This window comes from Sparus aurata, chromosome 17 (genome assembly GCF_900880675.1).
Source record: "Sparus aurata chromosome 17, fSpaAur1.1, whole genome shotgun sequence".
Lineage (NCBI taxonomy): Eukaryota > Metazoa > Chordata > Actinopteri > Spariformes > Sparidae > Sparus > Sparus aurata.
The window spans coordinates 2,851,346-2,923,434 of record NC_044203.1 but is presented as its reverse complement, the minus strand read 5'-3'; the positions used below and the strand labels follow the sequence as shown (position 1 = coordinate 2,923,434).

The following is a 72,089-nucleotide window of genomic DNA, read 5'->3' as shown; positions in this document are numbered from 1 at the left end:
TATTTCTGTGTCCATATGTAAATGAGGAGGTAGGAGGTCCTAACCTCAGTCAAGAGCATGATTGGTTACAGGAGTGTGCTCGATGAGGGTCTACTACTTCTGCCTTACTAGCAGCGCTGATTCCTGTACACTGTACAGGAATGTTGCTGGCTACCAGCAAGCCCGCTCAGCTAACTGTTAGCTACAGTTGTTGACATTTGTTCATGTAGCTCTGGTTTAGTTATGAATTTGACTGGCGTTCATTTTAACTTGCGAGGGTCCCAGGTGTGCTGGTGGTGTGGTTTGAGAATCCCGTCTGGAGAGAGAGGGGTCCTCAGCCATGTCCGCTAACCAGGAAAAACATTCTGCTCATCGCTCTAAGTCATGTATATGTGTATTCTAGACGAGCGCTACAGAGCACAAATCGTCCAAAAGTGCATGTTGTCGGTCTCATATCTTTGTCGTGAATGTCTGTACTCTCAAATAACTCATGGGTGGAACAGGCTGAGGCATTTGTTCACGCCGAGCGGCTCGAGAGCGGAGTGGAGACCCCTTTTAGCTCTTATGTTAGCTGTTAGCTGCTCGCTGTAGCGCAGCGTCCAGGCTACCTTGTGACACCGGTTACCATCGGGTATTTTTCATTCCGCACTGTTCAAATGGTCGCTTAAAGCCATCGTTCCGAGCCGCATACATCGTTATTAAGCTGAAGCTAAGTCAGTGTGAAAACTGTACACTGTCATACAGCCTGCTGGTCAAACAGTCTGCAGAGTACGTTGACATCCAGCCCGAGCTCAGCGTGAGGTCAATCAGCTGTGGCAAATCGTGAGACGTCCAGATCAACCTGTGATACAAACACCAGTAGCGACAATGGTTCATAGGAAAGCCCAGACATGTATCTCACTCTCGGTGGTAACATGTGTCAACAGTTAACCTGGACGCTACGCTCTTAGCGCTACAGCGAGCAGCTAAAAGCTAACTAGCAGCTAACTGCTAACAGCGGTGTCCACGCCACTCTCGAGCCGCTCGGCGTGAACAAATGCTTAATACTGTTCCACACATGAGTTGTTTAAGAGTACAGAGATTCACGACAAAGATATGAGACCGACAACATGCACTTTTGGACGATTTGTGCTCTGTAGCGCTCGTCTAGCAGTGGTTTGCAAGTCGCAGCCCCGGCTTCTCCATGTGGATAGAAGTGTTCAAGCCACGTCAAAACGAATACACATATACATGACTTGGAGCGATGAGCAGAATGTTTTTCCTGGTTAGCGGACATGGCTCTCCAGACAGGATTCTCAAACCACACCACCAGCACATCTGGGACCCTCGCAAGTTAAAATGAACGCCAGTTAACCTGTCACACTGGTCGAGGCCATTAAGCTAACTGGAGCTGTTTACAACGTTACAGAGAGCGAGGCTTGAGATCAGGAATCGTTTGCTTTTGTCTGGCTCTCCGATTTGACCAATCATGCTCTTGACTGAGGTTAGGACCTCCTGACTCCTCATTTACATATGGACACAGAAATACAGAAATAATTATATGTAGGTGAACAGAAATACAGAAATACAGAAATAAATAAATGTAGGTGAACAGAAATACAGAAATAAATAAATGTAGGTAAACAGAAATGTAGAAATACATAAAAAGCATTTATTCTTTTATTTATACTTTTATTTATTTATTTATACATTTATTTCAGCATTTATTTATTTATTCATTTATTTATGCATTTATTTATTTATTTATGCATTTATTTATTTATTTATTTATGCATTTATTTATTTATTTATTTATTTATACTTATGTCAGGTTTGGTCCTCCATAATATCGTGCAGCCCCAGTTGGCAGAAGTCTTTTTAGTTTGCACGTTCTATGGGCCACACAACACGGAAGGTCTGGGTAATTTTACAGGCCAGGAATGGAGCAATTTTGTCTTCAAAACACCTCTGAACATAGGGATGAATTGGGCTCCATCTCCAACACTGTATCCAGATTTGAATGTCTCATCCCTGGTTAGCTCAGTTAGCAGCCATTTCTTAACTGCATGGAAAATAACAGAATGTTATTATCACAATTAGTGTTGTCACGATACCAAAATTATGACTTCGGTACGATTCCTGCCTAAAGTATCTCGATACCGATACTGAAACGATACCATGGCAGAAAACTAAATATCATCAAAAGTAATATCATAAATTTTAGATGACAGAATGTGGAACTTAAAATGATTTATTTCTTTTTATTATATATATATTTTTGTAAAAGCTTCTGAGCTTTATAGCTTCTGTATCTGTATCCAAGAACTCAAGTGTCTTCTTGTTTTGTTCATTTGTCTTGTTTGCTCTCAGAGATTATCAAATAAATTGATTTTCCATTAAAAGCTCAGTGCTTGTAGTAGAAAAAAATTAACAGCACATTAACTACAATTTTATTCAGCATAAAAAAAAATGAACATAAATGATATTAACTGTAAGTCTGGCAATTCATATAATAAGATAATACTTTATTCGTTCCACGAAGGGGAAATTTGCAGTTTGCATTTCATGTTGATAAAGTTCAAACCCTGGATTATTAGCCTGTAAACTACATTAGTGCACTAAAGTACAACACAAATGACCCAGACCTGGTGGAGGTCTGTGCTCTAATCACACCATTTTCTAGTAATATAAATTACAATATATATTATAGATTATTGACAAAAATGTACATGCTATGATTATATTACGAGTACTGATTGACTTAAAATAGATCATTTATAAGTGGTGTTGTTGATCAGCATACTTGTGAACTCCAGCACATGTTATGGTAAAGTTCATGTTACCAGTGTGAACGTTGTTTTTTTCATACAGAGATGTGGAACCATATCGGACTGTTAAACAGTTAGCTTTACCCCTGACTGCCTCCTGCAACTCTTATGGTGGAAATAGTTCGCTTGTCAGAACAAAAACCTCGCCTGACTTCCATCCGGGGGATATTTATGTTATCTATCGCTAACCTGCAGCTCTTTGAACTCTTTGAACAAGTCCGCATGTCTGTCAGCTGAAAGTGGCATGAGTGCTCCTGCTGACCGTCCTAGGCCTGTTGAAAAAGCAGACGCACGGAGCGAACTATGTAAATATTTCGCTAACGTTGCCGACAGTAAGGGCAAGCCCACGGACACCACAAAGCCTGTCTGTAAACGATGCTTTAAATCTGTAATGACCAAGAGAGCCAACACGTCTGTCTGGCTCTGCTCTGTGACTGTCTGTCACTGTGAAACCACGCCCACTCTGTCTGCAGGCAGTGAGGAAGCAGAGAGAAGCTGCGCACAGACAAAGTACCGATACTAATAAAACGTGAAAAAGTATTGTTGTTAACGGCTGGGTACTGCGGTACTTTTCTAGTATCGGTTTACGTGCAACACTAGTCACAATATAATATTTATTCTGATTTCAAATAAGAAACCTACTTGATGTTTGCAGACCTGTAAAGTGAAATGTTACCTGCTTCCTCCTCATGATGACTGTGTTTAGGTCGTGTTTGGAGTGTGTTCCTGAGCTTCAGCCAGGATGTCCTATATGAGAGGAGACAGCAGCTGGTCCCAGCCGGCGGACTTCGGCAGCCTTATCCAGACATGCAGCTCCAACATCCAGAAGATCAGCCAGAACTGTGAGTGCTTACTGTACCCAACTCACACACTCACGCACACACACACACACACACATTCTGAGAGCTACATGTTTACTGAAGTGGTTCCTTTTCTCTGTAGCTGGTCAGATCAAAAATCTCCTGTACCAGCTGGAGATGAGACAAGACACCTCGGACCTCCAGGAGAAGCTGTAAGTACTGGTGTGGGACTATCTGTATCTCACATATGATCATTATTTAAGTGTGTAACCCATAAAACATTTTGTGAGGTCTTAGTAGTGTTTGTGTTCCCCTGCAGCCAACAGCTCCAACACTACACCAATCAGCTGGCTAAAGAAACCAATACACACCTGAAGGAGCTGGGCTCACTTCCTCCATCCCTGTCCCCATCAGAACAGGTCGGTCTATAGACACTAGATACAGTCAGTGAGAATCCCACACACAATAATCACTCAAAGGGACACAAAGCAGAATTGCAGATTGAGATATGCCAGAGGTTATTCAAGTTTTTCAAGAAATGTTGCCGCCTCAAAGGGAGCTCAAAGATTTAGAGCTCAAGGGGAGTTAGATGATGAAAATGATAACATGTGTGTAGCCATAACCTTGTGGTAGCAAACTCTAGATATACAGTACCAGATGCAGCAGACTTCCAGCTGACTTTGGGCACTGTCCTCAAGTCCACAGGCGCCCCAGCAGAGGGTGCTCATGTTATACATATCAGCAGCTCAGACCTAATGTGATGAAGTTAAAAAAAGACGAATCAAGGCAGTCTTCTGGCAAAATGTCAAAAGGTCATTATTCACATGGCTAATGGTCATTCTTAAAAACAAAGATAGTTCTTGTTCGAACAAGATGAGTAAGTATCGACACAAACAGCATTGTCAGGGTGCAACTCCCAGCACACAGCTTCCCCTTTTGTCAGTACAAACACTGCACGATGTCATATTGTAAACATTGTATCATATTACATTTGTCTGTATCTTTCTTAATATACCTTTAACCAAGGTTAAAGGTCCATTCCATTACTGTACCAACTCCAATACTCCATTTGCCAATGATGCTACAAATATTGATTAATGTGTGTCCGCGGCATCAATTCCCAAATTATTTTGTTTCTGCACGTCCATACGCAAACACTGACAACAGAGTTTCTGAATATCTTCACCTTGGAGGAGTTTTCTTAGAGCTCCATTTTCACTGACCCAGGATGACTTCACCTTTCAGTGGATTTAATGTTGTGGCTGATCGGTTTATGTCCCAGCACAAGATCATGAAGGGAGGGATGTGAAGTATCACATCTGAAGTATAAATGCCCTTCGGGTATTCAGTCATATTATGTGGGAGTGGGCCAGACTGTCTCCATGCCTAGACATCATTCTATGCCTTTAAAGTTCCTCACTACAGTGTCATTCATGTTACAAAGTCAGTCACAAAGTGATGTATTTAAAGGGATATTCTGGTGTAAGTTTAATCCATCCTAGTTTTAGCATCCTCAGAAACGGCCGCACGACAACAATATATTGCAGTAAATGGGTCCAAGTATAAACCGCCATCAAAAAGCCGATTACCGAGTGCAGTAGAGTCCCGCAGTAATGATCATCACTGAGCTGCGGGACTCTACTGCACTCGGTAATGGACTCACAGGGCTTCCCCACAACAAGGAAGGCTTCTCGGGTGGTGAGTTTTGTTTATCTTTTCCGACAAATACGGCAACGATATCATGTTTGATGCCTCGAAATATGTGCTGGGACCTTGTTACTAATGTTGCTGAAGTTTGGTGCTGTTCTGAGCATTATTTGTGGCTTTTTGATGGTGGTTTTATACTTGGATCCATTTACTGCAATGTATTGTTGTCGTGCGGTCGTTTCTGAGGATGCTAAAACTACGTTAGCTAGCGGTCTGCAAACTTTATCTCTCGAGAGGGAGTCTAACACAGTTTCACAGTGTGTTAGAACATGGATTAAACTTACACCGGAATATCCCTTTAAGTTCCAAACCTTAGCTCTAAAATTTACGTTAAATCAATTAGTTCTTGGAATGGGTGGAAACAGTGAAAATGCCTGTCACAAGGTAATGTCTTCACTTTACTTCTTTTGTCTAACCAACAGATAATCAGTTTACAGTCATATAGAACAGAGGAAAGCAGCAAGTAATTACACTGAAGAAGCTGAGACAACAGAATGAATAATTTTTGCTTGATGATGGACTTAACAGTCCTTCCAGAAAAACGCTTTTTTTGGTCATTGTTGAGGGCAAAAATCCTTGATTATGCAGCACGTTTTCTTAAAAAATGCGATGGAATATGCAGGATATTTATGCAATTTTATGCAATGAAATTGCGGGAACTTGCAAAAACTGCGGTTTGATGAAAAAGAGAAAAAAAAGTGATTCCCCCAACACCCTGTTCTCACTAGGCTACTACCTTAATGTAAAAAGTCATTTCTTATTACTTCCTATGATAAGCAGCATACTACATCACAGAAAGTGCTGGGAATATTTAAGTTCTCATCTTGTTTTATATCAGACCTTAATAAACACATGGCTCAAACTTACAAAACATTGATGAGTCAAACAAGTTCTGTAGCTTTACAAAAAGAATATGCTACAACTTCTGTAAATATGGATAAATAAAATATAAAATGTGTGCTTCCTGTTTTACAGAGGTAGCTGTACAAAACAGACATCTTCTGTTGAAATAAGTGCTTCCAGTGCACAAAGTGCAATCTCTTACTGTAACGTAAATTTACATATTACTAATTTACTTACAACTGTAAGGTTTTTGAAACTAGTATGATTTTTTTGTTGGCAAATGAGACTGATTTGCGGGCTTCATCATGGCTTCATCGCGGGGTTTGCAGCTTTTTGACGATGTTCAGGTCTTGTAATTACGTCACTTCATAACGTTCCCATGGCAACAGGGGAAAATGGCTGCTCTTGTGTGAAGTAAACGCAACATTTTTCAACTTTCTGCTAAGATATATGTGACTTTTTTGCAATGAAAATGCGGGGATTATGAAATCATGCAAGCCACGCATATTTTGCGCGGAAATCGGCAATTTATGCAGTGAAAGTGCGGCGTATTTGAAAAAATGCGGCCCCCGCATAAATATGCGGACTTTGCCTGATTATGCATTGAATTATGCGATCACATAATCGCGTTTTTCTGGAGGGACTGACTTAAATTATTAAAATGATCAGAACTGTTGATTTATTTCCAGTTGATCAATCAATTAAATGGCTTCAGCACTACATGTGAAATGACATTAAAGAAGATAAAAGACATTTATAGTGAAGTAAGCGGATAGAGAGAGGGCAACAAAACTAAAGTAATGTACATATTGCTGCTTCTGAACCATCTGCAGTCGAGGTACAGCTCCTTGGCTGAGGCAGGGGCCCCTTTAAAATTATACAAAATGTCTGCTATAAAGGTTAAACATCCCAGAGACTGCTGCAGGGTCTTGTGTGCAGTCTCAGGTCTGATAGGACCTGACCTCGTTTTTGCTGTTTTTCTTTTGTTTTACCATCCCTTAATATGAACATCCATGTTGTCTGCAGTGGAAAGTTGTATTAATAAGGCCCCGCAAATAACATCAGTGTTAAGAAAGTTACTTCCTAAACATAATGCGTTACTTATTACTATTTACTTTCTTTTGAAAGTAATATGTTACTTTACAATATAACTGTCAGTGTAGTCATGTGTTATTGAGTACTTTTGTGTTACTTTCTCCCAAATAGCCACAAAGTATGACAAGGCATTAAGAAATGAAAAGAGTAATGTTGTTTCATAATCAGAGCTCAGAGACTTGAGTTTTTTGCATGTCATTTACTTCATTTCTAGTTAGGGGTGATATCTGATGAAGGCTCTCCTCTGGAGTGCAGATCTAGCTCATTAATGCATTTACATGCAGTGGTTACCACTATGCATTAAACTTGCTTATATTACAGTAATTATCCAAGACCTTTTTGATTAGATCAATAGCTCTGGACACAGGGATGGGCTTGCAGACAGAGAATTAAAGTCAAATAAATTATGAATACTTGAAAACTCGTGCCGTCTCTCGCTGTAGAGGGTTCCCTCGGCTTCGTTCCTAAACTCAAAATAACAGCAGCATACCTATACCCAAAAAGTACAGTCCTCTCTACAGCCATTTCATTAATATGATTCTTTTTTGGAGGATATTTTTCTGATGACAAATGTAGTTGATACAGAAATAGGAAAGCATTTTATTACTGCTCATAGTAATTTATTACTGTTACGTGGAGTAGTCTTAACCCCCAACACTGTGTAGCATTCAGTGTTCATTTTGGCAGCTATTTTAGATGAAGTATTGGTCCTTAGATGATTAAATACCAGCCAACACACAGTAGCAGCACTGATGAGCATGATTCAAAATGTGAACGTATGAATTGCTGTGCATTAGTGCCTTGTGAATCTGCTCTGTCCATAGAAGACCAGGGGCCAGAGGTCATCTTCACATGCAGATATTCCTGCTATTGATATTGTATTCCCCCTGCATCAGCCTTTTACCTACCATCGTCAGCACCTTGCCTGAATTCAGGAAATTGAAGTGTAATGTTAATGTTTGTTTGCTTTTTGTTTTCCTCCAGCGGCAGCAGAAGCTGCGTAAGGAGCGCCTGATGAACGACTTCTCTGCAGCTCTCAACAACTTTCAGGTGGTGCAGCGCAGGGCGGCAGAAAAAGAGAAAGAGTTAGTGGTCAGAGCTAGAGCTGGATCCAGAGGCATGGTAAATATCAGTCTTTCATTAAACAAAAGCGTTTCACCTTCATAACCAATAAACATATAGTGCTTGATATCACGCCCGCCGATAGGGGGGGACAAACGGGTCTGCTGTCCCGGGCCCAGGGTATGGGGGGGTCCAGAACTGGGCCCTCAATAAATTATGGAATAATTAAAAAAATAAATAAATAAATGATAATAATAATAATTAAATAGGCCTATTTGTGGAAAAAATATGTAATATTTGAGTTACATAAAAGCTTCTTATTTGTTTTCTTCCTAATTGTCCTTGAAATAGTGGTCAAGAACCCCCCCCCAACACAAAAATAGTTTGGCCACTGTGGTGCAACAGGCCAGCTCTAATGTTAACGTCCAATAGCTTGTATAAAAGCCCGACACAACACGTTATCTTTGACAGAAACAGTTGAGTTTGGTAGCTCCGTCAGAGAGGATGAGACAGAGAGGAGAGAGCTCCAGCTGCAGTCAGGTGACAGAGAGAGTGATGCGGGAGGGAAGGAGTCAGGTTGCCGGTGAGAGAGACAGAGTTTCCACGGAGTCTTAAAAAGTCTTACATTTGACAATCTCAATTTTAGGCCTTAAAAAGTCTTAAATACGTCCATATTTTGCATATAGGTCTTAAATTACATTTAATTTGGTCTTAAATATGTACGTCCATTTGCCGCTTCCGTCATCGTCTTTTTATGTTTGGAGGAAACCGAGATTCACAGTCAGCTCCGTGTGTTCTTCTATCTTAAGTATCAGGAACCTAAGTGGCATTTTGCCAACAGCGCGGTCGGAATTTATCGGCGTACACTTCGCCATTTCTGGAAAGATTTAGACAGCATAATCTGCCAGACGACCCTCAGATTGGGCACACTCGGTGTGAAAGCGCAGGTGTCACACAAAATCAGAAAAACACCAGTTAGCTTCTAAAAGTCTCCAGTGAAGTCACGTAATCACACACGTCTGTACGCCTTTGTCACCAGTTCCCGGTCCAAGTTCATCCAGTTCTGCTCGACCTGATTTTGAACACTGTGTGTGTGTGTGTGTGCGCGCGTGGAGGGTTATTATAGTTAACTAAAATTAAATTCCTAGATAAAAACTAAACTAAAACTACTTAAATCACTTGTAAACTAATTAAAACTAAACTGAAAAACTAAATTAAAATAAAAACAAATAAAAATGTTCAAACTATAATAACCCTGACACACACACACACACACACACACACACACACACAAACACTCAGCTGCTCTGTGAATGGCAATAAATGTAGTTATTTTTTAAAGTAATTCTGGGACCGCATTTTTCTGTACTTTTTCATACTTCGTGTAGGTTTTAGATTTAGATCAGAATGGATCAGAGACTGATCACACATTTAATTTCAGCCAGAGCAGAGGATAGGAAGAGCAGAGGATAGGAAGAGCAAGGGAAAAGGAGAGATTTTGGCGCGGGGGCCCACCTAATATTATCTTGTCCTGGGCCCAGGCAAGACTGTCAGCTGGCCTGCTTGATATAATAACTACCAATACATTTGCATACATGATGAAAAAGTGATGTGAGCTGATATTTACTCTACAGGGAGACAGAGGCAACATGAATGAACAGCTGGTTGCATTTGAAAAGTAAGTCTCTCCACTGCGTTTTTAACTATTGTTGCTTCAGTCAATTCCACGCTTAGTTCTTTATGCATTCTGTTTAAAAAGCCACAACATAGCCAAAATATGCTCCTCTTTTGTTCTTCGGGTGGATGCTTTTTAGTACAGAGCTATTTTGAATAAACTATCTACAGTGAGACATCTACGATGGTGTATTTTCTATATATCCAAATAAAAGTGATGTCACATCCTCCCTAAGAATTCAACCAATTCATTGGCACTGCAGGTATTATCAGCTTTTAGCCTTGTGCACAAATTAAGTGCCCGTGTCCACATGGCATTTTTTTAATGGTTCCCAATGAGGCGTGAGCATCTGCAGCAGCAGTCGGCTGCCCAGAGAAAAGCTGCTGCATCCAGCGTCTATTTTCTGAGCGCTCTGCCTTTTTTGTGCGGCTGCTCGGAGTGCGTCAGGTTTTCTTTCACTCCCAGTAGCGTAAAATAATACCAGAATGAAATGCTGCCACAAGTCATGCTCTATATCTGTTATTAGACATCAATATTTTCCCTTCCCATTTTTGTTGTGGTTGTTCTAAGGCCTTCTGGGAGATAAAAACATGTTTAACTTTAGGTGTAGGAGACCGTATAGTTATACACTTCTTAGCATTAAATAACTAATCATTTCTAGAACATATTTAATATCACAAATTGACATCTATCAGTCAGAGGGTATATCACTACTAATAAAGTGTTATCTCTCTGATTGTGCAGGGAAGATGATTGGGGTCAGAGCCAGACTCAGACTGAGGAGCCAGCCATCACAGAAGAGGACCTGGAAATCATCAAGGAGAGAGAGACTAACATCAGACAGCTGGAGGTATCACCCTGAATGAGAGGAAACACTGCAGCTGTCACACATACTTCTTTTCAGCAATTAACCCTCTCCTGTCCTCTCCAGGCCGACATTATGGATGTGAACCAGATCTTCAAGGACCTTGCTGTGATGATCCACGACCAGGGAGAGATGATTGGTTAGTGAGAAGAAACTTAGATCAGCATTGAGTTGTACACATTTAGATAACGAAATGTGTGTGTGTGTGTGTGCGTGCGTGTGTGTGTGTGCGTACGTGTGTGTGTGCACGTGTGCGTGCATGCACGCCTCAAACCTCCTCATGTGTTCTCATTCCAGACAGCATTGAGGCTAATGTGGAGAGTGCAGAGGTCCATGTAGACAGAGGGGCCGTCCAGCTACAGAAAGCAGCCTATTACCAGGTAGGATAGACATAAAATATAACACAACATGAAAAAAACAGTCATAATATAATATACATATAATGCATATTAAAGGATATGTCTGGTGTTACTGTGTACATACAACATAGCAAACATTGAAGGAGAAGCAAGTATTACATTGGCAATTACAAACAATTATATAAAGCTAACAGAATGAATTAAAGAAGGAGACAAAAATAAAGAAAACCTGAATAAAACAGAAAATAAAAACATAAAAATCAGAAGTTAAAAGCAGCTTCATACAAGTGTGTTTTGTGTCTGATTTAAAGTGGGGCACTGATTTAGCACCTGATCTCTTCTGGCAGGGCCCCTGTCTGAGGACAGTCTGGGGGCTGTAAAAGCAAAAGCACAGTGACATTTAGTTTTTAGCTGCAACTTTGGAGAAGCTAACAGAGTTTTGTCTGACGACCTCAGGCAGCATGTTTGGCAGCAAAAGGAGAACAGCTTGGAAATATAAGGAAAGGCAAAGTGTTTTAAAAGTGATTCTAAAGGACACGAGTAGCCAATGTCAGGAAGCTAAAACAGGGGCAATATGGTAATATGTGCATTCCAGACAACCTGAACTTGTAACCTCACTTGTAAAGTAAGAAACATCTACCCCAACTTCATGAAGAAGCAGTTGTCTGATGTCACACAATGATGGCAGCACCCACAGGGTGGTGTATTTGTAGACTACAATGTTTGTACTAGCCGAGTGAATGGAATATTTAGATACGTTTCCAAGTATAGAAGTGCTGTAAAATAAAATGCATAATGGCGTCTGTTGCATTATGTGTCATTTATCTCCTCTATTTAATTTATATATGCGTGGAGGCTTCACTGCTGAGCAAATTTGTTATGGTCAGCCAAATTTTGAGTTCACTTTTGGCATCACCTGGAAACTCAGGTCAGGTCAGAAGTCATTAATTTCAACTGAAAACAATTTCAGGTAACACGTATTATTCAGTGGTATAAACAGTGGGATGCCAGCCAAAGCCAAACATGCAGCTTTGAAGTTTGTCATTGCTCATATAGCTCATGCAAAGTTCACCACAGGCTTGGACTCATATTTAGCCCAAACATTCACACTGAGGTATATGATCTGCTGCCTTTTCTTAGAGGGTTAGGGTTAGGTTTAAAAAACCTGCATATACACTCATTTTTGTGTGACGATGGAATTAGTCTAGTCTAGATTTTTATGGAGCCAGAACGGGGACTTTAAAATTTGGCATCCCCGGCTCGGCACAACAGGCTGTTTTACTGTTGTGCTAACTGGGGCTATTGCTCCGTGCTCGGCGCCCCGGTACTACTACCACACTCCATACGCATAGAGAGACCGGAGCTCAGGAGCTCCGGGACAGAACCAGCTACACAGAGACTTGGACGTATCAGGAGCTTGAAGAAAAGTCCGCGAGGTAGTTGGACTCTGTGTTGCCCAGAGACGGCCGGCACACGGGCCCTAACATGGTGTATTGTGGCTGGACCGTCCAGCCCCGCCTTCCCGCAGGCTGCTGCCATTACCTTCTCAAATGATACGCAAACCACGCTCTACTTGCCCCTCCCCTCAGGCCCCTCCCTCTCGACGCCAAAACAGTGACAGAAAGTTGAAACTGAAAATCAGTGACACTGAAAAAAAACTGACATTGTAAAAAAATCTGTCACTGAAAAAAAAGTGACATGAAGAAGAATCTGAAGATTGTCATTGAAAAATACAAAAAAATCCCAATAAAATAAAATGAAAAGATTTTCGGATTTGAATTATTTGAATTAGTTTCTTTTTTCAGTGCCAATACTGTTTTCAATACAAATGTCCATCCATCCATTCCATCCATCCATTGTCAACTGCTTATCCAAAGTCGGGTCGCGGGGGCAGCAGCTTCAGTAGCGAGCCCCATACATCCCTTTCCCCGGCCACATCGGCTAACTCTGACTGGGGAATCCCCAGGCGCTCCCAGGCCAGAGAAGAGATATAATCCCTCCACCTGGTCCTGGGTCTACCCCTAGGTCTCCTCCCAGTTGGACGTGCCAGGAACACCTCCCTAGGAAGGCGCCCTGGTGGCATCCTCATCAGATGCCCAAACCACCTCAACTGGCTCCTTTCCACGCAGAGGAGCAGCGGCTCTACTCCGAGTCCCTCCCGGATGGCTGAGCTTCTTACCCTATCTCTAAGGGAGACCCCAGCCACCCTGCGAAGAAAACCCATTTCGGCCGCTTGTACCCGCGATCTCATTCTTTCGGTCGTGACCCATCGCTCATGACCATAGGTGAGGGTAGGGACGAAGATTGACCGGTAGATCGAGAGCTTTGCCTTTCGACTCAGCTCCCTTTTCGTCACAACCGTGCGGTGAAGCGCATGCAACACCGCACCCGCTGCTCCGACTCTCCTGTCAATCTCACGCCCCATCATCCCCTCACTCGTGAACAAAACCCCGAGGTACTTGAACTCCTTCGCTTGGGGCAAGGACACATTCCCCACCTGGAGTAGGCAATCCACCGGTGTCCTACTGAGAACCATGGCCTCAGATTTAGAGGTGCTGATCCTCATCCCTGCCGCTTCACACTCAGCTGCGAACTGATCCAGTGAGCGTTGTAGATCTACAGCCGATGATGCCATCAAGACCACATCATCTGCAAAAAGCAGTGATGCGCTCTTAAGGTCATCGACCTGTAACCCCTCCATACCACGACTGCGCCTCGAAATCCTGTCCATGTATATCACAAACAGGATTGGGGACAAGGCACAGCCCTGGCGGAGGCCAACACCCACTTGGAACAAGTCCGACTTACTTCCGAGTATACGCACGCAGCTCTCGCTTTGAGAATATAGGGATTGGATGGCCCTGAGAAGGGACCCCCTCACCCCATACTCCCGCAGCACCTCCCACAGAACATCCCGGGGGACCCGGTCATACGCCTTCTCCAGATCCACAAAACACATGTGGACTGGGAGATTGTACTCCCAGGCCCCCTCCAAGACCCCTGCCAGAGTAAAGAGCTGGTCCGTTGTTCCACGACCAGGACGGAATCCGCATTGTTCCTCTTCAATCTGAGGTTCGACAATCGGCCGGACCCTCCTTTCCAGCACCTTGGAGTAGACTTTCCCAGGCAGGCTGAGTAGTGTGATACCTCTGTAATTGGCACACACCCTCTGGTCCCCTTTCTTAAAGAGAGGGACCACCACACCTGTTTGCCACTCCTTCGGCACCGACCCCGACCCCCACGCAATGTTGAAGAGGCGTGTCAACAAAGACAGCCCCTCAACACCCAGAGCCTTCAGCATTTCTGGTGGTATCTCATCGATCCCTGGGGCTTTGCCACTGTGGAGTTGTTTGACTACCACAGTGACTTCACCTAGGGAAATCGGCGATGATACCCCATCATCCTCCAGCTCTGTCTCCATTACAGGCCATTCCATGGCCTCGCCGAACTCCTCCCACACCCGCTGCTTTGCCTCTGGAACAGCTGCGGCTGCTGCCCTTCGGGCCCGTCGGTACCCCAAATTTGCCTCAGGAGTCCCCCGGGACAACATGTCCCTGAAGGACTCCTTCTTCAGTCGGACGGCTTCCCTGACCACCGGTGTCCACCACGGTGTCCGAGGGTTGCCACCCCTTGAGGCACCTAAGACCCTATGGCCACAGGACACAGCTGCAGCTTCAACAATGGAAGCGTTGAACATCGTCCATTCAGGTTCGATATCCCCAGCCTCCACAGGGATGCTAGAGAAGCTCCTTCGGAGGTGGGAGTTGAAGGCTTCTCGGACAGGGGCCTCCCCCAGACGTTCCCAGCTTACCCGCACTACTCGTTTGGGCTTACCAGGTCTGTCCAGGGATTTCCCCTGCCACCGAAACCAACTCACCACCAGGTGGTGATCAGTTGACAGCTCTGCCCCTCTCTTCACCCGAGTGTCCAAAACACACGGTCGAAGATCAGATGATACGATCACAAAATCAATCATTGACCTTCGACCTAGGGTGCTCTGGTACCACGTACACTTATGAGCATCCTTGTGTTCGAACATGGTGTTCATTATAGACAGACTGTGAGTAGCACAGAAGTCTAATAATAGAACACCACTCGGGTTCAGATCGGGGAGGCCGTTCCTCTCAATCACGCCCCTCCAAGTATCTCTGTCATTGCCGACGTGCGCGTTGAAGTCCCCCAGTAAGACTACGGAGTCCCCCACTGGGGCCCCTTGCAGGGCCCCAGCCAGGACCTCCAAGAAGGCTGCATACTCCGAACTGCTGTTCGGTGCATACGCACAGACAACAGTCAGAGTTTTCCCCCCAACCCTTAGGCGAAGGGAGGCGACCCTCTCGTCCACCGGGGTAAACTCCAACACGGCAGCGCTCAGCCGGGGACTTGTATCCCCACAAGGCGCCTCACACCTTTGGCAACTCCGGAGAAGAATAGTGTCCAGCCCCTTTCCAGGAGTTTGGATCCAGAGCTGATGCTGTGCGTGGAGGCAAGCCCCACCAGATCCAACCGGTAACGCTCAACCTCCCACACCAGCTCCGGCTCCTTCCCCCCAAGAGAGGTGACATTCCACGTCCCCAGAGTCAGCGTCTGCCGCCCAGGTCTGGGCTGCCGAGGCCCGTCACCACCACCGCCACCCATGTGGCAACGCACCCGACCCCAGCGGTTTCTCCTGCTGATGGTGGGTCCACAGGATGGGGGAGGGAGAAGTGCCACGTTGCTCTTTCGGGCTGTGCCCGGCCGGGCCCCGTGGCAGACCCGGCCACCAGGCGCTCGCTCACGGGCCCTCCGTCCGGGCCTGGCTCCGGACGTGGGCCCCGGGCTTCCTCCGGGCAGGGTCTCTCGCCTCACACCTCTATTTCTCATGGGGTATTTTGAACCATACTTAGTCTGGCCCCTCGCCTGAGACCAATTTGCCTTGGGAGACCCTACCGGGAGCACATGGCTCCTGACAACCTAGCTCCCAGGTTCATTGGGACACTCAAACCTCTCCATCGCGATAAGGTGATGGTTCCCGAAACAATTGAACAAATGTTTCAATGACAATGTTTCCTTTTTCAGTACTGGTTTTGTTTTCAATGCCAATTTTTTTTTGGGATGCCAAATTTTAAAGTCACTGTTCTGGCTCCATAGATTTTCCTCAGAGAAACAATCTTTTCCATACCAATGTAAAGATTTATACATTGTTTTCTGCTCAAGTCATACTTAAGATCATAATTGCTCATTAGTCCATTTTTTAAAAACGCTGTCCTTTTAAAGCTGGGTTGTGTTCTGTAAAAACCAATGCACTTGAAAGCTGAGTGCCTGGGCAAGGAATCAGAAAGTATTGAGAAATTGACTGAAACACTGTTTGAGGGTTTAGGTCTTTTCTCAGAATTTACCGACAGTAACAAAAATATAGAACAGCAGCAAGCTTATTGTTTTGTGCAGTATCCTATCATAAATACAATGTAATATGATATCCTGTTTATAACCAGTGTGAAGCTGCTGTCACTGTCATGCAAAACACTGACACAGTGTGATCTGCTCCTTTGTTGTGTGCAGAGGAAGTCCCGTAAGAGGATGTGCATGCTGGCCATGGTGCTGTCGCTGGTGCTCATCATCCTGATCATCATCATCTGGCAGGCCATCAAATGAGAGAAGCACAGGCCACTGATACCTTCAAATGACTTCCAATGTGTGTTTGTGTGTGTGCGTCAGAGAGCTGTATGTGTGTCTGTATAGACTTGACATTCCAATACAAAAAAGTAAAATCATCCTCAGTGTAACATTCTCCACCTGTATTCAGTCACTGTGTTTGACTGAATGTGGATGTAAATGTGTGGGGTAAATGAATGGGAACAACAGTGGGTTAATACATTATTTTATTACATTGTTTATATTCTAAGCGCTGCATTGTAGGCATCTGGACTTGTTGCAGTCTCTTGAAGATGTTTCAGCTCTCATCAAAGAGGCTTCTTCAGTTCTATCTAACTGGAGGGGAGGTGCAGACTTCTGTGTGGGAGTGTCCTTATAGAGTCTTTAAGGCCACTTATTTGTCGTTGACTCAACCGGCTTTCATGTGGGTTGCTAAGGCTAGCTGAGCCTAGGTGTGAAGGGTTGTTAAACTGTCTTTGGAGAGAACTCAGTACAGCATTGTAGGTGGGTGATAAGTAACGTCGTAGTCCACCTCCTCTGTTCAAAAAAGACAGTTTGACAGAGATGGATTCCTTTACTCCTAGAGGGTTAAAGGAATCCATCTGTGTCAAACTGGATTGATTGTTTAACAGCCTGCGACTCCCCTCAGCTTTTTTAGAACTGGATGAGAGCTGAAACATCTTCAAGAAATTGAAACAAGTTCAGTCGACTACAATACAGCACTTAGAATAACCATGACCAGGATGACTGAGAACCTTCATCAGCATTGTTTATATTATTGCTTTTTTTAAAGACTAACAGCAACAAGTCCAAGACTGATATGTGTTGTGATATGTGTATGATTACTGCTACTTACAACACTCGTGGCACACTGTCAGACTGGAAATGTAAAGGAAGAATGTCTGGATTGGCCAACAATTTAGCTGTAGCCTCCACAATTGTGATGGGGACGACAGTTCTTTTAACTGTACCAAATCAGAAGAATCAGTTCAGTGAAAAGTTAAGCACAGAGTGTTCAAGTAATCCTTCAGACTGTAGTCCCACTTACTGAACTGAGACACAACTGAGAACACCAAGAACAAGCTACTTAGCTGGATAAAGATGTCAGTTGCAAACTAAATCTGAAGTCCAAACTAGTATGTAGGGCACATATATTTTCACTACACCTAATTATTAAACAAAATATCGAGGAGAGGAAGACTGGAGGGCTGGAGCTCACATTCACTCTGTAGTACTATTAAGATGCTCTGTTCAGTTTAAACTTCCCCATAGTTGTCCTCTTTTCCACACAGTGAAGTTGTGTGTGTGTGTGGCTGACTGACTGGGAGCTCAGCTTAACTGATTAATGAACAGAGAGTTCAGGAAGTGATACAGTTCTGTTGGATCACCCAAATAATTTATTCTTTTGAAGGAAACATTTGCGAACAACATAACACTGCTCCCCAGTGCAGACAGGATCTATTAGGTACTTACTCATGAATGTTGGATGATGAATATGCATGGCAAAATAGTCATCTCAAGGGGGGCAATGCTTCAGTATTCTGTGTGTGTGTGTGCACGCGCGTGTGTGCGTATGCGTGTGTGTTATTAAACGCAATATTGCACAATTTTGTATGAATACTGTAAACCCTGTCTTATTTGAAGTGTACCCTGATATAAGGAGTATCTTACCCATGAAAGTGTTGAAGGACATATAGACTGTTAGCAGCTGGTAGAATGTCTGTCTTTAGTAAAATGTGTCACTGGATCTGTCCACCCTCAATTTAATACAGTACCACCTAATGAAGTACTGCTGGTGTCTTGTCTCATTTTGTTCACCAGAGGGTGAGCTAAGCATGACAGTCAGCTGGGTCTGTTTAACATAGACACCTGCTGTTATTCAAGATTCAAGAAAAATGTGTGCTACAATACAAGATTGTATGATGAAATCACTGTTAAGCCACATATTTTAAAAATAGACTAATTAATGATGAATATTCAAGTCAGAAAAATAAACTGTTTATAGTGGAGTGTTGAAGACGAGCAGCAGGTAGCTGACACAGTGAACAGACTGTGGCTGGATGGGTTGTTGTGTTTTAGTATCGTTGGGCCCTGTGCAGATATCTCACCTCACTGATGTCACTAGCCCCTTTTAGATAGAAAAGGTGGCACATTTGCAACAAGGTAAAGGCTGCAATCTGAAGAAAATATCTTACCAGGGCAGGAACAGTCATGTAGAAAAGTGTTTCATAATTGACGGTGCAAAATTTCCTCTCCACCTTTAATAAGTTGGATGGTTGTGATTGGCTGATCTCTTCAGAATCATGGTGAGTCATGGCAGCGGGGGTGCCACAAAGCTGCTGGGACCTGATGACCTTCCAGTGATGTTGAGGACCATTCAGTGTTCCTCCACAGCCACAAGAAGGCATGTAACCAAGACAACCCCAATGTTTGCCTCATTAAATCCCACCAGACTCTCGTTATTCACTGATCAGCTGTTCTGTCCACACTCATCATGCCAATTGTCTCATTCAACCATTTCAGTATCATCTGCAGTTTGAGCATCGCTTTAACTCTGAGGGCACCAGCACCGATGTAAAATATTGACCGTACAAAAACAAGACAGCCACTCAGGAAACACTGCAGAGCACTTTACAGCTAGTTACTGTTGGACCCCAATCAGCAGAGCACATCCAGATGACAATTACTGTACAAGTCTTTTATGTCATCAATTTGAAGTTCCCTTCAGTGGCTACAAGTTCAATACAGGCTTGATTTTATTAGCAAGCTAGTCATGCAAGTGATTAGCTGACATAACACCGCTACAAGAGGTGCTGTAAGGAATATGTACTGCACTCGCTACTGACTGTAGGGTAATTTCATGCTAATTCACCCAAGATCCAGAACTTTACCCAGGTTATGTCATGGATTTCCTTTAAAAAAGAATCACGTTGATACTTCTGTTTAATTCATGGAGCTTGCAAAGTCTTATAGCTGTTCTCCAAATACTTTTTAAGTTTAAGTATTGCCCTCTGAGCAAAATTTTGGTTCTTCTGAGTATGTTTATATTCTCAGCCTCACAAATCGCTTATTGTTCACTGAAATGTCTTTGAAACATCTAAGAGACCCTGAAGAAACTTTACAAGATGTATTCATTTACACTATATATATATATATATATATATATATATATATATATATATATATATATATATATATATTATCATTATTATTATTTCATACGATATTATCATTCATTTGATGACTGTAACCATTCAGCAACAATAGTGTAATAGTGTAGCTATTGACTCTGCAGAAAGTAGTAGTATATATATGAAAAAAAGGGGTGGCAATAGATCAGTCTGTAGGGACTTGGCTTGGGGACATGAAGGTCGCTGGTTCAAGTCCAAAAAAAGTATGATGTGGACTGTCACATAGTTCACATCCTGGGCATTGCCGAGGTTCCCTTGAGCAAGGCACAGTCCCCTAACACTGCTTGTTGGGCACTGTAGCATGTCTGGCAGCCCCTTCACTCCTCTCCTCTACACTGCATATGTGTTTGTGTGTGTGCACGCCTGTGTGTAGTGTGAGTGGAAAAAATAATTTCCATATATTACCATAGTATATATAAAAGAAAATACATAAAAAGTTGGCCTACCACTTCATGGCTGAGTTGCTGTTGTTCCCAATCGCTTCCACTTTGTTATAATACCACTGACAGTTGACTATGTAGGAGCAAGGAAATTTCACGACTGGACTTGTTGCACAGGTAGCATCCTATCACAGTACCACGCTGGAATTCACTGAGCTCCTGAGAGCAACCCATTCTTTCACAAATGTTTGTAGAAACAGTCTGCATGCCTCGGTGCTTGCTTTTATAAACCTGAAGTGATTGGAACACCTGATTACAATTATTCGGATGGGTGAGTAAATACTTTTGGCAATATAGTGTAGTAAGACGGATTAATCACATAACACAGAGGACAAGTAACATAATGAAAATAATTTTTTCTTAAATTTACCTTACTTATAAAACAGTGAAGCACATCTAAAATAATAAATGATAATAGAAGTCAAATCATAAGTAAATCATACTGGTTAACATAAAAAACACTCATGAGGTATTGGCCTTTACTTATATCACTGTGTTAAAAGTTATTACTAAAACTCTTCAGATAACAGAGTGGTATCCTATAAAGTAGTAGATTTTGAAGATTTTCATAATATTAAAATAATTACATGTTCTGAAACACAACATAGTCATATTTATATATTCATGTCGACAGTACTGACCATTTCTGTCCCTTAGGGTGAATAGAAGGAGAAGAAAGAGAGAGGAACCGGCTTAGTGAGGAATGTGGTATATTTATGACTTTTGATTTAGGTCATAACAATGAGGATGCACAGTCTCTGGTGGTTGGAGAAGACATGTCTTATCAGTTGTGTTCCTTGTCTTTCTTAACATCCTTCCTCCTTTTGTCAGAAGTAAGAAGGTTTGTGTGTGTCTGTGTTTGATTTAACCATCAAAATGTTTATGAAAAAATGTTGTTTCTTCATATATTCAATCAATCAATCAATCAATCTTTATTTGTATATTGCCAATTCATAACATAACACTTTCCAAAACTGAGCAGGTCTAAACCATACTCCTTGATTAATGTATTTAAAGAGACCCAACAAATAAATTATGTGGGAAGTACTGTATTAGGTCTTTAAGATATGCTGTTGCATGTGAGGAAGAGGATTTTAATTTCAATTCCAGATTTTACAGGAAGCCAGTGCAGAGAAGCTAATATGGGATAAATATGTTCTCTGATGTGAGTTATTGTCAGAACACACACAGCAGAATTCTGGATCACTTGGATAAGTCTTAAGAGACTTATTATGACAGCCTGATAAAATGGAATTACAATAATCCAGCTTTGGGGTAACACAAGCGTGGACTAAGGCCCTCTGCATCTTTTGCAGACAGGATGTTCCTGATTTTTGCATGTTCTGAAGGTGAAAGAAGGCAGTTCATGAAATTTATGTGGGAGTTAAAGGACAAATCAAAAAGATAACACACAGATTTCTTTACTCCTGTTCCTGATCGGTCCGCTACATACTTGACTGAATCCTTCCCAGGATAGAAAGCTGGGTCTGCCTATTCTGCATAATCACATTTGTTAAAGCATATTGCAGTTTTCAGCAGATGGAAGCAAGCGATCTACAAACATCATGTAAATTAAAGAGCCTTTAAAGCAACAGATGATGCACATTCCTAAAAATGTTTAACCCTAACTAATCTCAAGCCACCAAACTAACAAGTATAAGTATCAAGTATTGCACAAGCATTAATTGAGCTTACAGGGTACATACATTGCACACATACACTGGGGGTAAATAGGGGCCAAACAAGCAAATATTTGCCCTGCGACCCCCATCAGGTTTATGTGGCTGTGATGAAATTCATATTATATTGATAACAGATATTAAACATTTTCAAACTATACCAGCCAATGTCTCCTCACTAGTGGTCCTTTTTATTTCTCAGTTTCTCTATTAAAATGATGATTTTAATGCCTGTTGGTTTCATGCTGTATGTGTGAATATATTACAGCTCTTCATGAAGCATCTGTCATCTTTGTGGTTTGAAGACCACCTAAATGAAGAGGTACAATGTTAACCTTTTCTTCCTCTTATCCCCCGGCCTTTACAGTAGAGAAAGTCTGTGTTCCCTCAAAGAATACACGTCTCTAGGGTAACCTAGAAAAAAAGGTCAGATAGAAATGGCTTGTCTGCCGCTCTCTCATTATTCCGGGAGGATAAAAGGAGGGTGAATCTGTTTTCCATATTTTCTTTTGTTGGGGTTGAACCCATCTTCTGTGCTCTTCTTTCATTTCCTCTGTTATAAAGACTTGAACACACATCATCAGCACTGATCTGCCCCAATGATGGAAAGTGCGAAAATCATTTCCCCTATATGCAAGATGTCGTGGAAAATCTCCTTTGAGTAGAGAGTGCTAAATCTCCGAAGAATTTCAGATCTCAGCGTATGAATCAGATGTCATTTAATACACGCAGCGTGGAGAGAAGGCAAAAGCATTCTCTCACAAACTCTAAATTGTTACCCCTTAAGTACAGAACAGAGAGGAGGTTACCTTCATTTACAAACAGTCATAAAACATCTTCTTTACAGATAAAGGACTCTTTGATATTTTGATGTGTCCTGTCTTCCCAGGACAGTGACCCTTTGATCTAACAGAGGGGACAGTAAATGTCATCTTATCTAATAAATGCATACATTCCAATGTGGGGATGTGCCCCCTCCTGTGGCTCATGTGACACCTCAGGCAGTGTGACAATCTCTCTTCCCCCTATTGTCCTTACAGTACATTGATAACAAAAGGAAGCCTATGTAATTTTCTCACATTCCTCCCTTTTGACACAAAAGTGTCAACACAACATTTGAGAAATTACATTGAAAGTTTCAAAAATAGGAAAATAAATTTTTAACAGCTTCAAAATGTTTACAGCTATCAGTTTCTACTGTGAATAACAAAAACAAAAACAAAATACAAACACACAAACAAATTCATTCAAACCATTAGTATTAAAGAACAGAATTATATCAACTCATCATTTGAATCATATGGGTTTCCTGGAGCCCATTCCATCCAAGAGTTCATCAGCATCAAAAACCCAGGGCTTCCACTCATTTTCTTTCTCAAAACAGTTCGCTTCTTCTCCTGATCACTTGCTCTGTGTCAAGTTTTAGTTTTATGTCCTTTCAGGATTGTTTGATCCTGCATCGGTTCTTCTGTGTCTTCTTCTGCTCTTGCAACCAGTCCATTTTTACCCTTCTGTAAGAGATGGGGTGTCTGAGTATCAATATGGATGATTTTAGTGTGTTTGATGACTGCAGGTGAATCAGTTGGTGGTTTGAAATTTTTTTTCTCCGTTGAAAAACAGGATAGGATAATGGCCATTGTGGTGACCAAAAACAAGGATGAGAACCACAGTCATACTCGTCCAACGGTGTCCTCTCTCAGCACTCTGCAGGTTAGGTCGTTGTCCTTCCTTCAGTGGCATGGCTCGGAAAAGGCTTGCACTACGATCCATGTATGCAGGTGTCCCTCTCAGCTATCCGGACAGCAGTGGGCAGGTGTGGTCCTGTCCACCGTGGTTGACTCCAGTGCTTCCTCCTCAGGTTCTTTTAACACTGTCCAGTCTTCAGGCTGGTTATTGTGGAGTTTGCACCATAGTAGGCTCCAGAAGGACTGCTTTCACCTATAGAAGATTATCTTCAAAAAAGATGGTTAAATGCACAACACTATCTTAAAACTATCAGCATCCAATTTGGTGAGGGTTAACCTGTTTTGAGGAAACGGGGTGTTAATTATTTTCAAAGGACAGCCAGTGATTATCTCGTAAGGAGACAGTCTAGTCATCTTATGTGACATATCTGTTTCTGCTATCAATTTAGTCAATTTTGTTTTTAAGGTCTGGTTAGCGTGTGCCACTGCACCTCCACTAGCTAACACAATGTGATTTTTAGGTTTATGTGCAGGTTTTTTGAGATGTTTTGAATAAAAAAAAATTATTTACTTTTATTTATTATTTTGTATTTTTACTCATTATTATTATTATTATTATTAAAAATAATTATTTGTAAGTGTGACTCATTATTAATTGTTTATTTCTTATTCACTTATTTATTTATTTATTTAGGGGAGAAATCTACAGGCAATTATTTCCCTCAGCAATTATTTAGCGATTTAGATCGCTGTTACATATTTACGTGGAAATCATTCAATCCCTTTTGACAAAATGTTTTCACAATAATGTAATAATATTTATACCTACTACATGGAGTGAGTTGAATAAAATCCATTATTTAATGCTCAAAAAAGATCTTAATGTTCAGGATGGGATGACAGAGGCTATGCCTCTGCCGACATTTTAAATTTAACAAATCACACAATTTTTAACAAAGTGTTTAACAAAAAGTTGAAAAAATCCTGGCGTATGCCATAATCTATTTACAATATTCTACATCCTCCCTTTTGATACATGGTCAAGACCATGTGTCAAACTTTGCAAAGAAGGAAGTATGGCTTTTGGCAGTACTGGGAGGCCATTTACACCAACCCAGAGTTCAGATGGGAGTTCAATAAACTTTTTCCTACTTCCATAGAATTTTTACTACATCATCAGCTCCTGTTTGAAGCAGATAGACTTTATTAAAAGACAGATAAAAGCATTTGTTAGAGTGGGGTATACAGGTGAAAAAGTAGCAGGAAGTCATGCTTGCCTGTGGTCATTAAAACTGTACCACTCCTTGCCTTGATGATTGGACTCATATGGTTATTTATAGAAACAGACAAACAAATGTTAATTACTTATTCTCATTTTTATTTATAAACGCTAACCATTTCATTGTATATTGTATATATGCTCAGATTGTCTACTTTATTACCATACTATTTTATTGTATATTTTATCTAATTTCATTTTATAGTGTATTTTACTGTTTTATTTACCCCTTATCTTAGCACTTGTTTCCACTCATGCTGTATTTATATTTTACTTTACACGGAGTATCTGAAAACAACAACTTTTATTTATTTTTTTTTTTTTTTAAATACAGTATTCTGATTTAGATTCTGATGAGCTGTCTTAGCAGCTTCATTTCCCAGTGACACTGGGTCATTAGCACTTGTATGAGCTTTATATTTGCATAGGTAGAAGTAATGCAGACAAAAGGTTAATGATTTTGACTTCTAGGAGCATTAGATGTTCCTGTAGAAGTAAGAAATTTTGATTTCCTATAATGTGTGAAATCATGACATATTAAATGCATACTGAGAGTCAGTATGTACAGTGATATTATTCCCGGTCCCTAAAAATGGAAAAGAAAAAACAGCTGCCAGAGCAGACAGGTTATTTAGAATATGAGTACGTTCAAACTATATCATAGTTAGTACATATTTCATATGACACACAAGGGGATCCATCTGTTGGATTTCTCACAGCAGAATCATCTACAAAGAAAAAAACAGAGTTAAGGGTTAATGAGGGAAGTGTCACAGAGTGCATCTGTTGGTTTTGACACCGTGACGACCACTTTCAGACAGGGGTGTAATTCTCCCATCTTGAGCTGTCAGGACCAAAATTTATGGGTTAAAAGACAGAACTTTTTTATAAAGTTGCGTGAGTCATTGTCAGAAACACATTTTGCTAGTGTAGCAGTTTAGCTGGGTTAAGGTAGGCGGGTTTTCCTGTAAATAAAGGAAGTTACAGCATGTGGGGCACGTACATTAAAGATGGCACATAACAAAAATATCAATTGTGGCCAGCACTGCTTCAGTAGCAGCTGCTACAGCCTTGTGGTATGCAACCCATATCTCACTGTGTTGTGGACATTCTTTTTGAATAGTATCCCACAGGTTGGTATTCACCATGTGACTGAGTTAGAATTTTCTTTCACAAAAACTCATTACATTCAGAAAAACAAAAAGATTTAAAAAATTTGAGAGTGTCTGGTAGTTGTCGGCAGAGGGAACTTGATAAAGCTTGTTTTAAGTCAGTAAATCTTTCTCTGCGTCAGGAGTCCAAGTCAAAAAGTCAGTCATGGCCAAATGTCTACCCCCATATGTGATTATATAGGGGTTGGGAGATCTCCACAATTGTATCAAATCCATGGACAACAAAGCCTGCTAAATTCAATAAGGCAATCGTTTTTTTTGTTTTTATTTTTTTTTTACATTCGCAGATATTTTGAAACATCCAAGATTGTGGATGTAGTCGGTATCCAATTGACGATCTTCCGGAGAGTAAATAACGCATTTCATTTTAAAAAGAATTTTCAACTTTTCCTTTAAAAAAAATTTAGGATTGTTTTCTGGCAGAAAACTAAAAATGGAAAACTGTCTCAATTTGACAATGCTCCTGCATAGGAAAAACATATGCACAAACATTGTCAACTACTGAACAAGTGAATTAACACACAACCGGCCGCTAATGCTAAGTTTGCAGCTCTACTGCAGTCCAAAATGAAAATTGGAGAAGGAAAAACCCTATGGCATCTGCATCCAAGTATAACATTTTACCATTGATAGTGAAAGCAACCCAGAACTGTGAGTCAGGATGAAAAGGAATGCTAGAATATGGCATTTGTTTAAAATCATAACTGAAAAACCCAGTCTGATAGAATGTTTAACATTAGTGTTAGAACATCTGCTGGATGCTGACCAGCTTCATTTATGACCCTAAGGTGTTTTAATGATCTCCACCCCCCATTTGTTTTCCTGTCAGGCAAGATGGGGGAGGTACATGGTGAGATTTAGGAAGTCAACAATGGCACCTTAATTTATGGTAGGCTGAATGACATAATACTGACTTCAAACAGTTTTAGGGAATTTTGCATCTTTTATCCCCAGAAATTTAACTTGCTTACAGCCTCAAGCTATTAATAGTGTTAGAAGCAATTTTTCTAGTCTTTATCAGTCAAATCAGTGTTTCTGTGTGTGTGTGTGTGTGTGTGTGTGTGTGTGTGTGTGTGGGTGTGTGTGTGTCATCAGTACTTGTGTCTAATTGTGCTCATGTCTACGTGCTTGTTCAAATTCTCTAACCTTCCTCCACTGTCTCCTCTGGTTGTGTCCTGGTGAATGAGCAGACACCTTCATGTGGTCAGGATTCTTCTGGATCTCGCCTTTCTTGCCGATTAAACTCAGGGTTACCATCAGCTTCCCTCTGTATCATCAGTCTTCTTCCAGTTTTGTTACATTCTCATTGATGGATGTGGATTCAGTCTTCGTCTCCTCTTGCTTTTTGTTATTAGACTGTAATCTCTGTCCAGGATTCTGTGGCAGACCAAAACTCCAGTCTTTGTCAGGTGCCTCCTCTGCAACCTCCTTCATTTCATTCAGTTGGTATGGCCTGTATACAAACACTTCTGGATCTCAATGACAGTCTGCTTTCCTGTTTGCCTCGGCATGGAGTTAGGGAAACATCATCCTTCTGTGATCTTCACTCCGCACCCAGCAGTCAGCAGAATCTGCTATTGGAGAAAAGTCTTTCTTGGAGAAGCAGGTTAATTTGTTGCTGTTTAGGAGATAGGAAGATGGCTGAAAGTCAGGGTGTATTTGTTTCTCCCCTTCTTTCTTAAAGTCATCTTGGGGTGTTTGACCACATGTGGAGAAGGTGTCGCTGAAAAGGATGTAGGTGTGGAGACAGCAGGGAGGAGGTCCATTTCATAAATTCTAGCCCTACATTCTTTTCTCTCTTTCTTTTTCTTACTCAAACCCTGTTTTCACATTTCTTTCAATCATGCTACTGATTTTGAAAAAAACAATTTATCAGTCTATCTGTTTCTTCCCTACTTTCATTTTACCTTTTTTTTTTCAACATACTCTACACCATCTCAAAACATTCTGTGCTTAATTTGCCTTTTAATGGAAAACCTCAAAGGTGACAAAATGCCAAAGTTGAAATCCTGAACCACATTTTCCCCATTTGTCTGCTCTTAATTCAGCAGAGCCTGTAAAAGGGTCAGATATATTTATTAATTTCCCCATTTTGTTCCTCATATTTTTTAGTGACTCACTGGGACAGATTTGCTTAAACTTTCAATGGGCTTATCATTCACACAAAACTTCACAATCACACTGATCTTTCCATACAGTGTATGGTTGGATCTCATCAAATCACACACTAACTTTGAGCAACTTATTCAGCGAGGTGGTTTGTATGACACATTCGTTCCGAGCAACGCACCCTTTTATAGCATATAATCTGTATACTCACTGAACGTCACAACAAAGTTTATTCTTTATACTTATTTCGTATATTTATATCACTCATATGCCCATTTTATCATAGTGGGGCCTCGTATAATGTATACTGTATCATATCATTATTACAGTAGCTCACATAAGATCATATTATTATATTATATTCTATTATATTTTATTTTACCTGTTATCAGGTTTTCGGTCGACCACTATTTAATATCTACTCATCAGTAAGTAGCATCTGAAAATCTACAATCCCTTGAAATTTTCTTCACACCGTAGGTATAATAATCAATTCATTTCGCCTGTTGTACTCGTTAAGTGCTAACAGCCTTGCGCTGCGTTTCAGTTTTTTTGTTTTTTTTTTTCGTTTTCACCCAAAACCACACAGGAATTACAAGGGTTTCTCGTTTTTACCCAAAACCACACAGGTATTACAAGGGAAAGAAAAAGGTGCTCCTCCTTGAGCCCTTTACCTTAAAAAACATTCCAATCACACAGCTATGGAATGAACGTCTCGTTACACTGACGTTTTTATCACCCACGACCACACAGGTTTTACATGGGGAATATGACTTTCAACCACACAGGTATTACAAAAGTCAACCTAGGCTTTTAGAATTTGAGCAAATGATTCAAACGCTGTACTCACTTATTTGTGGAGCGTCCGCTGGCCACGTCTGCGCCCGAATTTCAGGTGGAATCCAATCCTCCGTTTGTCGGAGTGGAACTTTTCCTGCCGGCAGTTTCCTTCAGTTCAGGCGCAGGCGGCAGTCAGCGAAGCGTCCATCCCATCCTCGTCGCCAAAATGTCGTGGAAAATCTCCTTTGAGTAGAGAGTGCTAAATCTCCGAAGAATTTCAGATCTCAGCGTATGAATCAGATGTCATTTAATACACGCAGCGTGGAGAGAAGGCAAAAGCATTCTCTCACAAACTCTAAATTGTTACCCCTTAAGTACAGAACAGAGAGGAGGTTACCTTCATTTACAAACAGTCATAAAACATCTTCTTTACAGATAAAGGACTCTTTGATATTTTGATGTGTCCTGTCTTCCCAGGACAGTGACCCTTTGATCTAACAGAGGGGACAGTAAATGTCATCTTATCTAATAAATGCATACATTCCAATGTGGGGATGTGCCCCCTCCTGTGGCTCATGTGACACCTCAGGCAGTGTGACAATCTCTCTTCCCCCTATTGTCCTTACAGTACATTGATAACAAAAGGAAGCCTATGTAATTTTCTCACAAAGACGAGAGGGAACACAGGCTCTCTTGAATGTCATCCAGGAGTAAATAGGCTTCTATTCTCCTCCTCGTTGCAGATTTCATGCCTCTTGATGGATGTTTGATGGGTTGGTCAATGGAGGAAAGGCCAAAGATATTCCTTGAATATACCTTCACATCAGATGAACATCCTATTTCTGTGCACTTATCTTGTACTGCCTTCCCTTAACATTAGCAAAATGCTTTTAAAGGCAGAATAATGGGTAGTCTACAACCACTCTCCTCTTACCGGCCTCCTACTCTCTGATCTCACCCTCATATCTTCTGCCCACATCTTGAGCCCACCCCAGCCACCATGTATTTCACTCTTTCTCTATGCTGTAGGTCCCCATAAGTCCCTGTTCCTCTAACAATGTACAACAAGACTGTCAAAATCAAATTTGTAGACTGGTGACATACTCACTTCCAGGCAGGAGTGCGTCTTAGAGGTGGGTGGGAATCTATTAATCAACGGAAGCATGAAGGAAACTCTATCCGGACAGTCAGTTCATGAGCAAATGAGGACAATGATGTTGGGAATCAACAGTTTATAAAGAGGATCCCAAACATTTTTTGGAGGTCAAACAGAGTACATCAGCACTCAACTGGTTATATTTTAGCCCAGACTAAAATTGTGATCCCCCTCCAAAACTGAGCTTTTCCAACAGTCTCAAGAATGTAGAGTCCTAAAACACCAGCACTTGTGAAGGTAAGGATCTGTTTGTCAGTAAGGTGTGTCTGATAAATTACAGACTTGGTGTTGTTCCCAGAACATCATAATTGTTATTTTTAGGGCCATCATTTCAGTTTATGCAAAAGACTGGAGAGGAGAGGAGGTTCATTTTCATTTGGAACATATTGTTGGACTGTTCACTTATTATTTTTCTATTTCTTTTTCACTTTTCAGCCACTGTTAGGTTAAGTTCAAGTAATTAAAATACCTGGTTAGGTTTAGGAAAAACATGGTTTGGGCTAAATTACACCCTTTCACAATTTTAAACATGTTCTTTTTACTCCTCATGTGGATATTTTCCCTTTTTGCCCATAGTTGCTAAGCTGTGACATTGTAAAATCATGTCTTGTCAGCTTCAATAATGACCCAAAAGCAACAATAATTATGATGCTCTAGAAAACACCAGCATGGTGAAATCAGATTGTGTGTGCAAATAAAGTTATCTTCCCTTATTTTAACAAATAAATAGTGGTTCCCTGCAACTCAACATATCTTGACTCTGCTGCAGTTTCCATTTAAGATATTGTTGACTTGCAAACTATTGTAACTCAAATACAGTAATGGTGATGGAAAAGCAAATAAGCGCTGCTCGGTTTGACTCGACGCAGCCAAAATTGCTGGTGGAAAAACGGCAAAAGTGGGTGGTACCAACGTCCTTTTAGGCACGTGTTGCATTCGGTCCAATAAAATACATTTGGTAAGTTTAAAACAGCCGCATGGTCGGTCGACAAAAGTCTTTAGTGCATACGCTCTATGGGCCACAACGTGGAAGTTCCCAGAATTTCCATGCCAGGGAGCTTTTCTGGATTTCAAATGCCACTCGGCAGCCTTTCTAGGCATGAATGGGGCTCCACTTGGAACACTGTGTCATACAACTGCTATCTCCTTTCTATTCAAAAGTCTTTAGTGAACTGTCTCTTCTTATATGTCTCCAGGCTAATCAAAAATTAGCAAAGAAGTGGAGCATGGGTGGAGCTGAAGCGTCGTTGTTAATAAAACAAGCCCACGTACCAGGAAGCTACCAAGCTTGCCAAGACTAACCAGCTTTCCGTGATCACACTCCAAAAGATGCACATTTCAATTGCTTACTTGCGGATTGGGCCGAGGTTTGACTTGCCCCAAATAGTCAAAATATCTTACTGTTGCCATCAAACCCTAGATGCTTAACATGCAAACTGAATATTTTCAGCTAAGTTTAAACTATAGTCTTGTGTATAGTCATGTGTTAGCTACACAGAAAGTATGTTCCTAAATATCCTTTTGTTTAACAGAATTTGTGTGTGGTTTAAACTTAACATTCAACAATCAGGTATTTATAACATCATATTGTTAGACTTGTAACAGTAACACAGAGAACGTGTGTGTGTGTGTGTGTGTGTGTGCGCGTGAGCCAACATACCCCAACATTATTGGCACATTTTAACGGACAACCTCTATTTTGACGAAACTGACTGAACAAATTTCTACTTATTTAAGATACAGGATTGATAACTTTACAACAATTATAAAGTTACTTGGCATGACAATAATCTTTTTTTTTTGCTCTTGCTTGCTCACTGCTCCATGTGCTTCAGTCCAACATGAATTAAATAATGTGAACTACTACAGGGTTGGCTCATTTTACCCACTGGTTTCGACTAACCCCGTCCCCTATGTTGAACTTACTTATTAGAACAGGCCGCTGCAGCTGTCTGCCAGTTAACAAAGTCTTTCAATAATCCAAAACATTGGCATCTGTCTCAACGTGCTGGTCTGTTAGTCCAATTAACCACACAGAATGACATATTATTTCTCTGAAATTTGCATTAAAATTCTCCAAAAGGCACCAACACTACAAAATCGTCTGAGAGGTCAGCAGTCTGTGACTAGCTGTCGCTCAAAACAGCCATGCCCTTGATTATGCATAACTTTAATATAATTTAAACACGTGAGTTAAACAAAAGTTCACTTTACTCAGCTACAGCCTTCATGAGTGGGGAAATAAGTTGTATGGAGTAAAACAGTTTTCATACCAGGCTGTAAATATGTTTATTTCTGCTGTAAATCTGGGCATTCTTACATGGGCTCCTATGGGCTCATCATAGAACTGCAGTTTTTTGTACTTCTGCGTCGGCTTCATTTTCAGCCTCAGAGGTTACTATTTATTTTAGTGTTTTGATCAGGATAGTTCAACATACACTGATAGCTGTCACTCATGAGATGGAACCTGAGACGTTCTGGCACCAGGATGGATCCCTGCAACTGCTGCTCTCCCAGAAGTGTTAGTGTTCTATCTTGGGCTGGTTAAAGATAAGACAGCACTAACGGATAACATTAAAGCATTTTCTGAAGGAGATTAATTATTACTGTTCATCTCTCAAGAGGGAAAGGGGTTGGTGATTGAAAACATCTAACAGCAGCATGCAGCCTATTCTATGCATAAACACCAATGATAGTAGTGATTGACAGTTTGTCACCTGTGGATATCTGATTTGTTTACCCAGACTTAAAAACATTTGTGCGTGTATGCACACAATGGCCCTCATTTATCAATCTTGCGTGAAAACGGGCTCAGATCTGGGCGCAGAATTGGTCGTACGACAGGACACACGTGTGATTTATAAAACATTCGTATCTGACCAATCTCAGCGTACGAATGAGCGGGTCTTGATAAATGCGGCGGCTGAATTCGATCGTCATTAACATGTTACGCCCTTAAATATTCCTGGTTCGGAGGCCTCGCCCACTGAGGTCAAACATGGAGAGAAGAAACACTGGCAAGAAAATAAACTTTTTCGAGATGGAGCTCGGCATCCTGACATCCGAGGTGGAGCAAAACAAAGATGTGCGTTTTGGCAGTCTGAAAAATGGAATTAAAGGAGGTCATAAAAACGCTGTATGGAAGAGAATAACGGAGGCAGTCAACAGCGTTGCCAGAGGAACGGACTCCGGCTGAGGTGACGCAGACGCAGTCGCGTCAGAGCCAGAGCAGAATGGGAACTAACAACCCCCTTTTGCTTGCATTGTAAAATCTATCAAACTCTGACTGTTCACATTTCCTACACATAATTAGGCTTACACATGTTACATGGGTATACATTTTTATTGTATTTTTAAATGCTTCACAGCCAGGCACCAGCATCATGTCGGCCAGGTCTCCTCCCCAGAGCGCGTGCCCTCTGGCCCCGGTGCTGCTCCCAGACCAAACATCATCACAGCAGAGGTCCTGGACAGACAAATAGAAATATGCAGTTTATTGGCCTCAGTTGTCGGCGCACATGAGGCAACAAATAACACATTAAAAGAAATGAATGAAACTCTAATAAAGCCTTAATAAAGTCTAAAAATGACTAAATGTTGTCCATTTTCTGTCTTTATTATGCCTTTAGCCAATTCCACCAATACTTCACATTACTGATTAAATACTGCAGAGCATTTGCAAGAGTTGAAGGTATACTTTACGTTTTAAAGGTGATGAATGAGGTCCTGTCTCCTCCGTATAGCCCCCAGTGGAGGCTGTGCTGGCCACGGTTCCATGGGCATTGGCTCATCTGGCTGCGCCGGCACATCGAAGGCACTCACTCCATTCACTAATACAATGTTGTGCAAAACTTGACAGGCCAAAATGATATCGCACACTTTCTCCGAGTATACAGCAGCGTTCCCCCTGCTGGTCCGAGACAGAGCCACCTGCCCTTCAGCAACCCGAAGCAGCTCCACTGTGACCCGTGTGCGTGTGTGCGCACTACTGTGTCTGCGTTCCTGCTCTGTAGCAGGGTTATTGGGTATTCCATTAATTAGTTGTCACGTAGCCTATCATATTTTATATTACAAAAAAGTGGTAGCCTTTCAGTAAGAATGTGGGCTTTTAAAAAAATGTTTTTTGTTTTATTCGTTTTAAGAACCCGTTTTGATCTGATCTAAATATGTGACTGCTTATGCTTAATGACAGCTGAGGTTTGTTATTTTCAGACTCAGCCAGATTTTGCTGTGCTGCACCGCAAATCCACAGACTCAAATTTGCGTACATGATCTCAGACCTGACGTGAGATTTGATCGTAGCTCCCGCTCACGTTCAGATTGATAAATGCCGAAGTTTGCGTGGAAATGGTCGTACGCACGTTTTTCTGTCGTACGTTCGTTTGATAAATGAGGGCCAATGTGTTCACACATACACACACACTGCCTGGGGTGGAGAGGCTCTAAAAATAGCTTGTGTCTTGTGATATGTTTGGAGTGAACCACTTTTGTGTGAGCCTTACGCATGGTTCCAAACATGTATGGGGACATGGCCTCAGACACACACACACACACACACACACACACACACACACACTTCATGATTATATCATGTTCTCTTACCCTCAGTAAAAATAGCTCCAGAGCGGGTGTCTGATGCCCCTCAGTCTGTCTCATTTCCTTCATCATCAACCCCTGATCTGAAAAACAGGGCCATCCCCAGTGAGAATGTTTCTAGACCAGCTCCTCATGTCTGACATGGTGTGAAACACACCCAGGGGTTCTCTGTCCGTCTCTGCTGACCCAGATATCATCACACTCACTTTCTCCAGTCCAGCAAAGTCACCTTGACCAGGCACACAGGGAGCTGCTGCTATTCTGGTCTGCAAAGATCATTCTCTCAAAGCCCTCCATAGCTCTGATTACATAGGAAATGAGACAATATGGCTGTCAAAATAAAAGCTTTGCTTTTTTTCTTTTATTCTCTAGAGAAACATCAAAATGGTATGACACCTTAAGCCAACTAACTGATTAACTGACAGTTTTGTAAAGGTTTTGATAAATGCAGTAAACAGGCTGCAGGCTTAGAGTGGGATCTGAAGCAATTTAAATATAACACACGGTTGGCCAAAAATGCTACTACAATAAAAACACAAAAACAAAAAAAACACAGCATGTTACAATTTGTAATTCATTTACATGTCACTTTATTATTGGCCATATGTGAGCAGATTGTAACATGACATGAAAAATGAGACCTTCCCTGTCTCTCTCAGTTGCCTTTATAGTGTATAAGTTGTTTAAAGCAACATTATGGAACTATTTTCACCTTAAACTAACAGCTTCAAAATAATTAAGATGGTGTCACTTGTTTCTGCACTATGTAACTTCAACAAGAGAGTAGCATCACAGCGTTACGTACGTGTTTTCTTCAACATACAACCCACTGAGCAAAAACTATCCAAAAGACGTCAATTTAATGTTTTTGACTACACTGACAAAAATGACCTCCTGTGCAGAGCCTGAATTAAACATTTGTATACCTCTTTTCAAAGTTCACTATCGATGTCCAAATGACATCCTTACAGTGTGCAAAATATAAGAAAATCTTTACATTTTGTTTTTCCTTTTAATTCTAGTCTTCCTCTCAACTTCAGTTACAGACATCTCAAGAACTTGTGGTTCAAAATCAACGTTTTGTGATGGTTACATTTTACTCAATGCAGCAAAAGCTACTGGGTGGATTTGAACCCTGAACCTTAACTATAGTAACCTTCATGGAACATGCACTCTGACAGCTGATCTAGACTTTAGACTTAGACTTTCTTTATCTGTCATTCAAATTACAGCTTACAGTATAGAGCGTAACGAAATGTAGTAGCAGTTAATTCGGCATAGTACAGGATAAAAAACAGCAGCAAGTATTCACATGAAAATAAATAAATGAAAAGTGTCAATATAAATACTATACTATACTGTAAATATACTGTAACATATAAAACATATTGCACATCTATGTATCAGCTTTAATAGGGATCATGTTTTGGTCATTTACATTTACATTTAATCTAACCTATTTACCAAATTGCACAAAATGCTAATTTCTACATAATGTTGCTTTAAGTTGTTTATAATGCTGCTGGACTGTGGATTTCCCTGTGAAGGACTCAGGTCAGCTTTTCTATGACAGTCCAAAGCATGTGACTTTATGCCTTGAGTTTGTCATCTCAGTGCCCCCCCCCCCCCTCCACTAACAGAGAGCAACAGTAGCTAATGTTAGTTTAGAAATGGAGTCCAGTAACATTAGCTAATGACCAACTTCCAGCACAACGCAGAAGCTCCACAGAGGAACAGATATTTATGCAACATGTAGTCTGCAAGGAATGAGTATAGTTAAAGTGTTTTAGGTGACTGCATCACCTAAAGTGTTTTTACATATGTGGAGTGCTGCATATGTAGAAAAGGAGTATAAAGCCTAAAGGGGCTGCAGATGCTACATGCAATCTGATACATTTGGGGTACGTTGCATTGTGGGAAATGTAGGCATCAGGTTTGAAAAGAATGTGGAATAAAATGGTGATATCTCTGGTCCTGCTGTTTCAAGTTGGATCATCGGTTTTAAAACTGTTTATAATGAGTCCAACATGAGTGCAACATTAGACCAGCAACTATTCTCACAAGCTGGTGCCTACATTACCCACAATGCAGCAATGAATGACATGAACAGAGACAGTTTATCAGATCCAGCTTCCTCTGGAGCCACTAAAAGGCTTTTTATTCCTTTTTTCCCCACATATGCAGCAGCACTCCACAAGACCTGTAAACACACGCTAATGTGTGAAACTGGTGGATTTACCCTTTAATCAAATGCAAATTTGGAGTTTTACTTTAAGTTAATAATAAAAAAAGAGAATTAAATGGTCAAATGAAAACTGATTTGATGTAAATTATGAGAGGACTTGTAAAAGGGACAAAGACATGGAGACATGCATTCATATCTCTGCTATGAATTCCACATAATTGAGCAGCTTCTCTTTCACAGTGTCAAATCTATCAATTCCGATATGGGCTGTATAATTTGTGTGAACGTTGAATTCGATGCATTCACGTTGTACAGAACATTTCTTAAAGGCTGTCTGATGTCGTTCCCGCCTCGATCGACCTGAATATGATCCAGGACGGATCAGCTCCGTGTCGGGCTTTATTTTTTAATCGACACTGTTTCCGGTCCTGGCTCCGAGCGCGGTCCTGTCCACAGTCAGCTGTTAGGACGGACGTGTCGCCTGTGTTTCACACGCTCTGTGGACTTCCAGTGTGTTTCTGAGCACCCCGCTGGTTCTGGAGCCTGTGTGATACTCACTGCCAGTTTCAGTCACTTCGGTCGACATGGAGCCTCCGGACTTCGAAGCCATGAACTTCACGGTGGAGCCTCAGGTGACGGTGTACCCGCTGTGTGAGGAGTGGAGGGACAGCTCGGAGGGCTCCGTCTTCCACCTCGCTCATATCTTCCTCTTCCTCGGCTTCATGGGCGGCAGCGGGTTTTACGGTCTGCTCTACCTGTTCACCTTCCTCACGCTGGGCTTCTTCTGCGCCACACTCTGGGCATGGTCGGACTTGTGCACGACAGACGCGTTTTTGTGGAGCTTCGCGCTCTTCGGGGTGTGTTCGGGACAAGCCCTGCATGTGGCCTACAGGCTGAGGAGCGTCTCCTTCGAGAAGGAATTCCAGGAGCTTTACAACTGCCTGTTCAAGAGACTGGGGGTGTCGCTCACTCATTTTGGGAAGATAGTGTCCTGCTGTGATGCAGAGATCCACGACATCGAGGAGGACCACTGCTTCGCCATAGAGGGAAAAACCCCCATTGACAAGCTGTCGGTGCTGCTCTCTGGCAGGTGACTGCATCACCTCTAGTTGTGTTTGCTTAAAGGAGCAGTCTGTCATTTTGTGTTAGAAACGTCAATGAGCGGAGACAGATGTTCATTGGCTGATTGAATTAATAAACTGAATAAACAAACTGACCTCAAAGTAGGGCTGATCAATTATGCTAAAAATGATAATCACAATTATTATGATTGATATTGAAATCACGATTAATAAACACGATTATTCACTGATTTTAAAAAAAGGATTTATTGAGCCACCAAAACTCAACTTTAAAAGTAACTTTTAGAAAAACAACCAGATAGATTAGTAACAAGTAAAAAAGTAAATGATGATAATATTTGTATGTTTGCGTGATGGCAACACGTACCACTTGTCCAAAGTGTTGACCAGTGTCTTGAAGCCTGGGTTGCTAACTGTACTGATAGGACACATGTCCTCAGCTAGCATGAATGTCACAGCCTCCGTTATCTCTCGCTGTCACCGGGAGCTGGTGGGATATGGAGCGGCATTGTAAAGAGTGTCGTCAATGGAGGACTGTGTTGCGGCGGCGGTGGCTGTAGCTGAAGTTGATGCTCTTGCACATTTTTGGGTCTTTTGCTCCTTCAATACTTTGTCATAGACCACTTTATGGTTAAATAAATGTGTCGTGTTGCCCTGGGGTGCAGACACGACGGTGTGACAGACTTTGCAAACAATCTCCTTCTGCTCCACGTCCGACGATTTGAAGCCAAAATGTCTCCAAATGACCGAAGTTGTCCTACCTTTCTTTTCAACTAAAGGCTCAGGCTGCTTTTCTGCTATGTTGTCAATCGCTCGTTCCACAATTGATCCACACACTCACTGCTGCAGCTGGAGGCGACACAGGTGCGTTCACTGTGCATTTACAGCGCAGTAATTTGCATACACGACGCGCGGCGGCACGTTAATCGTTTTTCTTCGATTACAGTGTTTTCATGATCGTGAGAAGCCAAAATCGAAATCGCGATCAAAATTCGATTAATCGCCCAGCCCTACCTCAAAGGACAACACAGTTTATACTGTTTTACTTTGTTTATATGTGGCGGACCCTGCCACCTGTCTAGCTTCAAAGAGTGTTCTGAGTCCTTATTTTCCTCTGAGAACAGTTTGTTTATTCACTTGTGCAAAAAGTGTGTATTGTTACCTCATTAATATTGAAAATATTAAAATTCTGACTTTAAATTTCCTCTCTAAAACTAGATTGTTCCTTTAAAGACAGCTAACAACATGAATTATTGTGGTTGTCCAGGGTTAAAACCTGTGACTCAAATTGCTCATGCTCATGTTTCAAACCTTCAACATTGTTTCATTTTATTGCAAAGTCAATATTTCCATTTATAATTATTTGACAGTTGGCATTTGTTGGTTTTTCATAGGAATATAAAAAAAAATCTGAATTCTGAATTGTTTCTCCGAAACTAAGTACAGCTCCCTCAAGGCAATTATATGTGAATCAGAGAACAAAATTTAACACAGTATGAAGTTCCACTCAACTCAGCATCATTGTTATTTGAAATTCCGGCTGAGTCCCAATAGAATAGTCGAATTTGTGATATGGCATACACATACTGTACACATTTAACAGCTAGTTATAGTGAAATAAATGCTTTTGCTGTATAAAATGCCAACTAAAACCAGATTGGATGTGCTTGGTGCTTTAGTGCGCCTCCTATATCGACCATAATACCCTAATTCTCACAAATGTATTATTTGTTGCGCTAGACATGAATGAAAAAGTGTTATTTGTGCCCCGTGGATCTACCTTCAGTGTCAGAATGACATTTTATGGTTCATTCTGTCCGGACGCGGGGTGATGCGAGCACGTGTCATTGGGCGTCATTATGTTATTTGTGCATTCATGTGAGTTGAAAATGTTGAACTCTAGTGAGAATTTTGCGCTGTGTCTTGAAAGCCTACCAGCATTGACATTCACACTGACGTCATGACACTGATGTCCAGACATTCACGAACAGCAATGGAGGACAGGATAATAATCGCTAACGGTGGCCGTTCGCAGACACCGAGAGCTGTACGTTAACACATCTGCTCATACTGCACGGATATGGAGGACTAAACCTGACATAAAATATAAATAAATAAATAAATGCTGAAATAAATTAGTAAATGTAGAAATAAATAAACGCATAAATAAATAAATGCATACATAAATGAATAAATAAATAAATGCTGAAATAAATGAATAAATAAATAAAAGTATAAATAAAAGAATAAATGCTTTTCATTTATTTCTACATTTCTGTTCACCTACATTTATTTATTTCTGTATTTCTATGTCCATATGTAAATGAGGAGGTAGGAGGTCCTAACCTCAGTCAAGAGCATGATTGGTTACAGGAGTGTGCTCGATGAGGGTCTACTACTTCTGCCTTACTAGCAGCGCTGATTCCTGTACACTGTACTGGAATGTCGCGGGCTACCAGCAAGCCCGCTCAGCTAACTGTTAGCTGCAGTTGTTGACATTTGTTCATGTAGCTCTGGTTTAGTTATGAATTTGACTGGCGTTCATTTTAACTTGCGAGGGTCCCAGGTGTGCTGGTGGTGTGGTTTGAGAATCCCGTCTGGAGAGAGAGGGATCCTCAGCCATGTCCGCTAACCAGGAAAAACATTCTGCTCATCGCTCCAAGTCATGTATATGTGTATTCTAGACGAGCGCTACAGAGCACAAATCGTCCAAAAGTGCATGTTGTCGGTCTCATATCTTTGTCGTGAATGTCTGTACTCTCAAATAACTCATGGGTGGAACAGGCTGAGGCATTTGTTCATGCCGAGCGGCTCGAGAGCGGTGTGGAGACCCCTGTTAGCTCTTATGTTAGCTGTTAGCTGCTCGCTGTAGCGCAGCGTCCAGGTTACCTTGTGACACCGGTTACCATCGGGTATTTTTCATTCCGCACTGCGTTCAAATGGTTACTTAAAGTCATCATTCCGAGCTGCATACATTGTTATCAGTCAGTGTGAAAACTGTACACTGTCATACAGCCTGCTGGTCAAACAGTCTGCAGAGTACATTGACATCCAGCCCGAGCTCAGCGTGAGGTCAATCAGCTGTGGCAAATCGTGAGACGTCCAGATCAACCTGTGATACAAACACCAGTAGCGACAATGGTTCAAAGGGAAAGCCCAGACATGTATCTCACTCTCGATGGTAACAGGTGTCAACAGTTAACCTGGACGCTACGCTTTCAGCGCTACAGCGAGCAGTCAACAGCTAAAAGCTAACAGCTAACTGCTAACAGCTAACACAAGAGCTAACAGCGGTGTCCACGCCGCTCTCGAGCCGCTCGTCGTGAACAAATGCTTGATACTGTTCCACCCATGAGTTGTTTGAGAGTACAGAGATTCACGACAAAGATATGAGACCGACAACATGCACAGAATTGCCACAGGCCCTGTTTTTGTGAATGAAATATCTGGGGGCGGGTCGGTAAGGTAACGCTGAGTGGCCTTGATGCCTGTCAGTCATGATGAGTCGCGTCTCGTCACCTCTCTGCTGTGTCTGCAGCTGAGCACTGTGATGCGTCTGTCTCCCGGGCCGGGGGAGTTATTATACCGTTTTATACCAAATAATAGCCGGGGCGTTTATCACTGAACAGACCAGGTGGCAATTTGGGACAGGCGTTTAATTCCTTCCTCTCAAAAATCCGGGATGAAATGTCACAAACTTCTCCAGCTTCTCTGTGAATTCTCTGGCATCCTTCTGCAAGTGAAGTTGTTGCGGCGGAGGAAACGATTCAGCCAACCAGCACTCGCTGCAAACTCCTCATCTCTGCTGTCACTCACGGTGGCGTACATTTGTTTCTCCATCGCCCTGATCATTCTGCGGGACACTCTCTCGTGGCGTGCCCGTTTGCTGATAACTCATCCCCGCATGTTTATGTCAGGCTCCTCGCTCGCCTTCTTCCTGCCTCCACCAGGCAGCCTGGCCCTGCTGCTGTCCTCCTCGGACAGACACTGAAGCTCCGTTTGATTTTTTCGCCAGTCTTTCACTCATGGGGTCGACAGAGAAACATCCAGCGGCTGCTTCTCCCGAGCTTTCCTCTGCATATTTTACGAAAGAACGTTTGAATTTCAAGTCGTACTTTTGATTTTTTTGCTGCACCGGAGCCATGGCGATCATCAGTGTGATACTGACTGACAGAAAGCAGCACAACACGTGAAAAAGGCGAAGAAGAAAAACGTGCAGTGTCAGTGGTCACGTCTTCTTCCTTGATTTAAAAAAAATAAATGAATTAGACTCGGCATTTATTTCGGAGCGGCAGGGCAGTAATTGTAATTCATGTAATTCACACAGAAAGCCGCGCTGCCGCTCCTAAAGAGACGTGACGGTAGACGTCATGATAATTACGTCGGGGTGTTTCCCAGGTGTTTCCCCTGCGGTTATTTATCAAAATTTACACCTGCACCCGGCATTTAAAGGGACCCTGCGGTTAATTGAAACCCGGCTATTATTTGGTAATATACGGTACATTTACACCCCGCTCTGTACACCGGAACGACGGCGGTCATGCGCATCTGCGATTCATTTGCAGCCTGGACGCGGAGTGCTGTGTGTCTCCTCTCTGCTCTGACTGCAGGCTACTGAGGGACTGACCGCCTGTGAGTGCTTTTGTTCGGGGAGGGACTCACGGCAGCAGCCGGTGCTCGTTGAGCACAGTAACTGCGGAGTGCTTTCAAGTCAGAGTCTCCAAACACCACAAAAGTCTCCAATAACACCAGTAAAAGTCGCTAGATTTGTCGGTAGTCGCTTTTGACAAAAAAAGTCGCCAGAAGGATGATTTGTTTGTGTGTTATAATAGTCCAACCACTTGCATTTCGACATGGGGGAAACTTTCGTGATTTCTTTTTTATTTTTTTTTATTTTCTGATTTTTGTTTTCTCTCCCATCCTGTAGCCTACTGGCGCCCCCCTGGGAGAGTGTCCGCGCCCCCCAGGGGGGCGGGCCCCACCGGTTAAGAATCACTGTGCTATATAGACCGGTGTCTTTTAAGAATTTAAAATAACAGCGTTTTCCCCTCCTGCTTGACCCTACTTCTAAAATATTTTTCAGAGATACTTCCTCCAAGCCAATTTCTTGCAATTCTCTGAGTAGATCTTGTCTTTGGCAGTCATAGTTTCTACAAGAAATCAAAGCATGTTGCACTGTCACAGGTTCCTGACATGAACACAAGTCATAGAGCTTTTATTGAAGCTCCTTGCGCTACTTATAGGCCAGATGTACTAAACACTCATGTTGGGTCCACCATCACACCAGCATCAATATGGCAGCAAGCATGAAGCAAATGCTGTACTCCCTCAACGACAATGCCACATTGTTTCAAATGTAAATATATGTCACTGATTATAATGAAATATCTATTATGAAATATCCGATAGCTTGAACTGTTTTCATGTTGTAGGCTTGTCAATCGCTGCAGCATTCTAACCAGTGATTAATATGGAGCATGAAGCCATAATTGGTGGTTTTAAATGCCTTTACTGGCTTCTGAGGCACGTAATTGCCCACCAATTAACTTTTAACTCTGATTTAATGCAAGACAGTATGTAACCACTCTAAACTCTACTACGTCATGAATCTGTTACCTATAGGGCACTGCCATCAGTCAGTTGCTGGCCTATGTAAGGCCCCTGTCACGAAAAAAAACATGCTTCGCCGCCGGTGGGCCGCCCTTCCAATCTACCACCGGGCTAAGTTTTCTGGGGGAAACCCTGTATGTGTAATCATAAGGCTACTCTGATATTTTCCAAATGATCAGTTTGGCCTCAGCTGCCTCATGCCACTCATCTCAACATATTCAATGTTTTATCCCTATCAACATTGCTTTAATCAGTACCCTGCAGGAGCCCAGTTTGATATGACTCAGATATTACAATGTGTTACCACAATCAGTGTGGAGCCTTCCTGTCCTGGGCCGTGATGAGCCATGTCAGTTTGTGATGTTTCCAGTCAGGATGCTTTTTATCGCTCCTCTGTTAAAGCTGACCGGAATCTGGCTGCAGAATTGAGCCTTCCTTAGTTTCTGTCGAGAGAGCCTTGAAGAAGCCTTTTCTGTGCTTGTTTCAACCAGGGTTGCGATGTGTGATGACCAAGACTGGTTCTCAGTGATGGTAATTTAATGGAACCTAAAATTGTTCACCTGCAGTGAACAGAACACTCAGATTCTATGTGCTATGTGGAGTCTGAGTGGAGGGCAGTGGATATGACATCCTCTCAAGATGATGTAGGAGGTGGAAGAGAAGTTATGTTATATATTATGTTATACTTGCTCATGGGAGAATGTTGGGTCTGTAAATGAATTACTTAGATAGTATGGTCTAGATTGGTTCCAGTTGAAAAGCGTCATGAGATAACTTTTTATGTGAACTGGGTCGCCCAGCTCCCCTGGAGGAGGGAGAGGTAAGAGGAAGAATGGAGGTAACCCTCTCTTTTATATCTTCAGTTTCCTTTTCCTCTTTATCAGTTTATTATTTTTACTGTTGTTTTGTCTGCTTTCTCCTTTTTTGTCTTTTTTTCTAATTCCCAGAGAGAGAGAGAGAGAGAGAGAGGTCTCTGGTGTTACCTGCCTCCTGTTAACACACTGATTGCGATGCAGCCCTCTCCTGTTCAATGTTGACCTATGTATGCTGTTGTTTTGTACTATCTCCTGAGTGCACCTGATTGTTGCGATGTCTTTGCGTGCATGTTGGTTTTGGTAGGCTATATAACTTAAGGTTATTTACATAACCCCGGTTCTCTGAGTAATATGAGTGAGATGTCTCACTATGGGGATGCACGCCCCGCTGCAGCCCTCAGAAGCATTAATCTCATTACGCCAATCCTGATTGGCTGGTGAAACGTGTCCGTCCGCCTCAGGTAGTCCCGTCTACCTCAAATACCGTATGCGGACAGGAGCACGTCATTCAAGATAAGCACCTCTTCTCACTCGCCCAAGCAAGAAGGGTTGTCTGGTGAGACATCTCACTCATATTACTCAGAGAACAGGGGTTATGTAAATAACCTTAAGTTCTCATTCATAATATTTCGCTCGATGTCTCACTATGGGATGTGGTAGCTCCCGTATTGCCAGACAAGCGTATCTCGCGTCCACCAACCTACAGGGAAAAACGCTCTGTTTCTATCAGGACAGCAAAACCGCACGTGCCACGCACGGAGCGGAGACGTCCAGCATATGGAAATGGACAAAAGTGAGAGGCGAGGACCAACCCGCTGCAGCACAGATGTCCTGAACAGAGACTCCCCTGAATAAGGCCCAGGATGCGGCCAAACCCAGAGTCGAGTGCGCTCACAGGCCCACAGGTGGCTGCAAACCCTGACTCGTATAGGCCAAAGCAATCGCCTCCACCACCCAGTGGGCGCTGGTTTGTGATAGGTTTCCCCTTATGAGGATTAGCCCAGGAGACGAACAGCTGATCGCTCCTCCTGAAACCATTCGTCCTGTCCATGTAAGTGTGCACCGCACGTACTGGACACAACGCATGCGCCCGCTGCTCTCCTGGTGAAGCAGCAAAAGCCACAAGATCAATAGGAGAACATGAGCCCACAACCTTAAGCACAAAAGCCGGGTTGGGCTTCAAAATCATCCTTACATCCCCCGGGAAGAGCTGAGCGCATGACGGATGAACCGAAAGCGCGTGGATGTCACTAACTCATTTAGCTGAAGCCAGAGCCAGTAACAACACTGTCTTGAGAGACACGTGTTTCAAGGCTGCTCCCTCCAGTGGCTCAAAGGGAGGGCCTTTAAGCCCCTCCAGAACCACAGCCAGATCCCATGGTGGTACCAGTGGTCTGAACACGGGGAGAAGCCTGCGCGCTCCCTACATGAAACGGCAAACCAGCAGGTGCTGGCTCGCGGTTTGCTTCCCAAACCCCACGTGACAGGCGGCGATTGCTGCCAAGTACACTTTAACCGTGGAGAAGGCTTTACGTTTGTCAATCAGATCCTGCAAGAATGACAATAACACTCCTACTGGACACTGAAAGGGAATGTGGCCGTTTCTGTGACACCACCCCTCAAACACTCTCCACTTACAGTCATACAGAGACCTAGTGGAGGAGGCTCGAGCACTTTGTATGGTGGAAATCACACGCTGTGAGAATCCCACAGCTGACAGGTTGAGCCACTCAGGGGCCAAGCCCACAACGCCATGCGTTCCTGGTGCGGGTGGAAGGGCGTCCCTCCCCCCTGTGATAGCAGGTCCCGCCGCAGCGGGAGCTGCCAAGGCTAAGCGCACAGGAGCCGATATATCTCCGCCAGCCAGTGCATAGTGGGCCGATGCGGAGCTATCAAAATCAGTGCGTGGCCGTGTTCCCTCGCTCTGGACAGAGTTGGGGGTATCAAGGCCAGGGGAGGGAACGCGTAAAGAAGCTTGTGCGGCGCTGCTTATTTTGACAATTTTGCCGATTCTGCGAGGCTTGAGAAGCAGCCTGCGCGAAGGTTTTGCGCTGTGCAGGCAGAGAGGGAGCTGGGGGCTTCCGAGGGAGACAGAGCTGGAGAGCTTCGTCTTCCTTCTTTTTGGCTTCACACCGCCGTTGCATCGAGGCCAACGCGGAGCCAAAAATCCCCTCCGGGACAATGGGCATGTCCAGGACATCGTCCTTCTCTCTGTCTGACAGGTTGGCAAGGTTGAGCCACCACGCTCGTCCCTGCAGAACCATAGCCCCCAGCGCTCTTCCTGTGGCCTGGACCGTGCAGCTTTGGACACGGAGACACAGGTCGGTGATGACCGGTATCTCCTCCCACGTGACTGGGTCCTGAGACTGAAAACGGTTGGACTTGGATGGCAGGCTGGGGCTCCAGGAGGACACCGATGACAGCCGCAGGTGAAGGTGCGCTGCAACGAGTGGCTCCATCGGAGGCATGCGGAGCAGACCCAGGCTCTTCATCGCTTCACAGTCCAGGGACGAGGCTCCGGGAATCGGGCTCCTGCTGCTGTAAGGGTGGTCTCGCCATGAGCGCACTACCTCATCAAGCAGCTCTGGGAAGACGGGGAGAAGTTGCTTCATCACACTCTTGGCCGAGGGCAATTTCTTCCCCTCGTAGCGGGATCTGGTGGTCTCAGCTACGACAGCAGGCCAGGGGATGGCCAGCCGGGCAGCGGCGCATTTGCACACGTCGAGCATGTCCGAGCTGGGGAGAGGAGAAGCTGATGTGCTACTCTCATCTCCATCCCGAGAGGCGACGGAGGCTGCGGGCTGTGCAGCCCGGGCCGGAGTGATGAAGATGTCATCCTCCTCTTCATCCTCTGATACGAGGAGTTCCGAGGCGGCATCTTTGTCGTCCCCATAGTCCAGTTCCAGGACGTCTTCCTCCTGTGGGAGATCCGCGGCTAGGTCGAGCTGGGAACCGCAGCTGGCGCTAGCCTCCGGTATCGCCACCGCAACGACCCCCGTCTCCTCTCCGGCTTCGACGGCGGCGCCGTCAGGAGGGAGATAAGGGTCATGTCCAGACAAGCTAGCCTGGCGGGCTAGCCGTCTGCGGGGACTCTTGATGGTGAACACCGCACAGTGTTGACACGAGCCGGGGACGTCGATAGCTAGCTGGGCGTGTTCCAGCCCCAGGCAGCTCGAGCAGACCTGGTGTGGATCCTTACTCGATATCTTATTCCCGCAACAACAGAGTCGGGCTCCAGAGTCTCCGTGCCCTCTGGTGTGAGGGGTTTTAGCCTCCATTCCTCGCGAGCTGGTGTGCAGGCAGGGAGTCGAGGCAGTTAGCTGGTGTGCTAACCGTGAAGAAGTCGAGAGATTAGCTGGTGTGCTAATTCTCGGTGCTCGAACTGCCGTGGTGGGGTGTCGAGGACAGTGCTGACCAAGCCGTGGAGGGGATGGAAAGCACTGGGTTCGATCTGGTGTGACCGACGAAGCAGAAAAAATATCCAAAGCTAATAGCGCCCGGTGACAGAAGCTGAATAAGATCTGTCTGTGGACAGTTTAGCTGGCTAGCCCTGGACATGAGATATTCTCCGAGTGAGAAGAGGTGTTTGAATGACGTGCTCCCGTCCGCATACGGTATTTGAGGTAGACGGGACTACCTGAGGCAGACGGACACGTTTCACCAGCCAATCAGGATTGGCGTAATGAGATTAATGCTTCTGAGGGCTGCAGCGGGGGCGTGCATCCCCATAGTGAGACATCGAGCGAAATATTATGAAAGAGAACAGGCTTCCTCCAACCAGCTGTTATGACAAAAGAATGGCAGATGAAAAAAATCCTGAATGCAAAGTGTGTTTTTAGGCCAACTTTGTAAAAGACTCCCTGCTGATTGAAAAAGAAGGAGTTTACATTGTGGGTAGAGAGAAAAAAGAAAGCAGAGAAAGACAGAAAAGGGAGACAAGTGTGTGCATTAAGGAGGACAGTTAGAGCAACACTGTGTAATGTAGGCAAACTCTCAAAGCGGAAAAAAAGGTAATTTTTTGAGATTCTAGATCGCCATTAATAGTGTTGACCTGCTCTATATGTAATAGTAAATATCATTTATTTCATCTGTTTTCCTGCAGAATCCGTGTGACTGTTAATGGAGAGTTTCTGCACTATATCTACCCCTTCCAGTTTCTGGATTCACCTGAATGGGACTCTCTCAGACCTTCAGAGGAGGGTGTATTCCAGGTTCATTTGAGCTCATGTGCATGTACAAGAAAACACATTTTTCACATCAGTAACTCTGTTCACCAAAGCCTGTGTCAGCAGGGTCAAGCTGTTATCCTAAAACCCTAGTTTTAGGTTCATAAATCTTCATGAGCCCAACAAGGGTGTTTATGTAACGTCAAGTGCAGTTAAAGGATGATACTCACTCACTGTGTATCCATAGCCTGATCTAACTTATTTCTTAGTGCCATAAACCTTTTATAGATCTTTTTCACAGCAGTAATGGTGACATAATGGTATGAAAAGTGTAGTTGTAATCAATGACATTATTGACGACTGAATTAGGTGAGCCACTTCCAGGGTCCTGGTGCTGTGAAAGGTGGGGCATTGAGCCACTGTTATTATTATCATTATTATTATTAATGCTTAACCTGTGCTCTACCTGCTGTGGCACGTATTAAGGCCTGTTGTGAAAAAGATGTGTTGTTGACAAAAACAATAGAAATACATCAGTGTACACACACCAAAAATCTACAGTGGAAATACTGAAAACTTACACAAAAAAAAGACATTTTTATATCTGTAATTGTACGTTGTTTACCAACAAAACAGTCAAATTAGGTTATTATGTACAAAAAAATCCCACTGATGGCTCATGAGTATTAGTATTAGAACATAGTATTTAGTCAGTTTGATTAAACCTTAAAAGGGAATATTCATCCTAAGTTTGATCTTGGGTTGAATCTGTTCCTAGGCAAAACTACAAGATTAGACCCAGGTTGTAATGAAATGAAATCATCCTTTAACTAACATGTATGAATGTCAGCTTGTGTCCTGTCAGTACCACCTCTTTGTGATCATTTATTCTTTCTCTTTCTTTCCTCACAGGTGACCCTGCGTGCTGATAACCCCTGCCGTTACGTGGCGTGGAGGAGGAAGAAACTCTATCTGCTTTTTGCCAAGCATCGTTACATAGCCAAGATCTTTGCCCTGGTTGTGCGCAATGACATTGCAGAGAAGCTGTACTCCCTCAACAACAAGGCTTTTGACAGCTCTGGGCACCGCTATGATCTCCGCTTACCAAGTTACTGTCACATGCCAGGGACTGAATTAGAAAAAACAGATGCCTTCCTGCAATTGCCAGTGCAGGGTGAAAGGACTGCCTGAACACACACACACTCACATACTCGCGCACACACACACACACACACACACACACACACACACACACACACACACATACACGCGCACACACACACACACACACACACACACACACACACACACACAACACTCCACTTAAACACTTGAGCGACTCACTGCACTGGGTGTTAGTTACTGTAGGTGGGCAAAGCAGAGTGTTATCTGTACCATTTAGGGTGAGGGGGTGTCAAACTGGTAAATTTAACCCCATAGTCAGATCTCAATATGCATATGAGGTAGATGGAGCTGGCAGCCTTGTCAATACATGTGTTGTGCCAGATCAGAGGATACTCTTGAGGGATTGCTTCAACACATGAAACCAGGCTCAGATGAATGATAGATGTATGTTGGCTACTTTATGGTTGCCTTGCAAATGATGTTCATCTCTAAGGTTTTTGACAGGCAGTTGAGATATCAGAAACACGTATTTTTTGACCACCGGGCACAAAATCTCCCAGGAATTGAAGGCTGACTGGAGTTTCATTCAGGTTGGCAGCCTGGCACCATGTCCATCGGCTTTGCTCTCTCCAGACTAAATGAACAAAGGAATTCTGGTTGTTACTAAATTACAGAAAACAGAAAGGGATCCATTGTCTTTGCAGCAGCAGTGCTGACAGTAATATTGCTTGAAAACACTAGGGGTGGAAAGTTTGTCTATATCTACCTTAGCCTTTTTGTCATTTGTTGAATACATACACAACAGAAATTTGTGATTTTCAGGAGAATTGGTGCCTAAATTATTTCTTGACATGTAACAGATATGGTCTATGAGCAAAGTTGGTCTTTGTTTACACAAATCCAGTTAAGTATTAGAAATAAATGAGTCGCCAATACTGCAGTGACATCTCGTTACTTATACTTTCTGTGTAATGTACTTTTGACAACTCTGTCTAGAAAATAAAGAAGAATTTCTCCAGCAGTCACACTGTGACAAATTTCAAGTTTGGAACAAAACTGCAAGTAAAAAACACAAGCTTTAAGTTCATGAGAAGTGCCACTGTCTGAGAACATAGCCTATACTTTACATTGATTCCCTAGGACTCATGTTGAATTTATTATTGATTTATCAATATTATTGTGAATGTAATTTCGGCCTGTTATGGAGTTGGTATTTTGTTAGTCATAGCCAGGCCATATATGGAATAATCTTGAATACATACCGTAGTATATGACACAGTATGTCAGTTGAAATGTGTTGGATGGTCATGTTTTTTTCTCTATTTGTCTGTTATCTATACATCATAATAAATGTTTAATATGTAAAATATGACAATATTGAGATTGACGTCCATATATGGTACCTAATCAGCAACTGGGGGCCACTGTCTAATGTCTTTAATCCAACCAGTGATCCAGCAGTAATGGCGGCAACGCAAGATGGTGGAACCACCCAATAAAATCTGAAACATGCTGAAGTGCAGAGTCAGTAAGTTGTTTTTATGTCATTCATGTGAGCCAACAGGAAGTTGGACAGCTCTGGCAGAGGGATTCTTTAATATGGATGCTCTGTTCATACTTTATCCAAATGAAAGGGACGCCATCTTGGAAAGTGGAACCTACTTCTCCACATACATTCACGGTGCACAGTCATTGTGACCTAATGTTAAAATTAAGGTGCATTTTTCCAAAATGTTGAACTTCTCCATTAAGCTGGTAGTTTGGCGAATATTTTGGTGACTCATTGTTGTGGTTGTACCCATCTAAAAAATATTCCAAGTGAAATATGGACTAGCTGCTCTTGACTGTGTATTCACCGGCAACCTTTTGTAGCTGTCCAATCCTGCCCAAACACTGGCTTCTGCCTGGGGTTGTACACATTATAGTGAATTAGACACCAACTGTAATGATGTTAATGAGCTTTATTTATATAGCATCACCGACCCTTTGTTTTGTAGATGACCACTCTACCTCCTGAGGCTCAGCCACTGGGATTTTCTTGAATTATCACTTACTATCCAGTCCTGGACACTTACATTCTGTCTGAGCACTTTCTAGGCAATTAACCAGGAGAAAAACAATTAGGAAAACTTGTGTTAAAAGTGCCTCTCTGTGGTTCTAATCACATACTGAAATAGAACAGAAGAAACCCCAGCTGTAGATCTTCAGTCAACTTAACATGCATTTAAAGTTAGCACAGTGCAGAACTTTGACTGAGGAAGTCATTCTTCTCTGTGTCTTCTGACCAGACTGTTGATTACGTCCACATAAAGGTTTGAATATAACTGAGAAGAGCTGGTTACAGTCTGTGTGATTATAGACTTATGACACTTCAGATTGTGCTGAAAAAGTGAAACTGAACCTAAAGACAAACAGCTGTGCTGAGCAACTTTGTTTACAACCATTTACTCATGCTTTCACTGAAAGGGATTTATTTGTATGTATACATACGTTATGAATGTATAAAGTGAAAAAAACAGGTGGCTGCAGATGTCTTAACTGTGATGAGTAATGTTGACAGAATAGATCGGTGCCTATTGTGAATGTAATAGTGTGCAAATGTAAATGTGGATGTAAACAGAGTTATTGTGTCGATATTATACTGTAAAAATAAATTATACTTACTAAATGATTACTGTGTAGATTTTGTGATGGTTGCATTTAATATTCAGTGAATTGGCCACAGTAGTTTAATACAGTAAACTTTTTGAAAATCGATTTAGTAGACCTATTGACAAACTACACATGACTATATGATGACATACAATATATCATTACATAAAAGACTAAAAGATAAAAAGAAAAATAATCTAGTGTAATCTAGTAATTCCTCATATTGTGCTCTGCCACTTTGTGGTTTGCAGCAATGATCTTTCCAAAAGGGAATTGTGCTAACACAATTCTTGGTCGATTCTTAGTATGTAGTATTCGTATCCCTAATTGCATCCTCACACCAGACTGTTGTTGAACAAGTTGTGTGTTCTGATAATTTAACCATCAAAATAAACGCAGCAGCCGATTTTCCACGACATAGCCAAGTACTTTAAACCTAATGTGTTTTTCATTTCCACCTTCCACTTTTTTTCCATTAAGCAAAGAGGAGTGGCTGCCGCTGCAATAATTGTTTTCCAAAAAGCAAATTACATGGCAACTGCTGGAAATGTCACTGATTTTTCTGTTTACTGTGTTATGTCATAACATATCTTTTACCTTAGTTTCAGACATCTAAAATCCAGTTAAAAACAGTCAAATGTATGCGTGAAATGCATTTCCATAGTCATAGTGTATAGATATATATGCTGTATCATGATTGTAGCTCGTTTTACAGCTGGTGTTTCCTCTGACTGAACTTATAATCGCCACAAAGGTGTCAAAGAAATAATGCACACTACACTTGCAGGTAGTGGACAGGTAATTACAGTAACTACAGTCACAGTTAAAATATGAGTCCACACACATTTGTAGCATTACCTGCTAACAACCTGTCTTAAAGATGCAAATACTACAACCAAACTATAATGTTCACTTAATTCTCATCTTTACCGTCCAACTTCTTTTTCTGCAAGAACAAACACTGTAATTACCCAGTACACAGTTACAGTTAACCACGGTAAATAAACTTGTCATTGTGTTTATTTTTCTAAGCAAATAAATGTGAAATATGTCATTTCTGCCACAAGGAGACTATGAAAGCTGCTCAGTGCCACATGAAGCCAAAAAAGATTGACTTCCCGTGTATAAAATCACCCTGATCTTCTGTGTTGTGCAGTCCATAGATCAATGCACTTGAGATGATTTAATTGTGCACCTCTTCTATACTTTCCCAATTTTATCACTGAATGGCTTAAATGATGACAGTGAAATGTCAAAACCCCCAAGACATTACATCTGAAGAGCTGAAGAGTATGAAGAGTTGACCTAAATTTAAGCACACCCCAGATAGCAAACAGTCATTGAAACTATGTTAAATCAACATTCGGTTGTCAACCTTAAGTCACTGAATCAACATCGAACTCTGATGTTGATTGCTCCCATTGTTTGTCCTTGCTGGCTAACGTAAGCTAACAGCTAATGTCTAAAGTAATCTGGTTGTTTGTGGCAAATTAACACAAATGACCCTGCAGTCAAACTCACTTTGCTGTTGATCAAAACAACATTTAACAACCTCCAGAGCTGATGAAAAGCTTTGTGACATGACTGAGTCACACATGTTCACACACGAGGTAGTTCTGTGGATTAAAATGCATTCTGGTTCGCTGACTTCTCTTTTCTACATTTGCAGAATTTAACAATATATCTTTAAACAGTTTTTTTTTTTCAGAACATGCGTCTCTTTACACAACAATCGGATAAGTCCGTAAATGTAATAAATTGGAGGACAAATGAGGAAGAATCTTCAAGTATTTGATATGAATGAAGCGGTCTGTCGTCCAGTTCTGAGAGCAGGAGATCTTTACAGGAAGCCTCACTGACAGTGCAGCTCTGTCCCCCCCTGTCGGAGATGGCAGTCACTGTAGGAGCGCTCCTGTCGCCTTCTTGCCCATTTTAGTCTTTCCCTGTCAGCTGTGTGGAATGTGCGACGCACATTGTGCAGCCCCCCATCTGAGGGTCCAGCCTGCAGTCAGCAGCAGTGTCTCAAGTCCTTCACAGGGATCATTCCTCCGCTCTGTCCCACCGGCTCCTGCTGCTGCTGCCGCTGCCGCTGCCGCTGCTGCTGCTCAGTCGGTGAGTACCTTCTTAACGAGTCGTTCTCATCTCGGCACTTTGATGAGCAGTTAAAAAGTTGTAGTAGTGAGAAAATTCCTGTTAGGGGGCTGCATGTGATTCCCCTCATCTATTTTTATATATGATCCCTCCCAGTGCTGGAGCACATCAGCCTGAGAGGGAACTAACAGCCGCAGGAAAACTGCTCGGTTGTTTAGAGTTGGACAGTAAAAAAGTACAGTGTTCAGTCATGATGCCATGTACTCCACTTCATGTGTGTGTCGAACACCAAATATTATATTGGAGCTTTCCTGCACTGGCCTGTTGAGAGACTGTTTTTGCCAATACTTTCATAAAAATGTACATCCAACGAAAAGAATGAAAATAATTACAAAAGATTAAAATTGAATTTAAAAAAAGTTAAAAGGAGCTCTCTGTAGTTTTGGGAGCTGAAATGTTAATGAGCAAAAAAAGGTTTTCATTGGCTGATTTTTTTTTCTGCCTGAAAAAACTCAAATCTAAATCAAACTGTCTTTGTTTTCATGACTGAATAAAGTGAACAAACAAACTGACTTCAGGACAACACAGTGTATACTACTGTTTATATGTGGCGGACCCTGCCACCTTTCTAGCTTCAAACAATGTTCTCTGACCTTATTTTCCTCTGAGAACGGCTTGTTTATTCACTTAAGATGTGTGTATAAATGTTAATAAATATTGTAAATATATATATTTAAATTCTGAGTTAGAATGTCCTCTCTAAACATACAGTGTTCCTTTAAAGACAGCTAACAACATGACTTGTTGTGGTTGTCCAGGGTTAACACCTGTGATGCACTCAAACTGCTCATGAGGAAAATGATTCAAACCATCAAAATTGTTTCATTTTATTGCAAAGGTCAATATTACCATTTATGATTGTTTGGCCACCAGTTGGTGTTTGTTGGTCTTTCATACTTGGCAGGGAGACTACAGTCATTAACATGTCACAGACAACTGAAGCTAAAAAAAGCCACTCTGCACTTCCTGTCAGCACCACAGAGCTTTTCAGCCTCTTTGTGCTCATTTCTTTTATCATTTTCTAGCCCACCAACTCTGCTCTCAAGCAGCTGTTTTCAGTGACTATAGACTATCTGTGTTATAGACTGTACACTGCCTGCATCAGAAACCAGCAGTCAGGTACTACAACCACGTCACAACGTGTAAGACTCTGAATATGTCTCATGAAATATAAGCCAGAGATCCTGGAAGTTTCTCACTGCTACTGGGGCTGTTTCTTGCTGTTTTGGGGCCCTGTGCAGAGTTTGGTTTGGGGAACAATATTTTGATGATGACTGAATCATCTCACAGCCCATGGACAGCTTTTGTTGTAGATTCTTCCTTTTTATGTTACTACTAATTTTGGGAACAATCAGGACAGGATTTGGAATTTGAGTCAACTGTAATTCAGGACTATCCCATAGTTCACAGGACGTCTGGTCACCCCAGTGCTGAGCCAATGCAACAAGGTGTTCTCCCTCCTGCTATCAGACACACCTGTTGTCAGTTCATTCAGTCAGTTCTGCAGCCCACTGATATCCCAATTTTGTCTCAGCATTGGGGCCCCTGGGGGCTTCAGGGGCCATGCAACTGTGCAGTACACATGTAGCAGAACATGTCTCCCACCTGTCAAAAAGTAAAAAATGACCACAAAGTGAGACTGCTTTTGGCAGCTACATCTAAATAAACACCAATATTAACTCTAATTCAGTCCGTTCAGCTAATCAGAATAAAGATTTACTCTGTCATCTGGTTTTACTTGTTAACAAAACCTTGAGAAATGTGTAACACAGACCATCTTGTAATACTACTACTACTAATAATAATAGTAACAATAATAATAATAACAATACTACGACTAATAATAACAATCATTATTATTAGTCGTAGTATTGTTATTATTATTATTGTTGTTGTTGTTGTTGTTGTTAAAAAACAACAGTGCTGATGTTCTGTCAAAGACGTCTATCTACTATGTTGCAGGGATGTCTGCTGAAGTAAGCATGCTAACCAGCTAGCCCGGCCCTAACCCGTCTTTAATACTATACATAAAAGTATTTTTTTAAGGAAGTTCATAATAGATAAACCTTTCAAAAATATCTTCTAACAGGACATAATTTAGCCTAATAAAGCAAACAAACACATGAATAAATAAGAAGCTATGTTCAAGAATGACCAGATGTACTGTGAGCAGTGTGTTACCTGTAAGCCCAGAGCCATTCATCATCCTCCACTCCACATTCTCTCTAACCTTGTCCTAGTCTTCAAGGATGTCCTCTACTCCAGAGCTGCCCCCCTTCCTCTTCACCACCCTGCCCTCCTTTCCCTCGGCCACTCCGGGAGTTTCTGCTGTGGAGCCCAACGCCACCTCATGTCAGGAGTGGGAGCAGGCCCACCACCTCCTCTTTCATCTGGGGAACCTGTCCCTGCTGTTGGGCCTGGTCGTCCCCACCACCCTGGGCCTGCACATGATCCTGCTGCGCCTCCTCCTGATGACAGGTCTGTACACAGCGCCCCCTCCTGTTGGCGTTCCTGCTGTGATTGTACAGTAGTAAGGAATATTGGACAATGCTAACTTTATCACAACCTCAGCAGAGCTTCACTTTGTGCCCTGCAGTTGTCAGTGATGACCACAAGCTTGTTTGGATTCTTTTAAAAGCTGCCGTGCACACAGAGAGGTCTCTTCAACAGAGCTGAGGCCTTAAAAGGCTCTGACAATGACAGATAACAGAAGAGAGAGTGGAGGATGGAAAATCCACTTCCAACATGTTTATCTTCTGCTTGGAAAGAGAGTGGAGACAGGAAGTAGCAGGATTTATGGGTAATGTGGTTGTAATTGTGACAGTTCATTTATTTATATTGCTCTGGGAGAAGTTAGTCTCAGAGGGATTTTACAGAGAAACAGAAAAAGCAGAGAGCAAAGAGAGAGAGAGTAAACAGAGCTACAGCAGGTCAGCATGTGAGCTCACTTTACAGATATCTTGGTGTTTCATTATTGAAGTCTAGATTAGTCATAAAATCATATCATTTAATATTAAATAAATATGAAAATAATTGAATTAGTCATTATAAGGAACATTCCCTTTGCTGAAGCTTGGTGCTGAATGTTTAGACCCAGTATGTTTAACTTTCACAGCCTGAAGTCAACATGATGATGAAATAACTGCATAGATTTCATACATTAAAGTAACATTGCACTGATAACAATCACAAACCTTTGATTTTGTGCCTTTACTTTTAGTGTCTTCACATGATGTTGTGTGACGAATGTTAAACTAGACACAAATATTAGACTTTGAATTTATACTTGAATCCAATATTAAAAGTGCCATATTGTAGAAAGTGAGATTTCCTGTCATTGTTGATTATAAAGCAGGTCTGCTTGCTGTATGAATGCTGTGAAAGTATCAGAACACTCAATCCGTGGACAAAAGCACACGGCCCACAGTCAGACATTAAATGACTCGTCTGGACTTGTGTAAATTGTGTCGTCACAGGTCTATAGTCACTGTCTCAGCCAATAACACCCTGGCTGTGGTTACAAAAACACCAGCAGAGCTGATGTCTACTAGCATGGATTTATGTAGAAGAATAGCTCGTCACGTGTACACGCCAAAAAGATTTCTCGGCTCCTGGTTTATTTCCTGCCCACTGAGGCCTCATGCCCCGCCCATGAGTTCCTGCTTGGCTCATACAGTTCACATTGTGATTATGCCACATATGTTAAATCTATTTTCTCAGCTCAGTTAAAGTTGTACAAATATGAAACCTCAATAAATCAAAAAGTGATAATAGAAAGAGTCATAACTGACCTTGTTTGCAGTTCGAGGTCTTTGGTCAACAGTATTTCAAAACAATGGTGGCAAATGTTTTTAGGCAACTAGACAGAACTGGAAGTAAGGCTTAGCAGAGCTGTGTATCCACGTCTGAATGAGTACATTCATGGTCTAGCCATATTATTAGCTAAATCTACTTTGTGTCTGTGTCCCTGTCAGGATGTGGTCTCTTCATTGCGTGGGCGGCTCTGTATAGGTGTAACCTGGATGTAATGGTCTGGAATGTGGTATTCCTGGTGGTCAACTTCATGCACTTGTTCTTCCTCCTGTACAAGCGCAGGCCGGTGAGTTCTTCATCAGCATGCCCTCATTCACATCCCAGCTGTCCCTTTTACAGTCAGGCTGTCCTGAATTATTGGTCCCAGGTGTTGTGGAAACAGTGTTCATTTCTGCTCAGGCTCGGTGATGTCTCAGTCAGGAAGCAGCATATGTGGCTTTATGGTAATGAGATGCAGAAAACATCCGTGGTTCCCCCCTGGGACTCAGTGTGAGTAAGGGCCACCGGTGAGCTGACAGAATCAGACCAGGACTTCTCATAATGAGACAGGAAACCTGTCCTCCTCAGCCACTGCTAGTTTACCAATCCACCAACTCTGTGAATGCGTTTTCACACAGACCACAGCATTAATGTAGTTTGCTTTTTATGTTAGCTTTTATTAGAAAGTTGAGTGAAGGCTGTGTTTCTGCTCTCTCAGATTAAGATCGACAGGGAGCTGCGGTCAGTCTACAAACGAATGTTCGAGCCTCTCCATGTTCAGGAGGCCCTGTTCCAGAGGCTCACAGGACAGTTCTGCACCATCCAGACGCTGAAGAAAGGCCAGGCTTACGCTGCCGAGGACAAGACGTCTGTGGACGAGCGCCTCAGCATTCTCCTCAAAGGAAAGTATGTGTGTCTGTTTGACTCTGTGTGAAGCTGTTGTTCTGGTCTGTGATGGATATGTTTCAGTGACTAATCGTAGTATAGAGACAATAAGTACTGAAATGTTTGACATGACAATGACAAACTTAAAGGAACAATTCGCCAAAAAGGTAAATCCAGTCATCATCTTCTCTCCCCATGCTGATGGAAATCAGATGAAGTCTACAAAACATTTTTGGAGCTTCACATCACAACAGTATTGCAGTATTCTGCTAAAAAAATAAAAACACATACAGTTCATCCGGCAGTATCCAAGCCTCTGGAAGCACCAACATCTTAAATTGATTTGAAAATACGTTAATCGTTTGACTTCACCAATTAAGACCAAAGCCAGTTTTGAAACATAAGATTGAACTCTTAAAATAACTGAAACAATGAATCATTTCAAAAGTTTTGACCTGGAGTTCCTCTGTGACAGGATGAAGGTATCATACCGAGGCCATTTCCTCCACAATATCTACACCAATTCATTCATTGACTCTCCTGAGTTCAGGTCCACTGAGTTGCACAGAGGAGAGAAGTTCCAGGTAAGAAGACAAATATGAAGATACAGTAAAAGAAATGAAAAAACCTGATTTGTGCCATCATTGCTTCATCAGCTCAAGGATTGAAAGGTTGTCTTCATGGTTAAATAGAGAACAGATTTTATCAGGTCTGACCTGGCTTGTCATTGTCACTTGGACTCACTGGTGAATGGGTCTGTTTCATACAATCTTAATTTCTCGAAGAACAAATGTTGTTGTAATGTTTGATTGACAGGTGACCATCATGGCAGAGGAGAACTGTAAGTTCCTGTGTTGGTCTCGAGAGAGGCTCACTTTCTTCCTGGAGTCCGACACTTTCCTCAATGAGGTGTTCAGGTACCTCATTGGCAAAGACATCACCAACAAACTGTACTCTCTGAATGACCCCACACTCAGCGACAAGGTGGGTCCAGCACTAGCACTAACGCATCAACATAATGCTGTGTGACAGCTATGCTTGTGGTGGAGATGATGATGGTGATGATGTCAGTGGTGGTTGTTTTGTGTCAGGCGGTGAAGAAGATGGACCGTCAGCCCAGCCTGTGCTCTCAGCTGTCTATGATGCAGATGAGGAACAGCATGGCCAGCACCAGCGACACCGATGATGTCCTCAACCAGATCCTGCGAGGAGGATCCACCGGATCATCACTCCGTAAGTCACACTCAACAAAATGTTGCAACCTGTAAACTATAGTGGACACATATTTGAAAGTCATTTTTAACCAATTAAGCAGAAGTACCATGGCCCAACAGTTCCCCTCAATTGAGCCTAATCCAATATCAAACTGGGTAGCTCTGTATCACTCTAAATGTTAAACCATCCATAACTCTTTCCCCATAATTTAAGAGCAACATATGCAGGATCCACATCAAATCATACTCTCATATTAATGTTAATGTTTGGCAAATGCAAACCAAAAACAGACAGGGGCAAATCCAAGAACTCATGTAGTATGAAGGCAAATTAAGTGGAAACTGGAAACACCGGCAGGAAGACAGAGGGAACAGACACAGAGAACACAGGAGACACAGAGCTGACCTGAGGACAAGACGGATGAAGTGATGAAGAGTGAATAAGAAATGACCCAATCATATTAGATACCTGCCACCTCAATACAGCCTCTGTTTTCCCCCTGAGAAATTAAAGAATATGTTTAAAAATACACAATGTTAAAGAAAGTGAGAAAGAATTCCTGGATCTATCCCTGTATCTGGATCAGCACCTAAAAGTAATGGGCTCTATTCTGAGTGGAGACCAAGGACGTTACATTAAATCTGGACAGTGTTGGAGGCAGAGCCTATTTCATTACTATGAAAGCTGCTCAGTAGCACTTTGACACCAAAAAAGCTCGACTTCCCGGTTATGAAAATACCCAGATATCCGTGTTGTGTGGCGTGTGCACCACAGACTTGAACTGACCGAGTCAGCTAACTTAACGGTTTAGTGCCTGGTTAACCTAAATGAAGATAAAATTACGTAGTTTTGCAGTTCTTCTTGGCTGTCCACATTTTATTAGAATGAATGGCTCAGATAATTTCTTGCAGGTTGTAAAGCTTAAAAAAATAGATCCACTGTTACACAGAGTCTTCCCTTATAATGTAAACTTATGGGGAAAAGTTTTGGGCCGCAGTGTGTCATGTGACGATGTAATTACACAGTTTGGGCACTACAAAAGTCGGCTTGAAAGCCTGGCACTCTTCCTGGAGGCTTGGTGGAGATCCATCCTCCAACCAACCAACAACAGACACTTGAAAACATGAATTACTTGGTGGAGGTAAAACATGTAGAAAATATTTTAAAAGAACGTTTTTGGCAGATGTTTGCAGCTCACAGAGGCTTTGTAATCTTTCACTGCTTGCTAAGCTTCAGTGTTGACTAAGTGCCTGGAGCCAGGGTAGTTGGATTTGTTAGTAAAATATTTAAAAAAGAAATGTGTTGTACATAATCTGCTGACAGTCTCAGCAACACAAATGAATGTAGCAACTTGTAGTTATAACCTATTAATATGCTCTGGGCATAGTTGCCAACTCTCCCGATTCACGCGGGAGACTCCCGATTTTTAACCCCATCTCCCTCGATGCTCCCGGTCAGTAATTTCTCCCGTTAATCTCCCGATTTTACAGTAAAGGAAACAAATAAGATTGTGGGGTATATTTGTTGCAGTATCTGGCAACCCTGGCCTGCCTGTGTGGATGAGCAGGTGTGTGATTGTTCGGCTTTTCCGACCTGATCTCGTGAATCATGCAAATCTGTTTTTTTTTTTTTTGGGGGGGGGGGGGGGGGCGTTGCGCAAGGCACGGGTCGGGTATTGGACGTGATATCACGAGCGAATGGCGAATTTAAGTTGCACACAGTGACAAGCACCACACCCCAAGTTATCTTGAAATTGATTATTATTTTCATTACTGCTACCTGTATAATTTCCACAAGTCACAGTTTAAGTTGAGTGACTGAAATCCTCGTCATCCTATTCAAAAGCTGTAACAGGCGACTCATCGAACCGAAGTTAGTTTCAGTTTGGATATTCTGTGGATATCTACTCGGGTCCAGCTGAGACTTTACTGAGGTTCTCCCAGTGTGAGCAGCAGGAGGACGGTCAGCTCACCTCTCAGAGCCTTGCTGAACCACTGGAGACTGATTTAGGGACCGTCATTAAATTACTTAGCATAAACATATTAATACAAAATAATTGCAGTTTTATTCAATATCTTTCATGTCATGTAACCCAGTGACTCCAAACCAGCTGCAGGTTTCATCAGTAAACTGGACGAATGAGACACACCTATTGTTATTGTATAGTGTTTTCTCTATTTAATATGAATATTAATATGCAGAAATTATAATTATTTTTCTCAATAGCTTCCATGTCATGTGGCCCACTGACTTCTGAAAATAAAAAAATTCTCTAATGCTCAGGATGTTAACATATTTTCAGGCAACAATGTCAGCTTCGACATTATTTTGTCTTAGATTCTGATTCTGAAATTCTGAAAATGATTTTTTTTTATTATTATTATTTTTTTAATCTCACCAGTAGGTGAGATTTAAAGGGTAATTGTTCAAAATTTTCTTTGCCCCCAGACCCCCTTGTGTTGCTAGGTTATCAACTCAGAGCACCGCTGCTATACAAAATTTAGGGGAAACACTGTTCTAAGAATTTTGGACATGTGTGGTTTAAAATACTAGGCAAGAAATTATGACAAATAAATCGCACAACTGGCGAAGGAACCTTGTTACTTGGGCCGATACACCAATGAAAAAAATCTCCCTATTTTTCACAACCCAGTGTTGGCAAGTATGTCTGGGTAGAGCTCCTCCTCACATACTGTAACCTGTACTGCAATTAGGAGGAGACGCGTCACAACATTTGAACAATGGTATAATGAGGATAGATTGGGAGACCAAATCAAATTTACCACAGATATATTTTTAATTGTGTCTCCTTCTAAACGATAAGCTATTGCGTTAACCTAACTGCTTTAACACCATTTAGACTGGACTATTTGCTCATTTCTGTGAGCTGCTGTTTGAACTGAAATTACACATCCTCAGAAAGCTTTCACACATCTCCAAATTATAAACAGGTCGGTATGTGTGTATCCTGACGGGCTGCATGCCTCTCTAAAACTGGTGTCAGTGTTGTTCTGACAGTCTTCCTCCTGTCCCTCCTCCAGCTCTGACTACTCCCTCAGATTGAGCCATTCCCTGAATTGGGCTGTAAGATCACCTCTTTTATTTCACCCTCCCACCTCAAACCTGTACCCCAACTGAAACTTATATTTCAATTCACTCTGTAACCAAATAATCACTTCCTCAAACCTCTTCTAGAGCACGTAAACTTCAAAACCTGTTCTGAAAGGGTTCCCCCTAACCCGCTTGTTTTTTTTTAACCCCTCATTGCTTCATTTATAAGATTAACACTAACACCACTGAACAGCAATATGTCCCTGTCCTGTGTGGCCAGTTTCACCTCTGACCACAGCAGCATCACTGATGGATGTGGTCCCATCAGTGCTGTGTTTCATCTGTATCCACACTCAGTGAACCCTGTGATGTCACAGGTTCCTGTTGTACACTTGAACATAAACCACTGGGTCATCAGAAACAAGACCTTTCATTTGATGTTAGGTTACTTTTTAAAGGAAGTTTACCAAAAAACTTAAAATTCAGTCATTATCTCCTCACCCGTTGCTGATGGAAAGTCAGGTGAAGTTTCTGAGCTTCACAGCAAAACAGCGTTGCAGTATTCTCCTAAAAAACTGAAGTAGCTGGGGACTTGTTTTAAAACGTGAAAAACAACTGAAACCAAAAGCATGTAATAGCTGCAGCCATGTGCAATGGTGTGACACTAGGAGTTGTTGAATGAACAAACTTGGCTTGAAAATGGCTACGACAAATTCTAAATCTATAACCCCGTTCACTTTGCCTTTTCAAGGCTGTTATTCCGCCTGATCTGTATTACAGAGGCAGAATGTGGGGACAGTTGATCCTCTGATCCAGTGGCAGTAGTAACAGTGGCGAGACAATGTCTCTATGTGAGGACAAGCTGGCAGCGCGGGACAGGGCTGTTACCTTCTGATGGTGTTCACAGTCTGACAACTAAACAGGAGGAAAAAAATGACGAATGTATATGTGGAAAAGTGTCTGTCATCCTGTCTGTCCTACAAACTCTTCAAAGCACTTCCACTTATTGAATAGTGTCTGTCCTGGGCAAAGACAGCCAGGCAGCAGACAGTGACTATATGACATGATTTTCAAGCAAAATGCTCCCCCAGACATCCCCCAGAAAACAGCATCCTTCTCCAGGAGTGAGAGCCAGACAGGGTCAGCTGTTTACTGATTGTGATTATGTAATTATGTCATTTTGAGCAACAAACTTAACTTTGTCACTTTCCACGATGCATGGTGGATCAGGACCTCAATCACAACACATTACAACAGCATCCATATGATTATGAACAGTCAGTGGATACATGTTTAGTTTGACAGGTGAAAACGTGTTAACAAACCCCCACAGATCATTATGATGTGTACCACTATGTCTCTTTTGGTTCCTCAGTCCCGCATGCTGTATGAAATGACACACTGGAGCGGCTTTATGTTGGTGCTGCCTGGTTCAGTGTGAAAAAGTACGAAGGCGGCATAGAGGCGAGCCTCGAGCCTTCACTGCAGTGTTATCGTAGAATCTCTGTCTGAGAAGGGCTGTTGGTGCCATCTTGTAAATTCAGCATTAATTTCTTGGAAAAAAGTGTCAGTATGTACCAGCCTGTCTGCTTCTGTGTCTAAAGTGCTAAAGTCTTACCTGCCAACATTTAGCAGCTGTTTGAACACACTGTTTACACTAACCAATATAGGCTACTTCTTTGTCCCCCGTGGGAAAAGTCCCCAGATTCCCTTAAAAATGTCTCAGTTTAGTGAGTTGTTGAGTTAGGAGACACTTTATAAACTTGAAACGCTGTCTATGACAAATTCCCTGTTATTGTAAATTTGGCAATATACAATGATGTCACAGTGATCCCACTGCTGAATACCTACAGTTACTACACAAACAAGCACACACACAAACTTGTATTACTACTTAAGTTACAATGACCCTTAAAGGAATGCAAATGGGAAGGTTTTCTTCAGTTGAACAAACATTTTATTAAAATATCATAAAATATTATGTTATGACAGAAATAATTGTAATAACACTACTACAATAGAATTAAATACGGTGTATAAGCAGATACACACTGTATGATATTGTCAGTTTTCTTATCTTTACATACCTTGGAACCAGCGTATCAATGCAGCGCGATTTACAAACTGGACTAGTAGAGTTTGAGAGACAGACATGGACATTCACCAGGCAGAGAGGATCTAACAAAAGATAGTATTGAGTTGCATTATGGGAAATGTAGAGTGCAAGGTTTTCAAGGTGTTCTTGCAGGGGAACTCAGGTTAGCATATCTCAGCTTCTGCTGCTCTGATTCAGACTGATCAGTCCCTAAGCTTTATTCCAGTCCAGCCCCTAATCACTCCCCCTACCCACTCTCACTCCATTTGTGTGGAGGGTCCGCCATGTTAAGTGTCATTCCAAACCAGTCTGCCTTAAGTGGGAGTGGATTATATAGCCCCCCGGCCCCTACAACGAGTCAACAGATCATACTCCTCAGGACCAGGTCAGGTGTGTCCAAGATGGAGGAAATCGACACATACCGAGTTCCATGCAGTCATTTTCTAATGATAATCAGTTAACAGGCCTGGGATTTGTTTTGTATTGTGCACTCATGGTGGGATTAAGGGTTACATTGTATATTAGAATGAACATGCTGTTAAGAAAACTGTATTAGAGTTGATTGATCAGGGAATTGGGTATCCTGCAGGGGTTTAGTATCTCTAGTTGTAGAAGCCCGGCAGCGACGATCAGCTCTTGGCAGCGTTTATCTAATAATATCCAGTTCTTCCTACAACAACCGTATTTGTTGAACCTAAGTGACATCACTCATTCATATTCTCCTAAACAGTGAGTGAAAGCAACACACACATTAAAAGGAGACACTTTGTAAAACCAAATGTTTGCATGCGTTCCAGCCTGGATACAGACAAAAAGCACCTGAAGTGGAGTGCTGCTCTTCAGAAGCTTTTAGTCCAGAGGAGCAGCTCTGTTTCCATTCTGCAGAAGAGCTCTTACAGTTGTAATGCAGCAGCTGTCAGTGCTAATGGAAACACATTCACAGGGCCTTTTCTGCTTTCAAACTATCTGTTCATCCACTCATCTTGTGTGTATGTGAGGTTTAGGGACGCACATTTGACAATAACCTCCTCTAGTGTGAATTGTTTGCTCTACAGGTTTGTGTCCTGTGACCACTTGTGTTGGTGGTTGAACCACAATGATTGCATTTTTCATCCCTGAGTGCCGATCAGCAAAAATACAATTTGAGTTATATATTGAAAATGTATTATTGATTCAGGTGTCATATTTTTTTATCTTTAGAAAAATCACCTGGCACCAAGGCTTCCTCCAAAATGAAGCCCATAGAAGAAGGTATGGAGGACGACGTGTTTGAAGCATCTTCTCCCGCCAAGTCTCACCACATGCCCAGCACTTCCACCGAGGAAGTGTAGCCAGAAAAGACAGAACATACAGGATCAAATATCTGTGATGCAAGTCTGTTTAACAATCTAACAGCTATGAGTGATAGAAGTGAGCGATACAAGTGCATTGCCAGCCATGCCGTTTCCCCACATGCATGATTATCTGCTGTCTGTAAGAACAAATGCCAGTGGGTCATTTAGAAACAGCGTTTCCATTATATATTCTATCCACCAGAGGGCACTGACTAGTTTATTTTAACACAATATGTCAGTACATACAGTATATTGGCCACAATTCTTTAAAATGACGTTATTCTGGTAGTCTGCACATTTCCCCTCCTAGCTAGTTGTTTATTACTGCGTACATTAGCAGCGTATTGGCTCCTCATTACTTATTATGAGGCACTTATGAATTCCTTTTACTGCATGATCGTGTTCTACAACTTCTGGGCCTCAAACTGTGTTAGGGCCATTACTCAAATAAGTAATGTATTACACATTACTTGTTGCTATTGTTCTCTTTTTTCTTTAAATAAATGAATGTGTTTGTTCACTTGTTTACTCCCTGTAGAAAATAAAAGTGTAACACTGCTTGTTACATTACTTTGATATTACTCTGCGACATCAAATGCATTGTCACTTAATTGCCAGTTTAACAATGCAATGTTAAGTGTTATTAAAGCCCGCATATCAGCCCTGCCCTAATAAGGAGGACATACACAGCATCTTTCTCTTATGCTTTAATAACATAAAACTACAAAGCTGACAGAAAAGTGTGTGAAAACCAGCACTAGTAGCATATCACAAAAAAATGTTGAGGTAAAACACACTCATGTCGCTTGCCAAACAAACCACGGCTTTCTAGTATAATAGTCTAGTTTAGCTGACGTGTTTGTCTCTAAAGCAGTGGTGCTCCCTCATGACTGCCCGGACTGAAGAGCCTCTCAACGGGCCTATTAAATGGTGTCACTGTGTCGAATGTAGTCGATATCTGAAGAGGTCATGCAAATGTATGACACTCCTTGACCAGGGCTGTTCAGGTGCTTGTTCGGAGCCAGAGCCTTCTCTGAAACATAGCAAGTGTAGGGTGCTCTGACTTATCCATGAGAGAATAAATAAAAGATTTTAGGAAGAATATGGTCAAGCAAAATAAGGCATTAATAAGTGCTTTATAATGACTAATAAAGAGCCAATGTGCTGCTAGTATGTATATTTGTTTTCAATATGTTCACCACACAGTCTCGCACTGTGTCTGTTCTGTACAGCTGCCCACTGGAGACAAGACTGATGGCCGTAATAATTGTAATAATATCTATGGCCCTGCTGGTTAACCAAAACAATGCGCTGAAAGATGCTAGAAAACTCTGTGGAATTGAAGAGAACTTCAGGGTTTGGGAATGAGGTTTCATTACTGTGACACCGCTCTCGTTACATGAAGTTATTTGTATTATTGTTAGAATATTCTCGAACATCAATATAATAATCTGTCTCAATAATCCTGTATGAGTTGGGCTCCAACACCTTTGCTGGACAGATAATAAAAACAGAGGAGAGGAATTATTTGTTTAGATAAAAACATAACTGGTCAGTCTTTTCTCTTTGTGTTGTTTCATTACATACAAATGTATATATGTATATATATGTATATATGCAGGGTTTTCCCTGCCATTATACGGCTTAGGCGCGGCGCCCAAGCGTTTTTGCCTCCCGCCTAAGCAGGGTTGTCCCCAGACGGTGGAACAGCGGCGCTACTCCGCTATACCGCTAGGTCAGCGGCGCTATACTCCGCGCGTGACGGTGACGAGCGTCCGTCCCCCGGTTGACGGCTAGGAGCTCCCGGCTGACGGCGATGCGCGTCCGTCCGTCCCCCGGCTGACGGAGTTGATGACCGTCCGTCCGTCCGTGTCTCTTCCTCCCGAACGTAACGTAATGCGGCCATATGATTTGCATAAACCCGGCCCTGCTGCGGAAGTGCTATAAATAAGTTCAGCGCATTGGCTTCAGAGGTTCTCCCACTCGCTCTCCAGTCGTGGATAGCATTGCTTACAATAGTTTGCAGCTAGCTAACCAGTCAACCAGTCAGCTAACCAGTCATGTCTCCTCCACATCCTCTGCATCTTTCCTGGATGCCACAGTGTGCAGGGTAACGCGCTGTTAGCTTATTTAAGTTTCCTTCGGATGACAACGTATGGAAACGGGGGAGTCCGTTGACGCTGGTCAACTCCGTCCCCGGCTTGCTCTCCTCCCGCCGACCAGGAGATGTGGCCGCTGCTGACCGCCGCAGCTGCAGCCGACCCACTCCGTCCCGCTGACGGCGGGCCGCATTATTGGTGAGCCGTCCCAGTGTGAACGGATAATCCGGAGGCGCGGAGCGAGGGCGTGTCGGTCTGACAGTCTGATAACTGCTTGGCTCAGTGGTCAATGATACATGTTTCTTTGGTGTGACAAACTCATAACACAATTTTTTTGCCGCTTTACATGGACTTTAAGAGTGTGGTGGTGTAGGATTTGTAGGAGTGGAGTGCCCCCCTGTGGCCATCATCTGCCATGCATGCTTGGTTCATCACACATAAGTCAAGTCGAGTTTTACACAATCATACACAGTACAACATGTCCCTTCCTCCAAAATGAGTCTAAAAAATAGATACATTTGAATATAAAATATGAAAATATAAAATAATGTAGAAAATACATCAATTGTAATATAAATGCATTAATAAAGTAAAAATGAATGCTGGAACAATGAAAGTATGATCAGTAATCAATGAGTGTCAGTGAAGTTGTCGTCCCACAGATCCAATGTGATGGCATCCATATTAAATAACGGGTCATTTATCTCTCATTATGAAAACTTGTTTTTTTTATATTTGACAATATTTTATGGAAGAGGTGATAAACTTCAATTTAATATGTCAGTCTCTTAAGAAATATGTGTCACGATTGTGAAGCAAGAGAAAACATGCCTTAAAGGAATCACTAAGATGGAGCAGTTAAAAGCTAACTCCACTAATTGTGGTGTGTCAACAATTTTTGAAAAGGAAGAAGATGTACATGCAGAATAAATAAAGATGATATCTCTGTTGTATGTTTGGATCATTGAATTTTTAGCCTGTCCATAACGGTGTTATTGGAGTGCATTGCAATGATAACCTGGTGCCTACATTAACAACACTGCAACAATGCTACTGAGTGACATCACTGGAGGTCATTTATCAGATCATATGCAGCTTCCTATGGAGTCAAAAAAGGCTTTAGACTACATATGCAGTTTTACTCCCCAAGACCTGTAAACACACTTTCACAGCTGTAGCTGAGAAATACATACAGTGGAGTAAAAAGTACAATATTTGCCTTTGAAGTGGAGCAGGGTGGAAAAAGTGGCAGAAGATGCCACTGAAATACTCAAGTAATGTAGTGTAATGTAGTACCTGCACATTGTACTAAAGTACAGTAGTTGAGTAAATGTACTTAGTAACATTCCACCACTGTTCTCTACTGACTCATTCATTCTCTAACAAGCTGGCTGTAAGCATAGGCATAGAATTGTGTATGGGCCATATGGACATGTCCATACCAATCTCAAACGATCGCTGAAATGTCCACACTAATATTAAGGTTGAAGGGAAAAAAATGTGCCTCATGTGGCACACAAAATGTTAAATCCTTTCCCACTTCCGCACCGCCTCCCTAATCCGTCTTTGAGACAGGTGTGTTTTTTGGGGGCCGTCCACACGGACGAAAACGATCTTTTCTTCCTCCGTCTTCCTCAGCATCGTTTCAAGAATATTTGCGTCCACACGGATCCACTGAAAATGGCCGAAAACGCTGTAGTTCATATTCCAGGCCTATAAGTGGCGCTTGACATTCACCAAAAACGGAGAAGACGAGACGGAGCGTGCGCATTAAGCTTGCGCGCAGTAGACTGACAGGAGACGGAGAAACCAAACACAACAAGAAGAAGATGAAAATGGCGAGTGCAAGGAAACCAGAATCGTTTGTGTGGACCGTTAATGAGGTCGAACTGCTGCTGCAACTCACACTCAACTACAAGGAGAGTAAGTTGCAAGAAATGCTCAATATCTTCTGTGGCACAAACACAAGCATGTAGTCCGCCATTGTTGTTGTTGTTGTTATGAGACGTTGCGGGGTTCAGCGGGGTGGGGCCGATGGCGTCATCGTTTTGGCAAGTATGCGGATTCGCTGTCCACACAAAAACGGGAGGGCTAAGTTTTCGGATTTTTCCACCCTGAGGGGCCGTCCAGACAAGAACGCTCTTTTGCGAAAACGCACATGTATTGCATCGTTTTGGCCGACCGTCCACACGAATCCTGAAAACACAGCGCCTGAAAACGCACTTTTTTGAAAACGAGTCTCAGGGTGGAAAAATCTGAAAACGCAGCCCTCCCGTTTCCGTGTGGACAGCGAATCCGCACAATTTCCAAAACGACCCCTCGACCTCTTGCCTTCGACCACAGAAGATATTGAGCCTTTCTTTCAACTTACTCGCCTTGTAGTTGAGTGTGAGTTGCAGCAGCAGTTCAACCTCATTAACGGTCCACACAAACGATTCTGGTTTCCTTGCACTCGCCATTTTCATCTTCTTCTTGTTGTGTTCGGTTTCTCCGTCTACTGTCTGTTTGTTTACAGCACGCAAGCTTAATGCACATGCTCCGTCTCTTCTTCTCCGTTTTTGGTGAATGTCAAGCGCCACCTAGTGGCCTGGAATATGAACTATAGCGTTTTCGGTCATTTTCAGTGAATCCGTATGGACGCAAATATTCTTGAAACAATGCCGCTGAAGACGGAGAAAAAAAAGATAGTTTTCGTCAGTGTGGACGGCCCCTGAGACCCATTTTAAAAAAAGTGCGTTTTCAGGCACTGCGTTTTCAGGATCCGTGTGGTTGGCCAAAACGATGCAATACATGTGCGTTTTCGCAAAAGAGCGTTCTCGTCTGGACGGCCCTCGTCTTGATTGGCTCAGTTCCCTGTAGGCTGTCCAAGTTGTTTCATTTTGCCAGTGTTGACGAGAGGAGGTCAAAACTGTTCTCGTGCAA

General features: G+C 42.3%; 3 protein-coding genes and 1 long non-coding RNA gene across 5 annotated transcripts in view; 3 read left to right on the top strand and 1 right to left on the bottom strand.

Moving 5' to 3' along the window:
- Positions 1–18,612, top strand: part of stx12l (syntaxin 12, like) — a 20,880-nt gene extending 2,268 nt beyond the window's left edge. The window contains exons 2-10 of the mRNA XM_030394556.1: positions 3,493–3,628; positions 3,729–3,798; positions 3,906–4,005; positions 8,216–8,353; positions 9,928–9,971; positions 10,713–10,818; positions 10,900–10,972; positions 11,131–11,213; positions 16,731–18,612. Coding sequence (XP_030250416.1) covers positions 3,529–3,628; positions 3,729–3,798; positions 3,906–4,005; positions 8,216–8,353; positions 9,928–9,971; positions 10,713–10,818; positions 10,900–10,972; positions 11,131–11,213; positions 16,731–16,823 — 807 coding nt within the window. The 5' untranslated portion in view covers positions 3,493–3,528 and the 3' untranslated portion in view covers positions 16,824–18,612. The remainder of the gene's footprint in view (positions 1–3,492; positions 3,629–3,728; positions 3,799–3,905; positions 4,006–8,215; positions 8,354–9,927; positions 9,972–10,712; positions 10,819–10,899; positions 10,973–11,130; positions 11,214–16,730) is intronic.
- A 4,766-nt stretch (positions 18,613–23,378) lies between these two features.
- On the bottom strand, positions 23,379–29,556 carry LOC115568139 (uncharacterized). Its single transcript, XR_003981335.1, has 2 exons — positions 29,229–29,556; positions 23,379–24,085 (listed from the first exon to the last, which is right to left on the bottom strand). It is a non-coding gene; the product is annotated as an uncharacterized LOC115568139 (long non-coding RNA).
- A 6,980-nt stretch (positions 29,557–36,536) lies between these two features.
- popdc3 (popeye domain cAMP effector 3) lies at positions 36,537–52,564 on the top strand. Its single transcript, XM_030394383.1, has 3 exons — positions 36,537–38,185; positions 48,705–48,813; positions 49,681–52,564. The coding sequence occupies exons 1-3, from the start codon at positions 37,680–37,682 to the stop codon at positions 49,957–49,959; spliced, it is 894 nt and encodes a 297-aa protein (XP_030250243.1). The 5' UTR covers positions 36,537–37,679; the 3' UTR covers positions 49,960–52,564.
- A 1,925-nt stretch (positions 52,565–54,489) lies between these two features.
- popdc1 (popeye domain cAMP effector 1) lies at positions 54,490–68,623 on the top strand. 2 transcript variants are annotated; one of them, XM_030394382.1, is made up of 9 exons: positions 54,490–54,657; positions 56,937–57,174; positions 58,671–58,795; positions 59,207–59,394; positions 59,849–59,957; positions 60,190–60,357; positions 60,465–60,606; positions 63,630–63,672; positions 66,935–67,060. In XM_030394382.1, the coding sequence occupies exons 1-8, from the start codon at positions 54,505–54,507 to the stop codon at positions 63,650–63,652; spliced, it is 1,146 nt and encodes a 381-aa protein (XP_030250242.1). In that variant the 5' UTR covers positions 54,490–54,504; the 3' UTR covers positions 63,653–63,672; positions 66,935–67,060. The 2 variants fall into 2 exon arrangements, with proteins under 2 accessions (XP_030250242.1, XP_030250241.1); XM_030394381.1 differs by lacking the exon at positions 63,630–63,672 and having other exon boundaries at positions 66,935–68,623.
- The last annotated feature ends 3,466 nt before the right edge of the window (positions 68,624–72,089 follow it).

Coding starts and splice junctions, on each gene's coding strand:
- popdc3 (XM_030394383.1), top strand. CDS start 37,680: ATGGAGCCTCCGGACTTCGAAGCCATGAACTTCACGGTGGAGCCTCAG. Junction 38,186..48,704: donor TCGGTGCTGCTCTCTGGCAG/GTGACTGCATCA, acceptor GTTTTCCTGCAG/AATCCGTGTGACTGTTAATG. Junction 48,814..49,680: donor CAGAGGAGGGTGTATTCCAG/GTTCATTTGAGC, acceptor CTTTCCTCACAG/GTGACCCTGCGTGCTGATAA.
- popdc1 (XM_030394381.1), top strand. CDS start 54,505: ATGTGCGACGCACATTGTGCAGCCCCCCATCTGAGGGTCCAGCCTGCA. Junction 59,395..59,848: donor AGCATTCTCCTCAAAGGAAA/GTATGTGTGTCT, acceptor CCTCTGTGACAG/GATGAAGGTATCATACCGAG. Junction 59,958..60,189: donor ACAGAGGAGAGAAGTTCCAG/GTAAGAAGACAA, acceptor TTTGATTGACAG/GTGACCATCATGGCAGAGGA.